Consider the following 72,089-nt stretch of genomic DNA (forward strand, 5'->3'; position numbering starts at 1 on the left):
CCACGAGGCGAAACCTTGGCGGATCCAATCTAGAGCTCCGGCAGAGCTGTTCTTCCGGGGACACTTCCTTCCCGGAGGGGGAAATCATCACCATCGTCATCACCAACGCTCCTCTCATTGGTAGAGGGCAATCTCCATCAACATCTTCACTAGCACCATCTCATCTCCAAACCCTAGTTCATCTCTTGTATCCAATTCTTGTCTCAAAGTCCGGGATTGGTGCTAGTAGGTTGCTAGTAGTGTTGATTACTCCTTGTAGTTGATGCTAGTTGGTTTAATTGGTGGAAGATCATATGTTCAGATCCTATATGCATATTATTACCCCTCTGATTATGAACATGAATATGCTTTGTGAGTAATTATGTTCGTTCCTGAGGACAAGGGAGAAGTCTTGCTATGAGTAGTCATGTGAATTTGGTATTCGTTTGATATTTTGATAAGATGTATGTTGTCTAGCCTCTAGTGGTGTTATGTGAACGTCGACTACATAACACTTCACCATTATTTGGGCCTAGAGGAAGGCATTGGGAAGTAACAAGTAGATGATGGGTTGCTAGAGTGACAGAAGCTTAAACCCTAGTTTATGCGTTGCTTCGTAAGAGGCTGATTTGGATCCATATGTTTCATGTTATGGTTAGGTTTACCTTAATACTTTTGTTGTAGTTGCGGATGCTTGCAATAGAGGTTAATCATAAGTGGGATGCTTGTTCAAGTAAGAACAGCACCCAAGCACCGGTCCACCCACATATCAAAGTATCAAAGTATCGAACGCAAATCATATGAACATGATGAAAACTAGCTTGACGATATTCCCATGTGTCCTCAGGAGCGCTTTTCCTATTATAAGAGTTTGTTCTGGCTTGTCCTTTGCTACAAAAGGATTGGGCCATCTTGCTGCACTTTATTTACATTTGTCGTTACAATTTATCATATCACAAAACTATCTGTTACCACTTATTTTAGTACTTGCAGAGAATACCTTGCTGAAAACCGCTTATCATTTCCTTCTGCTCCTCGTTGGGTTCGGCACTCTTACTTATCGAAAGGACTACGATAGATCCCCTATACTTGTGGGTCATCAAGACTCTTTTCTGGCGCCGTTGCCGGGGAGTGTAGCGCCTTTGGTAGGTGGAATTTGGTAAGGAAAAATTTATATAGTGTGCTGAAATTTACTGTCACTTGTTACTATGGAAAGTAATTCTCCGAGGGGCTTGTTCGGGGTATCTTCACCTCATCCAGTAGAGCAAAGAGTTGCTCCTCAACCTACTGAACCTATTGAAAATGAAACTCCTTTTGAATTTCCTGCGGCTATGATGGAAAAACTGCTAGCTAACCCTTTTACAGGAGATGAAACAAAGCATCCTGATGAGCACTTAATATATGTGGATGAAGTTTGTGGATTATTTAAGCTTGCAGGTATACCCGATGATGTTGCTAAGAAGAAGGTCTTCCCTTTATCTTTGAAGGGAGACGCATTGATATGGTATAGGCTATGTGATGATATGAGATTCTGGGACTATAAAAGATTGAAGTTGGAATTTCATCAAAAGTGTTACCCTATGTATCTTGTTCATCGTGATCACAATTACATATATAATTTCTGGCCTCGCGAAGGAGAAAGCTTCTCTCAAGCTTGGGGGAGGCTTAAATCAATGTTATATTGATGCCCCAATCATGAGCTCCCGAGAGAAATAATTATGCAAAGTTTTTATGCTCGGCTTTCTGAAAACAATCTCAACATGCTCGATACTTCTTGTGCTGGCTCTTTTATGATGAAGACTATTGAATTCAGATGGAATTTATTTGATAGAACTAAATGCAACTCTGAAGATTGGGACCTCGACGAAGGTAAGGAGTCAGGTATGACACCTAAGTTTGATTGTGTTAAATCTTTCATGGATACCAATATTTTTTGTAAGTTTAGCACTAAATATGGACTTGACTCTGAGATAGTAGCTTCTTTCTGTGAATCTTTTGCTACTTATGTTGATCTTCCTAAGGAGAAGTGGTTTAAATATCATCCTCCCATAGAATTAAAAGTAGCTGCACCTATTAAAGTTTAAGAAAAGACTGTCACTTATAATGATCCTATTGTTCCTACTACTTATATTGAGAAACCACCTTTCCCTGTTAGAATAAAGGATCATGCTAAAGCTTCAACTGTTGTTCGTAAAAGCAATATTAGAACTTATACACCTCCTGAACAAGTTAAAATAGAACATAATATTGCTATTGTTAAAGATCTCTTGTCTAATAATATTGATGGGCATGCTATACAGTTCGAAGATGAAACTGTTAGAATTGCTAAACCTTGTGCTAAAGATAAACATAGACCCGTGGTAGGCGTGCCTGTTATTTCTGTTAAAATAGGGGATCATTGTTATCATGGCTTATGTGATATGGGTGCTAGTGCTAGTGTTATACCGCATACTTTATATGAAGAAATTAAGAATGAAATTGCACCTGCTGAGTTAGAAGATATTGATGTCACAATTAAACTTGCCAATAGAGATACTATTTCAGCAATGGGAATTGTCAGAGATGTTGAAGTCTTGTGTGAGAAAACTAAATATCCTGCTGATTTTCTTGTTCTTGGTTCCCCACAAGATAGTTTTTGTCCCATTATATTTGGTAGACCCTTCTTAAATATTGTCAATGCTACCATAGATTGCACTAAGAATGTTGTTACTGTTGGCTTGGATGATATGGTTCATGAGTTTAATTTCTCTAAATTTAGTAAACAACATCGTGAGGAAGAATTACCTAGTGAGGATGAAATTATTGGTCTTGCTTCTATTGTTGTACCTCCTAGTGATCCTTTAGAACACTATTTGCTAGACCATGAAAATGATATGTTCATGAATGAAAGAAGGGAGATAGATGAAGTATTCTTTAAACAGGAACCTGTTCTAAAACACAACTTGCCTGTTGAAATCTTAGGGGATCCTCCTCCACCCAAGGGTGATCCCGTGTTCGAGCTTAAACCTTTGCCTGATAATCTTAAATATGCTTATCTTGATGAAAAGAAGATATATCCTGTTATTATTAGTGCTAACCTTTCAGAGCATGAAGAAGAAAGATTATTGAAAACTCTGAAGAAGCATCGTGCTGCTATTGGATATACTCTTGATGATCTTAAGGGCATTAGTCCCACTCTATGCCAACATAAAATAAAGCAGATGCCAAACCAGTTCGTGATCCTCAACGACGTCTGAATCCTAAAATGAAAGAAGTGGTAAGAAAAGAAATACTAAAGCTTCTGGAGGCAGGTATAATCTACCTCGTTGCTGATAGTGAGTGGGTAAGTCATATCCATTGTGTCCCTAAGAAGGGAGGTATTACTGTTGTTCCTAATGATAAAGATGAATTGATTCCACAAAGAATTATCACATGTTATAGGATGGTAATTGATTTCTGCAAATTAAATAAAGCTACTAAGAAAGATCATTACCCCTTACCTTTTATTGATCAAATGCTAGAAAGATTATGCAAACACACACACACTATTGCTTTCTAGATGGTTATTCTGGTTTCTCTCAAATACCTGTGTCGGCTAAAGATCAATCAAATACTACTTTTACATGCCCTTTTGGTACTTTTGCTTATAGATGTATGCCTTTTGGATTATGTAATGCACCTTCTACCTTTGAAAGATGCATGATGGCTATATTCTCTGACTTTTGTGAAAAGATTTGTGAGGTTTTCATGGACGACTTTTTTGTCTATGGTTCCTCTTTTGACGATTGCTTGAGCAATCTTGATCGAGTTTTGTAGAGATGTGAAGAAACTAATCTTGTCTTGAATTGGGAAAAGTGCCACTTTATGGTTAATGAAGGTATTGTTTTGGGTCACAAAGTTTCTCAAAGAGGTATTGAAGTTGATAAAGCCAAGGTTGATGCTATTGAAAAGATGCCATGTCCCAAGGACATCAAAGGTATAAGAAGTTTCCTTGGTCATGCCGGGTTTTATAGGAGGTTCATTAAGGACTTCTCAAAAATTTCTCGGCCTCTGACTAATTTATTGCAAAAAGATATACCATTTGTCTTTGATGATGATTGTGTAGAAGCATTTGAAATACTTAAGAAAGCTTTAGTCTCTGCACCTATTGTTCAGCCACCTGATTGGAATTTACCCTTTGAAATTATGTGTGATGCTAGTGATTATGCTGTAGGTGCTTTTCTAGGGCAAAGAGTCGATAAGAAATTAAATGTTATTCATTATGCTAGTAAGACTCTAGACAATTCTCAAAGAATTATGCTACTACCGAAAAAGAACTTTTAGCAGTTGTATTTGCTTGTGATAAGTTCAGATCTTATATTGTTGATTCTAAAGTAACTATTCAAATAGATCATGCTGCTATTAAATATCTTATGGAAAATAAAGATGCTAAACCTAGACTTATTAGATGGGTTCTCTTGCTACAAGAATTTGATTTGCATATTGTTGATAGAAAGGGAGCTGAGAACCCCGTTGCAGACAACTTGTCTAGGTTAGAAAATATTCTTGATGACCCACTACCTATTAATGATGACTTTCCTGATGAGCAATTAAATGTTATAAGTACTTCTCGTAGTACTCCATGGTATGATGATTATGCTAATTATATTGTTGCTAAGTTTATACCACCTAGCTTCACATACCAACAAAAGAAAAAGTTCTTCTATGACTTGAGACATTACTTTTGGGATGACCCACATCTTTATAAAGAAGGAGTAGATGGTGTTATTAGGCGTTGTGTACCTGAGCATGAACAGGAACAGATCCTACGCAAGTGTCATTCCGAGTCTTATGGAGGACACCACGCTGGAGATAGAACTGCACATAAGTTATTGCAATCTGGTTTTTATTGGCCTACTCTCTTCAACGATGCCCGTAAGTTTGTCTTGTCTTGTGATGAATGTCAAATAATTGGTAATATTAGTAGACGTCAAGAAATGTCTATGAATTATTCACTCGTTATTGAACCGTTTGATGTTTGGGGCTTTGATTATATGGGACCTTTTCCTGCCTCTAATGGATACACACATATTTTAGTTGCTGTTGATTACGTTACTAAGTGGGTCAAAGCTATTCCAACTAGTAGTGTTGATCATAACACTTCTATTAAAATGCTTAAAGAAGTTATTTTCCCAAGGTTTGGAGTCCCTAGATATTTAATGACTGATGGTGGTTCACACTTTATTCATGGTGCTTTCCGTAAAATGCTTGCTAAATATGATGTTCATAATAGAATTGCATCCCCTTATCACCCACAGTCTAGTGGTCAAGTAGAGTTGAGCAATAGAGAGCTCAAATTAATTTTGCAAAAGACTGTTAATAGGTCTAGAAAGAATTGGTCTAAGAAACTTGATGATGCATTATGGGCTTGTAGAACTGCATACAAAAATCATATGGGTATGTCCCCGTATAAAATGGTCTATGGAAAAGCATGTCACTTACCTCTCGAACTAGAACATAAGGCATACTGGGCTATTAAAGAACTCAACTATGATTTTAAACTTGCCGGTGAGAAGAGGTTATTTGATATTAGCTCACTTGATGAATGGAGAACCCAAGCTTATGAAAATGCCAAGTTGTTTAAAGAAAAAGTTAAAAGATGGCATGACAAAAGGATACCAAAGCGTGAGTTTAATGTAGGTGATTATGTATTGCTATACAACTCTCGTTTAAGATTTTTTTTGCAGGAAAACTTCTCTCTAAATGGAAGGCCCCTACATCATCGAAGAGGTCTATCGTTCCGGTGCCATTAAAATCAACAACTTCGAGGGCACAAATCCAAAGGTGGTAAATGGTCAAAGAATTAAACATTATATCTCAGGTAATCCCATAAATGTTGAAACCAATATTATTGAAACCATAACCCCGGAGGAATACATAAGGGACACTTTCCGGAACGTTTCAGACTCTGAAAAGGAATAGGTATGTGGTACGGTAAGTAAACCGACTCCAAAACAATTTTGAAGGCAATATTTCTCCGTTTTGGAATATTTAGAAAAATAGAAAAATAAGTAGCAATCTGGGAAGGACACTAGGGCCCCACGAGGGTGGTGGGCGCGCCCTACCCCCTGGGTGCGCCCCCCTACCTCGTGAGCGCCTTGTGTGCTTTCCAGACTCCGTTTTCTTGCACGTTACGTATTTTGGTTGGTAAAAATTCATTATATATTCTCCCGAAGGTTTTGACTCCCGTATCACGCAAAAATCTCCTGTTTTTGTTTCGAGCTGTTTTTCTGACAGATCTAGGTTATCATGACGGCCCAAGTGCCTCCAAGGACAAGTTCTTCGAGAAGGTCATCAACCCTTACCTCACGGAGGTGCTGCGACACCCTCAAACCATTGAGATGCGTGATGGGTTGCTGCACATCCGCGATGAAGAGGGACCAAAAGGGACCGGAAGCATGGAGATGAGGCTCGAAGCAGTGGAGCAACAAGTTTTCAAGTGCCAAAGGATGGTGGAGCGTGGAATCAATGCTAGCCACATGATGCTCGCGGAGTTCACTAACAACTACAAGTCGGATGCCAAGAACACTGAGGAGGCCATTTTCAAGCTACACGAGAAGATCGAGCACCTCCAAGCCCAAGTCTATGACCTTCAAAACCAAAACTGTGAGTATGAATATAGATTCAAAAGAATGAGTTTGGCTGCATATTTGAGGATTCCGGAGACTCGATCATCTTTCTATGATGGTGAACCTATGCCTTGGAAGATGGATGACAAGCTCGCATCATCAACAACACCTCCACCGTCTCCTCCAACAAAGAAGAATTGAGTATCTGGGTATGGGCACTCTCCTTGGAAACTGCCAAGCTTGGGGGAGGTGCCCCGGTATCGTATCACCATCACAACTCCTATCTTTACCATTTTCTTAGTTCGATCCTATTAGTAGTATCTTGATCTAGTAGAATAAAGCTTATGGCATGATCTAGTTTTGAGTTTTGCTTTATGATCCCTCTATGTAATCGAGTCTGTGAGTTATATATAATAAAGATTAGTGTTGAGTCAAGGGCTTGATTATTTTGCCATGACCTTGGGTGAATAAAAGAAAGAAGAAAAGAATAAAAGAAAGAAAAAGTTCATATTGATCTTATTGAGAGTAATGACTTCACATAGAAAGAGTATGATGAGTTAAAGTTGTTGGGAGTTGGCAGACATAGCTTTGGTCATTGTTGCAATTAATAGGAAGTAACAAGGAAAGAGAGGTTTCACATATAGATATATTATCATTGACATCTTTTATGATTGGGAGCACTCATTAAAATATGACATGCTAAAGAGTTGATGTTGGACAAGGAAGAGAACATAATGAGTTATGTCTAAGATAAAGTATGTTATCATGGTTCCTCTAACTTGTTGAGCTTGCCTATCCCCCTCATGCTAGCCAAATTCTCAGCACCAAGTAGAAATACTACTTGTGCTTCCAAATATCCCTAAACCAGTTTTGCCATGAGAGTCCACCATACCTACCTATGGATTGAGTAAGATCCTTCAAGTAAGTTGTCATCGGTGCAAAGCAATAAAAATTGCTCTAAATATGTATGATTGATTGGTGTGGGAGAAATAAGCTTTATACGATCTTGTGACGTGGAAGTAATAAAAGCGACGGACTGCATAATAAAGGTTCATATCACAAGTGGCAATATAAAGTGACGTTCTTTCTCATTGAGATTTTATACATCCAACCATAAAAGCGCATGGCAACCTCTGCTTCCCTCTGCGAAGGGCCTATCCTTTATTATTATCTTCTACCTTATGCAAGAGTCATGGTGATCTTCACCTTTTCTTTTTTTATTTTATCCTTTAGCAAGCTCGGCATGTTGGAAAGAACATGACATATATATCTAATTGGATGTAGGGGAGCATGAACCATTATTGTTGACATTACCCTTGAGGTAAAAGGTTGTGGGGCAAAACTATAAGCCCCTATCTTTCTCTGTGTCCGATTAAAACTCTGTAACCACAAGTATCGTGTGAGTGTTAGCAATTATGGAGGACTAAATGATAGTTGAGTATGTGGACTTTCTTTTCAGCTCTGACATAGACTCTTTCCGATGTTATGATAAATTGCAATTGCTTCAATGACTGAGATTATAGTTTGTCGGAGTCCAATAAGGTTTATGATTTATACTTTTGCATTGTCAATAGATCATCCCTTGAACATAAGTAATCATATGACAGAACCTATATATGTTGCTGTTATAAGAATAATCATGATGCCTTCATGTCTGTATTTTATTTTTATCGACGCATCTACCTCTAAACATGAGGACATATTTATTGTTATCGGCTTTTCTCTTGAGGACAAGCAAGGTCTAAGCTTGGGGGAGTTGATACATCCATTTTGCATCATGCTTTTATATCGATATTTATTGCATTATGGACTGTTATTTCACTTTATGTCACAATACTTATGGCTATTCTCTCTTATTTTACAAGGTTTACATAAAGAGACAGAATGCCGGCAGCTGGAATTCTGGTCTGGAAAAGGAGCAAATATTAGAGACCTATTCTACGCAACTCCAAAAGTCCTGAAACTCCACGGAACGTCTTAAAAGAAATAAAGAAAAATCCACGCCAAAGATGAAGGCCAGGGGGCCCACACCCTGCTCATGAGGGTGGGGCGCCCCCCTAGGGCACTCCCCTATCTCGTGGGCCCCCTGGTGGCTCTCCGATTCCCATCTTCTCGTATATGAGTTCTTTCGATGAGAAAAAAAATAGAGAGGAACTTTTCAGGACGAGACTTCGCCGCCACGAGGCGGAACCTTGGCGGATCCAATCTAGAGCTCCGGCAGAGCTGTTCTGCCGGGGATACTTCCTTCCCGGAGGGGGAAATCATCACCATCGTCATCACCAACGCTCCTCTCACTGGGAGAGGGCAATCACCATCAACATCTTCACCAGCACCATCTCATCTTCAAACCCTAGTTCATCTCTTGTATCCAATTCTTGTCTCAAAGTCCGGGATTGGTGCTAGTAGGTTGCTAGTAGTGTTGATTACTCCTTGTAGTTGATGCTAGTTGGTTTAATTGGTGGAAGATCATATGTTCAAATCCTATATGCATATTATTACCCCTCTGATTATGAACATGAATATGCTTTGTGAGTAATTACGTTCGTTCCTGAGGACAAGGGAGAAGTCTTGCTATGAGTAGTCATGTGAATTTGGTATTCATTTGATATTTTGATAAGATGTATGTTGTCTAGCCTCTAGTGGTGTTATGTGAACGTCGACTACATAACACTTCACCATTATTTGGGCCTAGAGGAAGGCATTGGGAAGTAATAAGTAGATGATGGGTTGCTAGAGTGACAGAAGCCTAAACCCTAGTTTATGCGTTGCTTCGTAAGAGGCTGATTTGGATCCATATGTTTCATGCTATGGTTAGGTTTACCTTAATACTTTTGTTGTAGTTGCGGATGCTTGCAATAGAGGTTAATCATAAGTGGGATGCTTGTTCAATTAAGAACAACACCCAAGCACCAGTCCACCCACATATCAAATTATCAAAGTATCGAACGCGAATCATATGAACGTGATGAAAACTAGCTTGACGATATTCCCATGTGTCCTCGGGAGCGCTTTTCCTATTATAAGAGTTTGTTCTGGCTTGTCCTTTGCTACAAAAGGATTGGGCCACCTTGCTGCACTTTATTTACATTTGTTACTTGTTGCTCGTTACAATTTATCATATCACAAAACTATCTGTTACCACTTATTTCAGTACTTGCAGAGAATACCTTGCTGAAAGCCGCTTATCATTTCCTTCTGCTCCTCGTTGGGTTCGACACTCTTACTTATCGAAAGGACTACAATAGATCCCCTATACTTGTGGGTCATCAGTATTCGAGCCTTTGAGGCCCCTGGCTTGTAATATAAAGCTTGTATTATTTTAATTTGTGTCTAGAGTTGTGTTGTGACATCTTCCCGTGAGTCCTTGATCTTGATCGTACACATTTGCGTGTATGATTAGTGTACGATTGAGGGCTTCACAAGTTGGTATTAGAGCCGACTGCCTGTAGGTAGCCCCCTTTCCAACTCCTTGGCCGAAGTTGAGTCTAGAAACCGAAAACCGTTTTACTAACTTGGTTGTGTGGCTTACGGGCCCACGTCGCCAATTGGGTGGTATTAGGATCTTTTATTCCTCGTCTATACTCTGGGACTCTGATCTCTCGTCTATTCGGGTTAAACATTTTACTAAGTCTGACACTAGGATCTCGTAATTACTTCCTCCCGGAGAGCCGTTCAGTTTAGATGATCGCTTGCTGCTTCAGAAGATTTCGAAGATACTCTCTAATGTTTCCCCGAAACGCTTGTGCCTTTGCCGTTGAAATTCCATATCACCGATAAATCCCTAAGGATAGCTGCATGCACTTGTTGTCCATACCTTCATTTCCAATTGTTCTTGTTATTACAGGATACCCCTGAAATACTTCGGATATTTCGAGAATCATTTGTGCCTGCTGCCTTGCAGCTCCGTTTCCGCATGAATACATGTATGGATAATTCCTCACACTTACCGGGGATCCGTTCATCCCTAGTTGTTCATGTGTTTCGCAAATTCTTTTGGATACTATTCGTTCTTCCGACAATCCTCAGTAGCCTATAGCTCATGTTCTTCCTTATCGTCTTGCATTATGGTTAATTCCATATGTCTAACAATATTCATTAAACTCCTTTGAGATTTTCATTCTTATCCTCTTGATTCAACATGTGTGTGAATGCACACAATCATCAGTTGTTCCATGGTATTTATCCTTCCGATTCAGACGTCATTCCGGACATGAGCTGGATCTCGACCAATCAAATTGCCATCGATTGTACCCCTAAGGCTATTCAGCTTATCCATCCCTAATCAGAGCATTGCTTCTGATCCCTTGTCCTGGAATTCATAATTTCTTTGCATTGGAGCTTTGAGTTAGTCAGTTGTTTCCTTAAACTGATCTCCTTGCATTCCTTCTTCCTCTGGTTGATTACCGATGCTCACATCAGACCCTTTGTGGACCACCAGATCCTTTGTTGGATTTTATCCGACGCCGTCCTTCTTATTCTATAAGCTTGTGAGCCTTTCCTCGGATACATAATGCCTTTGGTAAATTGTATCCTCTGCTTTCTCCAGCATGCTCTGCTATCGAGCTTGTGTTATTTATTCCTAAAATTGTGGTATATGCTCCTAAGATGCCTCGATGGGTTGAACCTATGCCTTCCATATTATGTGTGAACTCGAAAGTTTTCACGAGTCTTACTCTTCTGGTGTTTTGCCAGATAACTTTTTAACACTACAACTTCATCGAAAGCGAGAAGTAAATGAAATGATATGCATTGAAGAAGTGGGAGTCGACCTTGAACTTTGTGTTCATGCCCGTGGACACGATGTAGATCTTATCATGGAAGCTTCTCTTAAAATTAATTATCCCCTTGGTATAAGATCATATTATATCTAGGATTTGATCCTTTGCAACCATGGTTCTGACCATGATAGTTTCTCCTTAATTCCATTTCCCGGACAAGTTAAAATACTTGTCTCCTGCAAGTCATTTCACCTTTCCACCTCCAATTTGATCTACCTTCAAGTATTGCCTCATGTTATCTCAAGGATATTGTGTCATTGCACTACCTCTTGTAAATTCTTAATTGGAGTGATACTCTGACATCATTCCTAGCCTGATTGGATATATCATTATCGTGCTAATTTTAACCGTGCTACTTGGTCCTTATTCTTGGAGCACAACTTTTCGACGATGAGCGAAGCTTACGTCGATCTTCCTCATCTTATCATTCCACCTTGAACAACAAGCTTGAATCCGAGCTGTCATATACGTGGTTCCAATAACCTTTTGCTTCATCATTCCTTTTGCTTCATGTGGTCATTGTTTGATGGCCTCTTCTTAGTACCTCGACAAAATCTGTCGTGATCCCCATCAATATACTGACCTGTTTCAGGATATCAATCGAATTCGTGATGAGAAATACCATCCTCGCCCCTCTATGATTGTGTTATCATCGACAAGGTTCTTGACTTCCTGCCAACACAAACCTGATTGTGTTTGGTTATACCTTATGTTCCGAGATAATCTTGGAAATGTTCCTTTGAATCTCTTATGATCTACAAACCCAATCCATAATTGAAACACCATGTCGGTGCTATCTCGAAGCATGACTTTGGTACTCCGATTTTCAATAAAACATTTTGAAGCCCAATGCTAAAGGTTTCCTGCTCAATTATCCAAACACCGTTGTTTGGGTAATGTCATGAAATTCCCTCCCCTTACCTAAATGGTTTTCCACTTTCTATCATGTCGTGGATATCATGCTCTGCTTGTCCTTGGGAAGGATATACCCCTGAAATATGTGTCCAAACAGATTTTCCTTTCCATTGTTCTGTTTACTCTGGACATCACATTTTCCTTTCCGTTGTTTTGTTTAACCTTTCTTGTGGTCTATATGCTCTAAGCAGTAATGTTCTTCTGCTTATGTAAACACCTTGGTGTACAACCGTGTCACTAAGACCCTTTTGTTTGTGTTGATGACATTCTGGTAGCAACCGATGGACGAGAACTTTGCCTATTGATCCGCCTCGTTCAACGAGCAGGAAAATGGTTCTCTTCGTCCCTCGCCCTTGGTACCAACATTGATGCCAACATAACTGACAGTCTATCATCTGACGTGCCTTGCTATCAGCCCCCTTTCTACTTTTAACCCACATGGTGGGCCCATAACCCATAGGTCCCAGGATCGGGACCTGACTCTCCTATATATCTTTGATTCCGAAATATTCTTGCATTTGGCTTCGTATCATGTCACGAGCCACCTTTCGAGGGATGATCTATTCCAGATGCTCTGAACCCCCTTCTCACACTCTGTTCAGGTATCGATCGTTTGTCCATTCGCTTGAAACTTCCTATTGTACCTTCATATTTTGCTCTCGATGTTTTCTTAAGTTTCAACTCGAGAGGTACATCTGCCACTTTCCTTGAATTGTTCACCAGATAATTAACCCTATAAGGGTCATTTCTCCCAAAGTTACTCTTTACTTCTACACTTAAATCTCGGGACGAGATTTCTTGTAGTGGAGGAGATTTGTAACGCCCCGAGAATCTTGCTACGGTAATCCCCCCTAATGATGCCTTGTCGTCATGCTTTCCTAAGCCAAAACACCACTTGTCCAAAAATCAAGTCCAATTCAATTCAAATTGCAAGTCAATTTTTGCATCTTCAAATGAGCTAGAAAAATAGTTCACAATGTGGAAAATATTCCCTAAGTATTTGTCATAATGAAACCTACCTCTGTTGGATTCCAAAAATGCTCCTGGAAATTATTTGAGTGGTCTAGCAACAATTAAATTGGCCTTTTCAATTTCTAAAAGTGTGTAATCATTTCCAAATGCCCAAAATAATTTTTGTGCAACTTCACAATATTGCAAAGTAATTATTGTGGCATGTGGCACATTTTACAAGAGTCATTTGGTGCTTGGAATAATTGCAAAGCACTAGCTTTTTGATTTCCAAAAAAGGAAAACTAAAAGAAAAGGAAAAGAGAGAGAGAGAGAAAAGGCCCCTGACCCCCCCTTTTCCCCACTGGGCCTCGACCCCGCCGGCCCAGTCGGCCACACCACAGGCCGGCCCACTCTCCCGCTCCCCTGGCCTATTAGGCCACTCCCTCCCCGTAACCCTAACCCCGCACAATCCCCACTCCTCGTTCCCCCACGCGCCCCCACTCCTTCGTCCCACTCCCCCTCTACGCCCCGAATCTGGATCGGGGGCAGGCGCCTCGACGCCGACACCGCTCGGACCCGTCCTTGCCGGACCACCTCCACGCCGGTGCCGCCCCGTCCCTGACCTCCTCCTCACCGTCCGTCCCGACGTCGCCGCCACCCCACGCCGGCGCTCGACCCCGCACCTCGCCGCGAAGCTTCGTCACCAGCTCGCCGGAGCCGCGTCGTCGTCCTCCCCTGCATCGCCATCGTCGCCGACCTCCTCCCCGCGCCCCACTGCCCCCGAACCCTACGAACCCCCACGAGGCCTCCCTCCTTCTCCTCCTCCCCGCACCATGCTGGTCGCGTCACGGCGGACGCCGCGCCTCCTGCTCTGCTCCGGCCGCGCGCCCCGCCTCCACTGCTGCTTGCCGCCCCACTCCGCCTCGCAGCCCCTGCACTGTCTGTGCGCCCGGCTCCTCCTTCGCGCTCTCGTAGTGTGCCCGCGCGCCCCGCTGCGGCCTCGCCCGAATGCCGCCCGCCCCTGACCGTGCTTGGTCGCGTCCCCGCCGCGCCCTGGGTCGCTGCTGCTGCGCCAGCCCCGCACGGCGCTCGTCTCGCCCGCCCCGCTGGCCTGCGGCGCGCGTCCGACTCGAACCCCCCCCATTACGCACGCCCCTCCCTGGTCGCTCGCCTGTGCGCCGCCGCCAATCGTCGCCTCACCGCGCCTTGCCGTCCGCTCCAACCGCACGCGCCGCGCTGTCGCTCACCGGCGCACGCACGCCCACGGCTCTGGTCCCCGCCGCCCAGTTCCGGCCGGCGCTCGTGCGGCCCCTGGCCACCGACGCCCCCGCCCGGCTGTGCCACGTCGCCTGGGCGGGTTACGCCCGCATGCTCACGGGGCTCCGCCCCAGCAACCGCGCCCGTTAGCACGCTATGCCCCTATGGGCCAATGACCAGTGGGGCCCTGCCCCCAGAACGTTTTTTTAAATGAAATAAAAGAACAATAAAATTAAATAAATAAATAAATAAAACAATTAGTTAATTAATTAATTAAAGAATAAATTAACTTAATTAATTCTGATTAGATTAACTAATTATTTAATTAACCTGACTAATCTATTAATTAAACTATTAGTTAATTAACTAATTAATCAGTCAATGATAGTGGGGCCTACCCCTAATTAACCATGTTTAGCTTAACTAAAACTGGATAATTAAAAAGTGTCACTAACAGGTGGGACCCACTCGTCAGGTTGACCAGTCAACCTCTGTTGACTGCTGATGTCATGCTGACGTCAGCAAACACTATTCTGGATAATGTTGAATTAAATAAATCCTAAAAATGATTTAAATCTTTTAAAAATTTATATAAAATAAACCATAGCTCGGATGGAAAAACTTTGTACATGAAAGTTGCTCAGAACGACGAGATGAATTCGATTACGCGGTCCGTTCATCTCTCACATACCCCTAGCATGCTGAACATGGAACTTTCCCCCTCCGGTCATCTGTCTGACACAGGTCCGGAACCGGGATTACATTCCCGGTTGAATTCCCCCTTCACCTATATCTTGTAGCCATATGTTAGGTCACACCCGGCACAACATATTGCCACGTTATGCTTTGTGATGCTATGTTGCTTTATATTTACTGTTTCTTCCTCCTCTTCTCTCCGGTAGACCCCGAGACCAATGTTGCCCCTGTGATCGACTACATCGACAATGACCCTGAAGGAAATATGCCCTAGAGGCAATAATAATGTTATTATTTTATTTCCTTATATCATGATAAATGTTTATTATTCATGCTAGAATTGTATTATCCGGAAACATAATACTTGTGTGAATACATAGACAAACTAAACGTCACTAGTATGCCTCTACTTGACTAGCTCATTAATCAAAGATGGTTATGTTTCCTAACCATAGACATGTGTTGTCATTTGATTAATGAGATCACATTATTAGGAGAATGATGTGATTGACATGACCCATTCCATTAGCTTAGCACCCGATCGTTTAGTATGTTGCTATTGCTTTCTTCATGACTTATACATGTTCCGATGACTATGAGATTATGCAACTCCCGTTTACCGGAGGAACACTTTGTGTGCTACCAAACATCACAACATAACTGGGTGATTATAAAGGAGCTCTACATGTGTCTCCAAGGGTACATGTTGGGTTGGTGTATTTCGAGATTAGGATTTGTCACTCCGATTGTCGGAGAGGTATCTCTGGGCCTTCTCGGTAATACACATCACATAAGCCTTGCAAGCATTGCAACTAATGAGTTAGTTGCGAGATGATGTATTACGAAACGAGTAAAGAGACTTGCCGGTAACAAGATTGAACTAGGTATTGAGATACCGACGATTGAATCTCGGGCAAGTAAACATACCGATGACAAAGGGAACAACGTATGTTGTTATGCGGTCTGACCGATAAAAGATCTTCGTAGAATATGTGGGAGCCAATATGAGCATCCAGGTTATGCTATTGGTTATTGACCGGAGACGTGTCTCGGTCATGTCTACATTGTTCTCGAACTCATAGGGTCCGCACGCTTAAGGTTTTGATGACAGTTATATTATGGGTTTATTAGTTTTGATGTACCGAAGTTAGTTCGGAGTCCCGGATGTGATCACGGACATGACGAGGAGTCTCGAAATGGTCGAGACATAAAGATTGATATATTGGACGACTATATTCGGACACCGGAATTGTTCCGGGTGATTTTGGAGAAAAGCGGAGTGTCGGAGGGTTACCGAAACCCCCCCGGGAGAAGTAATAGGCCATATGGGCTTTAGTGGAAAGAGAGAAGGGCAGCCGGGGTGGGCGCGCCTCCTCCCCCCCTTGGCCTGAATTGGACTAGGAGAGGGGGGGCGGCGCCCCCCCTTTCCTTCTCCCTCTCCACTTCCTTCCCCCTCCTAGTAGGAGTCCTACTCCTACTAGGAGGACTCCTCCTTGGCACGCCAATAGGGCCGGCCGGCCTCCTCCCCTTGCTCCTTTATATACGGGGGCAGGGGCACCCCTAGACACACAAGTTGATCCACGTGATCGTTTTCTTAGCCGTATGCGGTGCCCCTTCCATCATAATCCTCGATAATATTGTAGTGGTGCTTAGGCGAAGCCCTGCGACAGTTGAACATCAAGATCGTCACCACGCCGTCGTGCTGACGGAACTCTTCCCCGACACTTTGCTGGATCGGAGTCCGGGGATCATCATCGAGCTAAACGTGTGCTGAAACTCGGAGGTGCCGTTGTTGGAAATATGCCCTAGAGGCAATAATAAATTAGTTATTATTATATTTCCTTGTTCATGATAATCGTTTATTATCCATGCTAGAATTGTATTGATAGGAAACTCAGATACATGTATGGATACATAGACAACACCATGTCCCTAGTAAGCCTCTAGTTGACTAGCTCGTTGATCAATAGATGGTTACGGTTTCCTAACCATGGACATTGGATGTCGTTGATAACGGGATCACATCATTAGGAGAATGATGTGATGGACAAGACCCAATCCTAAGCCTAGCACAAGATCATGTAGTTCGTATGCTAAAGCTTTTCTAATGTCAAGTATCATTTTCTTAGACCATGAGATTGTGCAACTCCCGGATACCGTAGGAGTGCTTTGGGTGTGCCAAACGTCACAACGTAACTGGGTGGCTATAAAGGTACACTACAGGTATCTCCGAAAGTGTCTGTTGGGTTGGCACGAATCGAGACTGGGATTTGTCACTCCGTGTAAACGGAGAGGTATCTCTGGGCCCACTCGGTAGGACATCATCATAATGTGCACAATGTGATCAAGGAGTTGATCACAGGATGATGTGTTACAGAACGAGTAAAGAGACTTGCCGGTAACGAGATTGAACAAGGTATCGGGATACCGACGATCGAATCTCGGGCAAGTATCGTACCGCTAGACAAAGGGAATTGTATACGGGATTGATTAAGTCCTTGACATCGTGGTTCATCCAATGAGATCATCGTGGAACATGTGGGAGCCAACATGGGCATCCAGATCCCGCTGTTGGTTATTGACCGGAGAGTTATCTCGGTCATGTCTGCATGGTTCCCGAACCCGTAGGGTCTACACACTTAAGGTTCGATGACGCTAGGGTTATAAGGAATAGATATACGTGGTTACAGAATGTTGTTCGGAGTCCCGGATGAGATCCCGGACATCACGAGGAGTTCCGGAATGGTCCGGAGGTAAAGATTTATATATGGGAAGTCCTGTTTTGGTCACCGGAAAAGTTTCGGGGTTTATCAGTAACGTACCGGGACCACCGGGAGGGTCCCGGGGGTCCACCAAGTGGGGCCACAAGCCCCGGAGGGCTGCATGGGCCAAGTGTGGGAGGGGACCAGCCCCAGGTGGGCTGGTTCGCCCCCCCCCCCCACAAGGGCCCAAGGCACCTAAGGGGAGGAGGGGGGCAAACCCTAAGGGCAGATGGGCCTTAGGGCCCATGCCTGGTGCGCCTCCCTCTCCCCTCCACCTGGCCGCCACCCAGATGGGATCTGGGGGCTGCCGCCACCCCTAGGGAGGGAACCCTAGGTGGGGGCGCAGCCCCTCCCCCCTATATATACTTGAGGTTTGGGCTGCCCAAGACACACGAGTTCCTCTCCTTCTTGGCGCAGCCCTACCCCTCTCCCTCCTCGTCTCTTGCGGTGCTTGGCGAAGCCCTGCTGGAGTACCACGCTCCTACACCACCACCACGCCGTCGTGCTGCTACTGGATGGAGTCTTCCTCAACCTCTCCCTCTCTCCTTGCTGGATCAAGGCATGGGAGACGTCACCGGGTTGTACGTGTGTTGAACGCGGAGGTGCCGTCCGTTCGGCACTAGGATCTCCGGTGATTTGGATCACGACGAGTACGACTCCTTCAACCTCGTTCTCTTGAATGCTTCCGCTTAGCGATCTACAAGGGTATGTAGATGCACTCTCCTTCCCCTCGTTGCTGGTTTCTCCATAGATAGATCTTGGTGACACGTAGGAAAATTTTGAATTTCTTCTACGTTCCCCAATAGTGGCATCATGAGCTAGGTCTATGCGTAGTTACTATGCACGAGTAGAACACAAAGTAGTTGTGGGCATCGATATTGTCAATTATCTTGCCGTTACTAGTCTTATCTTGATTCGGCGGCATCGTGGGATGAAGCGGCCCGGACCAACCTTACACGTACGCTTACATGAGACCGGTTCCACCGACTGACATGCACTAGTTGCATAAGGTGGCTGGCAGGTGTCTGTCTCTCCCACTTTAGTCAGATCGGATTCGATGAACAGGGTCCTTATGAAGGGTAAATAGAAATTGGCAATTCACGTTGTGGTTTTGGCGTAGGTAAGAAACGTTCTTGCTAGAAACCCATAGCAGCCACGTAAAACATGCAAACAACAATTAGAGGACGTCTAACTTGTTTTTGCAGGGTATGCTATGTGATGTGATATGGCCAAAGGATGTGATGAATGATATATGTGATGTATGAGATGATCATGTTCTTGTAATAGGAATCACGACTTGCATGTCGATGAGTATGACAACCGGCAGGAGCCATAGGAGTTGTCTTAATTTATTTATGACCTGCGTGTCAACATAAACGTCATGTAATTACTTTACTTTATTGCTAACCGTTAGCTGTATTAGTAGAAGTAATAGTTGGCGAGACAACTTCATGAAGACACGATGATGGAGATCATGGTGTCATGCCGGTGACGATGATGATCATGGAGCCCCGAAGATGGAGATCAAAAGGAGAAATATGATATTGGCCATATCATGTCACTATTTGATTGCATGTGATGTTTATCATGTTTATACATCTTATTTTCTTAGAACGACGGTAGTAAATAAGATGATCCCTCATTAAAATTTCAAGAAAGTGTTCCCCCTAACTATGCACCGTTGCGAAAGTTCGTCGTTTCGAAGCACCACGTGATGATCGGGTGTGATAGATTCTTACGTTCGAATACAACGGGTGTTGACGAGCCTAGCATGTACAGACATGGCCTCGGAACACAAGCAAAACACTTAGGTTGACTTGACGAGCCTAGCATGTACAGACATGGCCTCGGAACACAAGAGACCGAAAGGTCGAGCATGAGTCGTATGGTAGATACGATCAACATGAAGATGTTCACCGATGTTGACTAGTCCATCTCACGTGATGATCGGACACGGCCTAGTTGACTCGGATCATGTAATCACTTAGATGACTAGAGGGATGTCTATCTGAGTGGGAGTTCATAAGATGAACTTAATTATCCTGAACATAGTCAAAAGGTCTTCGCAAATTATGTCATGGCTCACGCTTCAGTTCTACTGTTTAGATATGTTCCTAGAGAAAAAAAATTAGTTGAAAGTTGATAGTAGCAATTATGCAGACAATAGAAGGCTTATGTCCTTAATGCACCACTCAGTGTGCTGAACCTCGAACGTCGTCTGTGGATGTTGCGAACATCTGACATACACATTTTGATAACTACGTGATGGTTCAGTTAAACGGTTTAGAGTTGAGGCACCGAAGACGTTTTGAAACGTCGCGAAGCATATGAGATGTTTCGAGGGCTGAAATTGGGATTTCAGGCTCGTGCCCACGTCAAGAGGTATAAGACCTCCGACGATTTTCTTAGCCTGCAAACTAAGGGAGGAAAGCTCAATTGTTGAGCTTGTGCTCAGATTGTCTGAGTACAACAATCATTTGAATCGAGTGGGAGTTGATCTTCCAGATGAGATAGTGATGTTTCTCCGAAGTCATTACCACCAAGCTGCTAGAGCTTCGTGATGAACTATAATATATCAGGGACATCTATGATGATCCTTGAGATATTCGCGATGTTTGACACCACAAAAGTAGAAATCAAGAAGGAGCATCAATTGTTGATGGTTGGTGAAACCACTAGTTTCAAGAGGGGCAAGGGCAAGAAGGGATACTTCATGAAACGGCAATTCAACTGCTGCTCTAGTGAATAAACCCAAGGTTGAACCCAAACCCGAGACTAAGTGCTTCTGTAATAAGGGGAACAGCCACTGGAGCAGAATTACCCTAGATACTTGGTAGATGAGAAGGCTGGCAAGGTCAATAGAAGTGTATTGGATATACATTGTGTTAATGTGTACTTTACTAGTACTCCTAGTAGCACCATGGTATTAGATACCGGTTCGGTTGCTAAATGTTAGTAAACTCGAAATAAAAGGCTGCGGAGTAAACGGAGACTAGCTAAAGGTGAGCTGGCAATATGTGTTGGAAGTTTTTCCAAGCTTGATGTGATCAAGCATCGCACGCTCCCTGTACCATCGAGATTGGTGTTTGCGTTGAGCATAGACATGATTGGATTATGTCTATCGCAATACGGTTGTTCATTTAAGGAGAATAATGGTTACTCTGTTTATTTGAATAATACCTTCAATGGTCTTGCACCTAAAATGAATGGTTTGTTGAATCTCGATCGTAGTGATACACATGTTCATGCCAAAAGATATAAGATAGTAATGATAGTACCACCTACTTGTGGCACTGCCACGTAAGTCATATCGGTATAAAACGCATGAAGAAGCTCCATGTTGATGGATCTTTGGGCTCACTCGTTTTGAAAAGTTTGAGACATGCGAACCATGTCTATTGGTGTATATGCATGAAGAAACTCCATGCAAATGGACCGTTTGGACTCACTTGATTTTGAATCACTTGAGACATGCAAATCATACCACATGGGCAAGATGACTGAAAGCCTCGTTTTCAGTAAAATGGAACTAGAAAGCAACTTGTTGGAAGTAATACATTTTGATGTATGCAGTCCAATGAGTGCTGAGGCGTGTAGTGGATATCGTTATGTTCTTACTTCATAAATGATTTGAGTAGATGTTGAGTATATTTACTTGATGAATCACGAGTCTGAATTATTGAAAGGTTCAAGTAATTTCAGGGTGAAGTTGAAAGATCATCGTGACAAGAGGATAAAATGTCTATGATATGATCATAGAGATGAATATCTGAATTACGAGTTTGGCACAGAATTAAGACATTGTGGAAAATGTTTCACAACTAATACAGCCTGGAACACCATAGTGTGATGGTGTGTCCGAACATCATAACTGCACCCTATTGGATATGATGCATACATGATGTCTCTTATCGAATTACCATGATAGTTTATGGGTTAGGCATTAGAGACAACCACATTCACTTTAAATAGGGCACCACGTAATTCTGATGAGATGACACCGTATGAACTATGGTCTAGAGAAACCTAAGCTGTCATTTCTTAAAAGTTTGGGGCTGCGGCGCTTATGTGAAAAAGTTTCAGGCTGATAAGCTCGAACCCAAAGCGGATAAATGCATCTTCATAGGACACCCAAAACAGTTGGGTATACCTCCTGTCTCAGATCCGAAAGCAATAAGGGATCGTTTCTAGAATCGGGTCCTTTCTCGAGGAAAAGTTTCTCTCGAAAGAATTGAGTGGGAGGATGGTGGAGACTTGATGAGGTTATTGAACCGTCTCTTCAACTAGTGTGTGGCAGGGCATAGGGAGTTGTTCCTGTGCCACCTACACCAATTGAAGTGGAAGCTTATGATAGTGATCGTGAAACTTCAGATCAAGTCACTACCAAACCTCGTAGGACGACAAGGATGCGTACTACTACAGAGTGGTACGGAATCCTGTCTTGGAAGTCATGTTGCTAGACAACAATGAACCTACAAGCTATGGAGAAGCGATGGTGGGCTCGGATTCCGATAAATGGCTCGAGGCCATAAAATCCGAGAGAGGATCCATGTATGAAAACAAAGTGTAGACTTTGGCAGAACGGCTCGATGGTCGTAAGGCTGTTGAGTACAGATGGATTTTAAAAGGAAGACGGACAATGATGGTAAATGTCACCATTAAGAAAGCTCGACTTGTCGTTAAGATGTTTCCCAACAAGTTCAAGGAGTTGACTACGATGAGAATTTCTCACTCGTAGCGATGCTAAGAGTCTGTTGGAATTATATTAGCGATTACTGCATTATTTATGAAATCTTGTAGATAGGATGTCAAAAACCATTGTTTCCTCGACGATTTTCTTGAGGAAAGGTTGTATGTGATACAACCGGAAGGTTTTGTCAATCCTGAAAGATGCTAACAAGTATGCAAAGCTCCAGCAATCCTTCTAAGGACTGGAGTAAGCATCTCGGAGTTGGAATGTATGCTTTGATGAGATGATCAAAGTTTTGGGTGTATACAAAGTTTATGAGAAACTTGTATTTCCAAAGAAGTGAGTGGGAGCACTATAGAATTTCCGATGAGTATATGTTGTTAACATATTGTTGATCGGAAATGATGTAGAATTTCTGGAAAGCATGCAGAGTTATTTGAAAAGTGTTTTTCAATGGAAAACCTGGATTAGGCTACTTGAGTATTGAGCATTAAGATCTATAAGGATAGATCGAAACGCTTAATAGTACTTTCAAATGAATACATATCGTGACAAGATTTTGAAGGAGTTCAAAATGGATCGGCAAAGAAGGAGTTCTTGGCTGTGTTATAAGGTGTGAACATTGAGTAAGACTCGAAACCTGGCCGCGGCAGAATAGAGAGAAAGGACGAAGGTCGTCCCCTATGCTTTAGACGTAGGCTCTACAGTATGCTATGCTGTGTACTGCACCTGAAGTGTGCCTTGCCATGAGTCAGTCAAGGGGTACAAGAGTGATCCAAGAATGGATCACAGGACAGCGGTCAAAGTTATCCTTAGTAACTAGTGGACTAAGGAATTTTCTCGATTATGGAGGTGGTAAAAGAGATCGTCGTAAAGGGTTACGCCGATGCAAACTTCGACACTAATCCAGATTATTCTGAGTAGTAAACTGGATTCGTATAGTAGAACAGTTATTTGGAATAGCTCCAAATAGAACGTGGTAGCTGCATCTAGGAGATGACATAGAGATTTGTAAAGCACACACGGATCTGAAAGGTTCAGACCCGTTGACTATAACATCTCTCACAAGCATAACATGATCAAACCCAGAACTCATCGAGTGTTAATCACATGGTAATGTGAACTAGATTATTGACTCTAGTAAACTCTTTGGGTGTTAGTCACATGAGGATGTGACCTTGAGTATTAATCACATAGCGATGTGAACTGGATTATTGACTCTAGTGCAAGTGGGAGACTGTTGGAAATATGCCCTAGAGGCAATAATAAATTAGTTATTATTATATTTCCTTGTTCATGATAATCGTTTATTATCCATGCTAGAATTGTATTGATAGGAAACTCAGATACATGTGTGGATACATAGACAACACCATGTCCCTAGTAAGCCTCTAGTTGACTAGCTCGTTGATCAATAGATGGTTACGGTTTCCTGACCATGGACATTGGATGTCATTGATAACGGGATCACATCATTAGGAGAATGATGTGATGGACAAGACCCAATCCTAAGCCTAGCACAAGATCATGTAGTTCGTATGCTAAAGCTTTTCTAATGTCAAGTATCATTTTCTTAGACCATGAGATTGTGCAACTCCCGGGTACCATAGGAGTGCTTTGGGTGTGCCAAACGTCACAACATAACTGGGTGGCTATAAAGGTACACTACAGGTATCTCCGAAAGTGTCTGTTGGGTTGGCACGAATCGAGACTGGGATTTGTCACTCCGTGTAAACGGAGAGGTATCTCTGGGCCCACTCGGTAGGACATCATCATAATGTGCACAATGTGATCAAGGAGTTGATCACGGGATGATGTGTTACAGAACGAGTAAAGAGACTTGCCGGTAACGAGATTGAACAAGGTATCGGGATACCGACGATCGAATCTCGGGCAAGTATCGTACCGCTAGACAAAGGGAATTGTATACGGGATTGATTAAGTCCTTGACATCGTGGTTCATCCAATGAGATCATCGTGGAACATGTGGAAGCCAACATGGGCATCTAGATCCCGCTGTTGGTTATTGACCGGAGAGTTATCTCGGTCATGTCTGCATGGTTCCCGAACCCGTAGGGTCTACACACTCAAGGTTCGATGACGCTAGGGTTATAAGGAATAGATATACGTGGTTACCGAATGTTGTTCGGAGTCCCGGATGAGATCCCGGACGTCACGAGGAGTTCCGGAATGGTCCGGAGGTAAAGATTTATATATGGGAAGTCCTGTTTTGGTCACCGGAAAAGTTTCGGGGTTTATCGGTAACATACCGGGACCACCGGGAGGGTCCCGGGGGTCCACCAAGTGGGGCCACAAGCCCCGGAGGGCTGCATGGGCCAAGTGTGGGAGGGGACCAGCCTCAGGTGGGCTGGTGCGCCCCCCCCCCCCACAAGGGCCCAAGGCGCCTAAGGGGAGGAGGGGGGGCAAACCCTAAGGGCAGATGGGCCTTAGGGCCCATGCCTGGTGCGCCTCCCTCTCCCCTCCACCTGGCCGCCACCCAGATGGGATCTGGGGGCTGCCGCCACCCCTAGGGAGGGAACCCTAGGTGGGGGCGCAGCCCCTCCCCTCCCCCTATATATACTTGAGGTTTGGGCTGCCCAAGACACACGAGTTCCTCTCCTTCTTGGCGCAGCCCTACCCCTCTCCCTCCTCGTCTCTTGCGGTGCTTGGTGAAGCCCTGCTGGAGTACCACGCTCCTCCACCACCACCACGCCGTCGTGCTGCTGCTGGATGGAGTCTTCCTCAACCTCTCCCTCTCTCCTTGCTGGATCAAGGCATGGGAGACGTCACCGGGCTGTACGTGTGTTGAACGCGGAGGTGCCGTCCGTTCGGCACTAGGATCTCCGATGATTTGGATCACGACGAGTACGACTCCTTCAACCCCGTTCTCTTGAACGCTTCCGCTTAGCGATCTACAAGGGTATGTAGATGCACTCTCCTTCCCCTCGTTGCTGGTTTCTCCATAGATAGATCTTGGTGACACGTAGGAAAATTTTGAATTTCTGCTACGTTCCCCAACAGTCGTAGTTTCGGTGCTTGGATCGGTCGGATCGTGAAGACGTACGACTACATCAACCGCGTTGATATAACGCTTCCGCTTTTGGTCTATGAGGGTACGTAGACATCACTCTCCCCTCTCGTTGCTATGCATCACCATGATATTGTGTGTGCGTAGGAAATTTTTTGAAATTACTACGTTCCCCAACAGTGGCATCCGAGCCTAGGTTTTATGTGTTGATGTTATATGCACGAGTAGAACACAAGTGAGTTGTGGGCGATATAAGTCATACTGCTTACCAACATGTCATACTTTGGTTCGGCGGTATTATTGGATGAAGCGGCCCGGACCGACATTACGCGTACGCTTACGCGAGACCGGTTCTCCCGACGTGCTTTGCACAAAGGTGGCTAGCGGGTATCAGTTTCTCCAACTTTAGTTGAACCGAGTGTGGCTATGCCCGGTCCTTGTGAAGGTTAAAACAGCACCAACTTGACAAACTATCATTGTGGTTTTGATGCATAGGTAAGATTAGTTCTTGCTTAAACCCGTAGCAGCCACGTAAAACTTGCAACAACAAAGTAGAGGACGTCTAATTTGTTTTTGCAGGGCATGTTGTGATGTGGTCAAGACATGATGCTAAATTTTATTGTATGAGATGATCATGTTTTGTAACCAAGTTATCGGCAACTGGCAGGATCCATATGGTTGTCGCTTTATTGTATGCAATGCAATTACGCTGTAATGCTTTACTTTATCACTAAGCGGTAGCGATAGTCATGGAAGCATAAGATTGGCGAGACGACAACGATGCTACGATGGTGATCAAGGTGTCGCGCCGGTGACGATGGTGATCATGACGATGCTCCGAAGATGGAGATCACAAGCACAAGATGATGATGACCATATCATATCACTTATATTGATTGCATGTGATGTTTATCTTTTATGCATCTTATCTTGCTTTGATTGACGGTAGCATTATAAGATGATCTCTCACTAAATTTCAAGATAAAAAAAGTGTTCTCCCTGAGTATGCACCATTGCCAAAGTTCATCGTGCCCAGACACCATGTGATGATCGGGTGTGATAAGCTCTACGTCCATCTACAACGGGTGCAAGCCAGTTTTGCACATGCAGAATACTCAGGTTAAATTTGACGAGCCTAGCATATGCAGATATGACCTCGGAACACTGAGACCGAAAGGTCGAGCGTGAATCATATAGTAGATATGATCAACATAGCGATGTTCACCATTGAAAACTACTCCATTTCACGTGATGATCGGTTATGGTTTAGTTGATTTGGATCACGTAATCACTTAGAAGATTAGAGGGATGTCTTTCTAAGTGGGAGTTCTTAAGTAATATGATTAATTGAACTTAAATTTATCATGAACTTAGTACCTGATAGTATCTTGCTTGTTTATGTTTGATTGTAGATAGATGGCCCGTGCTGTTGTTCCGTTGAATTTTAATGCGTTCCTTGAGAAAGCAAAGTTGAAAGATGATTGTAGCAATTACACGGACTGGGTCCGTAACTTGAGGATTATCCTCATTGCTGCACAGAAGAATTACGTCCTGGAAGCACCGCTGGGTGCCAGGCCTGCTGCTGGAGCAACACCAGATGTTATGAACGTCTGGCAGAGCAAAGCTAATGACTACTCGATAGTTCAGTGTTCCATGCTTTACGGCTTAGAATCGGGACTTCAACGATGTTTTGAACGTCATGGAGCATATGAGATGTTTCAGGAGTTTAAGTTAATATTTCAAGCAAATGCCCGGATTGAGAGATATGAAGTCTCCAATAAGTTCTATAGCTGCAAGATGGAGGAGAACAGTTATGTCAGTGAGCATATACTCAAAATGTCTGGGTATAATAATCACTTGATTCAATTGGGAGTTAATCTTCCAAATGATTGCGTCATTGACAGAATTCTCCAGTCACTGCCACCTAGCTACAAGAGCTTCATGATGAACTATAATATGCAAGGGATGAATAAGACTATTCCCGAGCTCTTCGCAATGCTAAAAGCTTCGGAGGTAGAAATCAAAAAGGAGCATCAAGTGTTGATGGTCAACAAGACCACTGGTTTCAAGAAAAAGGGCAAAGGGAAGAAGAAGGGGAACTTCAAAAAGAACAGCAAGCAAGTTGCTACTCAAGAGAAGAAACCCAAGTCTGGACCTAAGCCTGAAACTGAGTGCTTCTACTGCAAGCAGACTGGTCACTGGAAGCAGAACTGCCCGAAGTATTTGGCGGATAAGAAGGATGGCAAGGTGAACAAAGGTATATGTGATATACATGTTATTGATGTGTACCTTACTAGAGCTCGCAGTAGCACCTGGGTATTTGATACTGGTTCTGTTGCTAATATTTGCAACTTGAAACAGGGACTACGGAATAAGCGAACACTGGCGAAGGACGAGGTGATGATGCGCGTGGGAAATGGTTCCAAAGTCGATGTGATCGCGGTCGGCACGCTACCTCTACATCTACCATCGGGATTAGTATTAGACCTAAATAATTGTTATTTGGTGCCAGCGTTGAGCATGAACATTATATCTGGATCTTGTTTGATGCGAGACGGTTATTCATTTAAATCAGAGAATAATGGTTGTTCTATTTACATGAGTAACATCTTTTATGGTCATGCACCCTTAAAGAGTGGTCTATTTTTGATGAATCTCGATTGTAGTGATACACATATTCATAATGTTGAAGCCAAAAGATGCAGAGTTGATAATGATAGTGCAACTTATTTGTGGCACTACCGTTTAGGTCATATCGGTGTAAAACGCATGAAGAAACTCCATACTGATGGACTTTTGGAACCACTTGATTATGAATCACTTGGTACTTGCGAACCGTGCCTCATGGGCAAGATGACTAAAACACCGTTCTCCGGTACTATGGAGAGAGCAACAGATTTGTTGGAAATCATACATACAGATGTATGTGGTCCAATGAATGTTGAAGCTCGTGGCGGATATCGTTATTTTCTCACCTTCACAGATGATTTAAGTAGATATGGGTATATCTCCTTAATAAAACATAAGTCTGAAACATTTGGAAAGTTCAAAGAATTTCAGAGTGAAGTTGAAAATCATCGTAACAAGAAAATAAAGTTTCTACGATCTGATCATGGAGGAGAATATTTGAGTTACGAGTTTGGTCTACATTTGAAACAATGCGGAATAGTTTCGCAACTCACGCCACCCGGAACATCATAGCGTAATGGTGTGTCCGAACGTCGTAATCGTACTTTACTTGATATGGTGCGATCTATGATGTCTCTTACAAACTTACCGCTATCGTTTTGGGGTTATGCTCTAGAGACAGCCGCATTCACGTTAAATAGGGCACCATCAAAATCCGTTGAGACGACGCCTTATGAACTGTGGTTTGGCAAGAAACCAAAGTTGTCGTTTCTAAAAGTTTGGGGCTGCGATGCTTATGTGAAGAAACTTCAACCTGATAAGCTCGAACCCAAATCGGAGAAATGTGCCTTCATAGGATACCCAAAAGAAACAGTTGGGTACACCTTCTATCACAGATCCGAAGGCAAGACATTTGTCGCTAAGAATGGATCCTTTCTAGAGAAGGAGTTTCTCTCGAAAGAAGTGAGTGGGAGGAAAGTTGAACTTGACGAGGTAACTGTACCTTCTCCCTTATTGGAAAGTAGTACATCACAGAAACCAGTTTCTGTGACACCTACACCAATTAGTGAGGAAGCTAATGATGATGATCATGAAACTTCAGAACAAGATACTACTGAACCTCGTTGATCAACCAGAGTAAGGTCCGCACCAGAGTGGTACGGTAATCCTGTTCTGGAAGTCATGCTACTAGATCATGATGAACCTACGAACTATGAAGAAGCGATGATGAGCCCAGATTCCGCAAAATGGCTTGAGGCCATGAAATCTGAGATAGGATCCATGTATGAAAACAAAGTATGGACTTTCGTTGACTTGCCCAATGATCGGCAAGCAATTGAGAATAAATGGATCTTCAAGAAGAAGACTGATGCTGACGGTAATGTTACTGTCTACAAAGCTCGACTTGTCGCAAAAGGTTTTCGACAAGTTCAAGGGATTGACTACGATGAGACCTTCTCACCCGTAGCGATGCTTAAGTCTGTTCGAATCATGTTAGCAATTGCCGCATTTTATGATTATGAAATTTGGCAGATGGATGTCAAAACTGCATTCCTGAATGGATTTCTGGAAGAAGAGTTGTATATGATGCAGCCGGAAGGTTTTGTCGATCCAAAGGGAGCTAACAAAGTGTGCAAGCTCCAGCAATCCATTTATGGACTGGTGCAAGCCTCTCGGAGTTGGAATAAACGCTTTAATAGTGTGATCAAAGCATTTGGTTTTGTACAGACTTTTGGAGAAGCCTGTATTTACAAGAAAGTGAGTGGGAGCTCTGTAGCATTTCTGGTATTATATGTAGATGACATATTACTAATCGGAAATGATATAGAATTTTTGGATAGCATAAAGGGATACTTGAATAAGAGTTTTTTAATGAAAGACCTCGGTGAAGCTGCTTACATATTGGGCATTAAGATCTATAGAGATAGATCAAGACGCTTAATTGGACTTTCACAAAGCACATACCTTGACAAAATTTTGAAAAAGTTCAAAATGGATCAAGCAAAGAAAGGATTCTTGCCTGTGTTACAAGGTGTGAAATTGAGTAAGACTCAATGCCCGACCAATGCAGAAGATAGTGAGAAAATGAAAGATGTTCCCTATGCTTTAGCCATAGGCTCTATCATGTATGCAATGCTGTGTACCAGACCTAATGTATGTCTTGCTATAAGTCTAGCAGGGAGGTACCAAAGTAATCCAGGAGTGGATCATTGGACAGCGGTCAAGAACATCCTGAAATACCTGAAAAGGACTAAGGATATGTTTCTCATATATGGAGGTGAAAAAGAGCTCATCGTAAATGGTTACGTTGATGCAAGCTTCGACACTGATCCGGACGATTCTAAATCGCAAACCGGATACGTATTTACATTAAACGGTGGAGCTGTCAGTTGGTGCAGTTCTAAACAAAGCGTTGTGGCGGGATCTACATGTGAAGCGGAGTACATAGCTGCTTCGGAAGCAGCAAATGAAGGAGTCTGGATGAAGGAGTTCATATCCGATCTAGGTGTCATACCTAGTGCATCGGGTCCAATGAAAATCTTTTGTGACAATACTGGTGCAATTGCCTTGGCAAAGGAATCCAGATTTCACAAGAGAACCAAGCACATCAAGAGACGCTACAATTCCATCCGACATCTAGTCCAGGTGGGAGACATAGAGATTTGCAAGATACATACGGATCTGAATGTTGCAGACCCGTTGACTAAGCCTCTTCCACGAGCAAAACATGATCAGCACCAAAGCTCCATGGGTGTTAGAATCATTACTGTGTAATCTAGATTATTGACTCTAGTGCAAGTGGAAGACTGAAGGAAATATGCCATAGAGGCAATAATAATGTTATTATTTTATTTCCTTATATCATGATAAATGTTTATTATTCATGCTAGAATTGTATTATCCGGAAACATAATACTTGTGTGAATACATAGACAAACTAAACGTCACTAGTATGCCTCTACTTGACTAGCTCATTAATCAAAGATGGCTATGTCTCCTAACCATAGACATGTGTTGTCATTTGATTAATGAGATCACATTATTAGGAGAATGATGTGATTGACATGACCCATTCCATTAGCTTAGCACCTGATTGTTTAGTATGTTGCTATTGCTTTCTTCATAACTTATACATGTTCCGATGACTATGAGATTATGCAACTCCCGTTTACTGGAGGAACACTTTGTGTGCTACCAAACGTCACAACGTAACTGGATGATTATAGAGGAGCTCTACATGTGTCTCCAAGGGTACATGTTGGGTTGGCGTATTTCGAGATTAGGATTTGTCACTCCGATTGTCGGAGAGGTATCTCTGGGCCTTCTCGGTAATACACATCACATAAGCCTTGCAAGCATTGCAACTAATGAGTTAGTTGCGAGATGATGTATTACGAAACGAGTAAAGAGTCTTGCCGGTAACGAGATTGAACTAGGTATTGAGATACCGACGATCGAATCTCGGGCAAGTAAACATACCGATGACAAAGGGAACAACGTATGTTGTTATGCGGTCTGACCGATAAAAGATCTTCGTAGAATATGTGGGAGCCAATATGAGCATCCAGGTTCCGCTATTGGTTATTGACCGGAGACGTGTCTCGGTCATGTCTACATTGTTCTCGAACCCGTAGGGTCCGCACGCTTAAGGTTTCAATGACAGTTATATTATGAGTTTATTAGTTTTGATGTACCGAAGTTAGTTCGGAGTCCCGGATGTGATCACGGACATCACGAGGAGTCTCTAAATGGTTGAGACATAAAGAATGATATATTGGACGACTATATTCGGACACCGGAATTGTTCCGGGTGATTTCGGAGAAAACCGGAGTGTCGGAGGGTTACCGACCCCCCCCCGGGAGAAGTAATGGGCCATATGGGCTTTAGTGGAAAGAGAGAAGGGCAGCCAGGGTGGGCCGCGCACCTCCTCTCCCCCTTGGTCCGAATTGGACTAGGAGAGGGGGGTGGCGCCCCCCCCCCTTTCCTTCTCCCTCTCCACTTCCTTCCCCCTCCTAGTAGGAGTCCTACTCCTACTAGGAGGAGGACTCCTCCTTGGCGCGCCAATAGGGCTAGCCGGCCTCCTCCCCTTGCTCCTTTATATACAGGGCCAGGGGCACCCTTAGACACACAAGTTGATCCACGTGATCGTTTTCTTAGCCGTGTGCGGTGCCCCTTCCACCATAATCCTCGATAATATTGTAGTGGTGCTTAGGCGAAGCCCTACGATAGTTGAACATCAAGATCGTCACCACGCCGTCGTACTGACGGAACTCTTCCCCGACACTTTGCTGGATCGGAGCCCGGGGATCGTCATCGAGCTGAACGTGTGCTGAAACTCGGAGGTGCCGTAGTTTCGGTGCTTGGATCGGTCGGATCGTGAAGACGTACAACTACATCAACCGCGTTGATATAATGCTTCTTCTTTCGGTCTACGAGGGTACGTAGACATCACTCTCCCCTCTCGTTGCTATGCATCACCATGATCTTGCGTGTGCGTAGGAATTTTTTTGAAATTACTACGTTCCCCAACAGACCCCTCCTTGCCAGAGCAACCAGGCAAGCAAACCCCCCTTGAGCATTTCGATATCGCCCATTTCTTTCCCTCTCATGCTTGCATTAGAACTGCTACTGCTTTCTGTATGATCCTACTCTGATGCATAGCCTGTTGTTGTTACCTGCTTTCTTACCTTACCTGCTTATCCTAAACTGCTTAGTATAGGATGGTTAGTGATCCATCAGTGACCCCCACCTTGTCCAAGTTGCCCCGCTTTATGTTCGATGACTCGATCAACGTGATCGACGTCCAGGCCCTGACACCGCACATCACCCCCCTAGTTGTATGACTCTGCAGAGTTACCATCGAGTGCCGAGGGTGGAACCTCTTACATCACTCCTGATGAGATCTCCGAAGTGTAGCTTTATAGTCGCGGTCATCGAGGGTGATTTCCTCCTTAACCACTTCCGTTATGGCTCTGTCGTGCAACCCATCAAACGTGAACCTCGAGGGTGGATCCTCTTACGTTCACCTTGATGACAACATCGAGTGGAATTCACCGGGGGTGATTCCTCGGGTTTTCCCCTTGGTGTTAGACACACAGTTACTATGGTTACTATGACTTTGCACTGAACCATATTACTAAAGACGAGTCGACCCTGAGTGGTACCCGCGCGAGCTTAATTGCGAGTGATGTGGAGTTGGATTGACCTGGAAGGTGCCCGCGAGATACTTACGAGGCGTGGCCGGGCATTCTTAGCCCTTGCCGCAAGTACTCGAGGCGGGGCGACGGGGTCACATCGATCGTGAGTCTCTGCTCGTTACCGCGCGTTCCTAATCCACTAAGATTTGGATATTTGATCCGAGGGGCCTCTGGCCTGATAGCACTAACCATCACGTGGGCATAGTATGGGCGTTCTGCGTCATATACATCAGCCGAAGCTTAATAGACGTCAGCGACTGAGCGGCGCGCGCCGGGTTGGACTGGTAAGCACCTACCTTGTTGAAGAAGGTAGCTAGGTCTGCTCATCGGCCGCGTACGCAACGTGCAGGAGTTCCCGGGGAGATGGCCCATGACCCCTGGGGGCATAGGTTTAGTCCGGTGTGCTGGCCTCTCTATTAAGCCTAGGTCGGGTTGCGGCGTATTGTTTGGCCGTGGCCGGGCATGACCCAAGAGTGTGTCCGGCCGAAGTTAATCGAGCGTCGTGAGTAAGTTGGTGCACCCCTGCAGGGAAGAAAACATCTATCGATAGCCTGTCCTACGGTAACGGGCACTTGGAGTTGTATCCCGATCGATACAACTAGAACTGGATACTTGTGATGAGAAATGGATTGTAATGAGACTTGGATATGAGAAGATAACTGGATAGTATGGCTCTGGGATTGCTTTCTCACAGGGAGTCGAGAAAGGATCTCTGGCTGAGGTTGATAACACTTCTACTACTTTACTTTATGCTGCTCTACTCCCTCCGGTTGCTGCAAGATGGTGGTTTCCAGAAGATGCTAGTCTTCGATAGGCTAGGCTTTTCCCTTCCCTTCTGGCATTCTGTAGTTTAGTCCACAGATACAACCCATTCCTTTGATACAGATGCATACTTAGTTTAGATCTGATGTATGTCTTGCGAGTACTTTGGATGAGTACTCACGGTTGCTTTGCTAATTTTTTCCCCATACCCGATTGTTGCGACCAGATGACGGGTCCCAGGAGCCAGATGACGTCACTGATGACTACTACTACCCGAAGGATGCCTACTACTACGTGAAGACCGCAGACGACTAGGAGTAGTTAGGAGGCTCCCAGGCAGGAGGCCTTGCCTTTTCGATCGTTGTTGCTTTTGTGCTAGCCTTCTTAAGGCAATCTTGTTTAACTCATGTCTGTACTCAGATATTGTCGCTTCCGCTGACTCTTGTGTATTCGAGCTTATGTATTCGAGCCTTCGAGGCCCCTGCCTTGTAATATAAAGCTTGTATTATTTTAATTTGTGTCTAGAGTTGTGTTGTGATATCTTTCCGTGAGTCCTTGATCTTGATCGTACACATTTGCGTGTATGATTAGTGTATGATTGAATCGAGGGCGTCACACTCTTACAAAGCAAATCTCGGGATAACCGGACACCACACTCACATGCGACTATGATGTCAAGTACTAACGCAGGAAGGTCTCAATACAATGCCACCACACACACTAGAGTATTTAGCAAAAAACCACCACAATTCGTGGAACCGTGCCTACGAATTACCACTTTACAAATTTATGCCGAAAACTACCATTTTCTCACTAATCCTTGACTAAAAACTACCAAGTCTAAAAAGAGCCCGATTTGGCTCTTTTAAGCGCGTTTCTGACAGAGTTGGCCCACATATAAGCGGGCTAAAAAAGCAATCGGGTCCCTAGATTTTTTTTTCCAAAAAAGCAATCCAGTCCTTGGCGAGGCCCAGCACGACTGGCTAGCACGCTCGCGGCGACGGCGGCGGCGGCACGCACGCAAGCCAGCCGGCCAGCAAGCGGCAAGCGTCGTGGCGGCGGTGCTCGTGCTCCTCTACTTCTCCTTGCTGCAGCAGCTCGCCGAGCAGCAACAGCCCAGCCCCTCTTCTCCTTCTCCACTGCCTCCTCTTCGTCTCCTTCTCCTCTGCCTCCTCTCCTTCTCGTGCAGCAGCAGCACGGGCACGAGCTCCTCCTCTCGTGCAGCCCCGCCGCGCTGCACAGTCGCACCTCGTCGCAGCCCCACCGCTGCACGCGCACACGCAGCCGCGCGCACAGCCCTTGCGCAGCCGCTCGAGCAGCCGGCCCGCCGCAGCAGCGCGAGCAGGATCCTCCCTCGCCTGACGCAGCCGGGCTCGATGGCACGCCCGGAGCACGCGCAGCTCGCAGGGCCGCCGCGAGCTCGCCTCGCCAGATCCACGCCGCGCCTGAGCAGAACGGCCAAAGCACGGGCCTCCTCGCCACGCCGCCAGGGCCCTCACGCCGGACCAGGCCGCCGCGACCCACAGCCGTGGCCAGCGCGCGCGTCGCGCATCCTAGTGCCTCCTCACACGCGCGCACGCAGCCGCCGGCCCCCTCCAGTCGCTGGAGAACTGGATTGCTTTTTAAAAAAACTAGGAACCCAATTGCTTTTTGACCCGCTTATGTGTGGGCCAACTCTATCAGAAACGCGTTTAAAAGAGTCAAATCAGGCTCTTTTCAGATTTGATAGTTTTTAGTTAAGGACTAGTGAGAAAATGGTAGTTTTCGGCACAAATTTGTAAAGTGATAGTTTGTAGGCACGGTTCCACGAATTGTGAGTTTTTTTTCTAAATACTCCACACAGTAGGATACCTAAACTCCAAGACAATGCCCTCGGAAGGGGAAAGGGCGCAAAGTGTCACCGGTCCCGAGTACGAGACGGATGAGGGTCTTCACCCGAAACCCTCGCTCGAACCACACAATGATGTCCTCAAGAGGAGTGACACCCACGGGCACCGCCGGCGTAGATGAGAAAGTGCGGAGCTTTCGTTCGGTAGCTTACCCATGCCACCACGAGGCACCTAGGACACCCAAGTCGAGCATAGACCTCATGTTAATTAATGAATAGTCATTAGGATTAGCAATTGTCACTAGTAGTTGCATGTGTGCATTAAGTAAACATGCATCTTTCCTCACAGATGCATCGTTTATGTACAATCGCCTCATGTCCCCTTTTCTCTCTTGTACTATAGCCGATGGCCCTTGATGTCGTCATTTCATCTTGTATGTACAAGCACGTTCCTAAGCGCAGGCGCCGAGATCGCACTTTATGACAGGGGTTGTCTTGTCATGCCTGGGTGCAGGATATCCATGACACTCTTGGACATGCAGCATCTGCTCGTTGACTGTCGCCTCTCCCGTCAGGTGTGGCATGAGGTGCTCTCATGGTGCCGCTCCATGGCCACTCTCCCGACGACGTTTTCTGAATGGTGGATAGTCTACCTGCTCGCATGCCCCACACATCGCCGAGTTCCTTCCTCCAGCATCATGCTCACGTCCTGGTCCACTCAGAAGCACCGCAGCAGGTGCATCTTCGACAACCAACAACCTTCCGTCTCCTCACTCGTCTACGAGCTCAAGGACGAGGCGCGGTTATGGGCCAAAGCCGGAGCCACCACGATGAGAACCTACTGTTCTTGGAGCCTCTTGTTCTTGGAGCTGAGCAACCCCTTTTCCTCTGCTCAGGTGCACTAGGGCATATGCCATGTCACGTACATGCTGCAAGATGCACCGGCCCATGTAATTCTATTTCCTCATTTTTTTTAATGAAAAATACACAGGCTCTACGTATTGGCGAAAAAAAAGTCTGGAATTATTCGCTTGCTCCTGACTTCCGTTGATCTCCACTTGCTCCTGAAAGAGTAACTCCACTCTCCAAATAATTTCACCAACTCCCACCTAATTTTCTACCGCGCGCAGGTTTTCACCTCGACGCCGGGATGGATAGTCGGTTACGGCCATGGGGTCCACCCCGCCAGCCTGGCACCTGGCAGCCGGCTACTTCGCTTAACGACAAGAACACCGGGACGGGAGACGCCGCCGGAAAGTTTTCGCAACAGAAGAACCACCACGCGCGCCAGAGAGAGAGAGAGAGAGATGGCTTCTGCGCTGCCGTGGAAGCCTCTCTTCTGGGAGCGCTTCGAGGATTCGCGTGCCCTCGCCGCCGCCGCCCGCGGCGACCTCGCCACCGCCACCGCCACCTTCGACCTCGCACTCGCATCGCCTCTGCGCGGCGGTGACGCCGATCGCGCTGTCTCGCTGATCGGAGAGTCGGAGGGCAAGCTTGCCTCGGCGGGCAAGCAGCTTGCCATCCTGCTCACAGGCCTTGGGACCGTCGAGCTCCTCGCGCGCCGGCGTATGCGCGGCGACGACTCTGTGGAGCAGCAGGCCCGACCGAGGGTGCGCGAGGCCAGGGCACGGCCGGCACCGCCTACGACGACGTGGCTCTCTCGCGCGGCCACCTGGGAGCCGCGGCACGTCTGGTTGCCTGCGGCGACCTCCCTGACATCTACTTCCGCGCCGAGTTTCTCGCCGCCACCAGAGCCGCGGCGGCGGCCTCGCGCCTCCCCATCGTCCCCTGCACCGCAGCGCCCACTCCAACACGCGCCCAGCGGCGGCGGCCTCGGAGCACCCCAGCGCCAAGCGGGAGGAGGTACACGACAAGGCGTGGAAGGCCCTGGCGTGCTCCGCTCCAGCCGCGCTGCTACGCGGATGCGCCGACCTCCCGGAGCTCGAGGCGGCCCACGCCGAGCTCCGCAAGTGCGTCAGCGCCGTGAGGTCCTCCGCCGCCAAGAAGGCCGCCGCCGACACGTACAGCGCAGCGCTTCGCGCGCTGGTCGCGGCACACACCGCGGTGTCCCGCGTCCTCACGACCAACGACGAGGTGGCCAATCTCCTCCTCCTCGCCGGCCTCCAGCTTGGCCTCAGCACTGGGCCGCCGTCGCAGTCCTGGGAGGGATCGCGCGCCGACGCCGGGCGCCACGGGCGCGCTGCCCTCGACCTCATGTGGTCGGCGTCGTCGTGCGTAGACTACGTCCTCGGGTTGCTGTGGTGGGACGCCGCCACATCGCAGGAGGCCGAGGAGCTCCTTCGCAGAGCCGTGGCCGAGGCCGGCGAGGCGGTCGAGGCCGCCAGCAACATGCGCCACGCCATTGAGCTCTACGGTCGCGGCGTGCTCGACGCGATGTGATCAAGTTCCCCTGCACCGACCATCAATCTGCAAATCGATGTGGTTAGAGATCAGAACTGCAATGCCCTCGTTCTATTCGTGCAATTGCGCTAGAGACATCTGATTTCTGGGATGCCAATCTATTCCCTTGGTTGCAACGTTCATTCTTTTGTATGCAACTTTTCTCAATCTTGTGCTAAACTTTGCTGAGACAGCTGATTTTCATAAACTTGAAAAAACTTTCAGAGATGTTTTGTTTCCTGGGCAGAAACTACTAGTACAATAAAACTGATAGCCTACATTTTTTCGAACCAGAAATCTCATGCAAAGGTGTTAAATGCTCTAATAGTGTGCAATTGTGAGAAACTCCATTGGTCTTTGGGCGTTTCATTTGTTCGATTCTACTGCGACAGCCTGCATCTCCTTCAGGCTTGAGCAACAGCTTTGTTTAGTCCCACCTTGGAGTAGCAGTCTCAACTGCTGGAGCAATGCATCAACCTATGTGAGGTTGGACCTTTGATGTTGTTGATCTTGCCTACTGTATTGGTTTATCGGTTTGCATGTTGCACATGTTTATCTATGCAGCTTATATCCTGATTTATGTTGAATACTACTTCAATGCTGCTTACTAGTGGAGCAAGTTTGATACTGCACTTCAGATTTAACAGGATGCATTGTTGTAGTATGTTTTGTTTCAGTTGTGCAACTAACATTCTTGGTTGTTCTGCTATCTGGCTACTCATTTCTTGTGTACCCTCACATTTTTTGTCACGCCCGATAGGTGTTCGGTCAAATGTTATTGAGCTTTTCTTGAACTTCTTGTTGTTTTCTAGAGAAGAACGATGGCGGGGTACTCAATGTACGAGGAAGAGTTATTGTACGATGCATGGTTAGTCTTTTCTGAGTACTTTGTAGGCATGAACAAGGGTCTGACCTTTTGGCAAAGCTTGGATGCTTCGTTTCGTGAGCGAAAGGACTTCGTGCCCTACAACATGCACATCATCATCGCACGCAATGTGAAGTCGCTAACGCATCGATGGTACACGTCTGCAATTCCTTCATGAAGTTTTGCGGTGCGATTCACCAAGAGGAGACAAGGTGGCCATTGGGCGCGTCAACCATCGAGATTGTAAGTGTTGCTTTCTGTTACTCTATACTCCCTCCTTTCCGGTTTATAAGGCTCAATTCAAAAATCTCATCAACCAAGGTAGATGATGAGTGGTGGAATATTTTTTGTAGTTTGCAAAAGCACCCAATAAATGCTTTTGTTTTTTTTAAAAAAAATATGTTTACGAATGCATTAATTGCAATGCATGCATGGATAAAGTGCATGCATTGGTCAGTTTTCTCTTAATATTTGCATGCAATGATTTAATGCACCTTGAAGTCTGAACATGTGATGGGGAACAACCAAATTGAGCCTTATAAAATGGAAAAACTAAAATTTTGAGATAAGCCCTATAAACCGGAAAGGAGGGAGTATGTTGGTTAATTCATTCATTCACTCAATGTTGATGTACACGTTGTATAGCCTGCACGTGGTGTCATGACGTACTACAAGACTGAGGGCAGGTCATTCACACACATGCATTGTAGGATGAAACTCAAGGGGCAGTTTGTGTGGGACGACATGTGCCGGTTTTAGAATAGATGATTCTAAAAAACTTGTTTCATATCTGATTATCTCGTTGAATTTGAACTATTGTTGTGCTAGAGATATTTGAATGAATGGATCGTGCTATTTCTATAATTACTTTGAGTGTTATGGGTTATTTTCTATAAGCTATGTCCAAACTTTATTGAATTCCGTTGTGTTTGCATGAATCCTGTCCAGTTTGTTGAAATCCACTTTGAAATATATGCGGGGGAAGGTTGAGTGGCTTGCTTCCGCATTCGTGTCCACGGACTGGAGGTGTATGGGTCAGCGTTGGAGGCAGAAAAATATCAGGTGATATCGAGGTTTAGGTGATACCATCATGCGGGCTCATGATAGCCATTGGATCTCGAATCTGACGGCTCCAGGTACAAGAGCTCCTCACGTACTCTATCTTTCAATCTCGTATCACGGTATCACTTGAGCTCATCACCTGAAACTTTCGCGCGACTCCATCACCGAGGCGTCCGAGCACCGGCACGACTTTGGAGAACTGATTTTACCACAGAACTGCCAGATGTGCTCCAGAGACGGTGCAACAGATGGCACATTTCTGCTGTTCTGCTTCGCAACTCCGATGCGTTGTACACTACTATTGTTGTTTCGTTCCATTGTTGTTTCTGCAATTTCCGTTGACTGCCACTAAGTAATGTGCATAGGGACACGCTGCTAATTTGGCAGCTCAGAAGAGCTCAGGATACTACTTAGACGTGCACCGACAGTCTTTTTGCATCGCACTTTGAGAGGGTTGACGTTCGAAAACATATCGGAATTGTCAAATACAGTCGTGCTAGCAAGTCGCAGCAGTAGTTGGCAAGTCAACCATGCCAGCACCGAATTCCTCCTCTGTCCTTTATAGGCCAAGCTCAGCGTCTCCTCCGTTCATTCAGATTCAATCCGGCGATCTCAGAGCTCTCCTGCTTCCATCTATCTGAAGAAGTTCAGGCGAGAGCAGCAGAGCAGCTAGGGAGAGGAGAAGCAGCAGAAGTAGCTGGGGATGGACTCCGTGGAGAGGTCCAGGAGGAGGGCGCAGCGATGGAGCAAGCGCAAGGCCGCCGTCGTCCACCTCGCCGTCTGCTTCGTCGTCGGCGCCTTCGCACCGCTGGTCGCCACCCGCGGCCCGTTGATCGACGGCATCCGCGCCTCGTTTCTTCCGTTTGGCGGTGTTCAGCGAGTGGCTCCGCCGTCGGCCCCTGCTGCCCCCGACATCGGCCTCCTGCTGATCGTCACCGTCACACGGCCGGACGACGACGTTGTGTCGCAGGAGGCGTCGCTGACAAGGCTTGGGCACACGCTGCGGCTCGTCCCGCCGCCGTTGCTATGGATCGTGGTTGGGGCCGAGAACAGGTCGGCGTCAACGGTCCAGGTGCTCCGCGGCACCGGCGTCATGTTCCGGCATCTCACCTACGCCGTCGGCCAGAACAACGCCACCAACATCACCACCGCCGTGAACAACGCCACCACCGACATCACCGTGGAAGCCAGCGCCACCACCGCCGTGAACACCACCACCAACATCACCATGGAAGCCAGCGCCACCACCGCCGTGAACACCACCACCAACATCACCGTGGAAGCCAGCGCCACCACCGCCGTGAACAACGCCACCAACAACATCACCGTGGAAGCCATCGCCACCACCGCCGTAAACAACACCACCACCATGGAAGCCAGCGCCTCCACCACCATGAACAATGCCACCACCAACACCGTGGAAGCCAGCACCAGCAACACAACCACCGCCGCCGAGAAGAACGGCACCAACAACACCATTGTCGAGGACACCACCAGCAGCGCCAGCAACACCACCATCACCGCCGAGAAGAACGGCGCCAACGACACCATCGTCGAGAACAACACCACCGGGAATGTCAATGACGAAGCGGACCTGAAGAAGAACGTGGCGCTGAGCCACATCGAGCGGCACCGGCTGGCCGGGGTTGTCCACTTCGCCGCCGCCTCTGCCATATACGACCTCGAGTTCTTTGAAGAGCTCAGGCAGACTCGGTGCGTCCTGCTTCTTCCTTCTCTTGCAGCTTTGCAACATCTTTTTTTCCCTTTGCCAATTTTTTTACCAACACAAGAGCAACATAATAACATCACTTGTGCAATCCCTGATCCAGGGGCGTTGCAGCATGGCCAACGGCAACTGTGTCATCAGCAGAGCAGAGAGTAACAGTGCAAGGACCAACCTGCAACTCATCACAGATAACAGGCTGGTACTCCAAGGACTCAGGCACCAATGAGACACATAGAGAGTCTGTTGCTGCTGCACAAGATACAGGTGCAATCCAGAACATCTCCAGTTCACCTCCTGCAATAGAGACATCTGGACTTGGGTTCAGGAGCTCAATACTGTGGGAATCAGAATGGTTCGTCAACAGCAACAGCTCTCAGGACTTCATCCAGCTTGTACGAGAAATGGCGGTCGGCGACGGGGACGAGCGGAAGGGCATCCCTTCTAACTGCTCCGAGTCACGGATAATGCTGTGGCACCTTGACATGCCAAAGCACACTCCAGAAGTTGAAGAACAGGAGACTCCACAGGAGCGAAGTCCATTGGAGGAAGACAAAGAGGACTATATGACTTGATATTGCGAGCTAGAGAAGAACCATATTGCAGTACAGCTATATAGATAGAGTAGATAGATGAACAAATGTTATGCAAAACTCAACACAGGCCAACCTCATGTAGTACATCATTTATTCCTTAACCAGCACAACTTTGGTCTTGGAAGTGTCAAACAGTCAAAGAACCTGCTACGTCTAAGACATCTAATGTTCTTTCTCCAGAAATTTCAGTGATACACCAAGGCTTTTGTCTGCCTTCTAGTTCTAGGTGCAGAGACTGGAGGTGCAAAAATAATAGTATCTTCATTGGGTGAGCACATTTTGCATGATATATGATCAAAAGGCTGAACCACCTCCTTTAGTTTTCCCCAGCAAAACATCTTTTGCCTCGTTGATCTTCGACGCAAGGTAATGGCTTCCTCCTGCATCTGGGTGATTGGCAACCATGACCCTCTTGTGTGCCTCTTTCACCTTATCAGGACGGACATTTTCCCTGGAGGAATCAAAAGGAAACATGGCAACTTAACAATGATGATAAGACACACAAAACACATCTCAAATCATAAATCGCAAACAAAATTGTTGAGTCACAAGTAACTGGCACTTATTAAAATGTCAGAATGACCAGTCTGGCATGCCAAGATGCATATAAATTAGAAGGAAAAAGATGAAGACCTAATTCCACATGTTGGTCATATAAGTACAGGGGGCACTATGAACGAAAAAAGATAGCAGGTCAATAATTGATAACTCCTCCTTCATGAGCTCAACAGTTTGTTTTTAATCAACTGGGTCTTTCTGGCGATGTGCAGAAAATTCAGAAGGACAGGCCTGAGGCAGTGGTGAAGTACTCCCCACTTGTGCCAAGAGGTCCTGGGTTCGACGCAGCCTCTGTGCATTGAACTTTGCAGGAGTATGGTCCTGGGTTCGACGCAGCCTCGTATAATCCTTCCCCAGACCCTACCTGGTGTGGGAGCTTCTAGCAATGGGTCTGTCTTTTCTTTTTTATATGTAGAGAAAAGTCGAGACATATCATTGCAAGCAGGTGGTCAATTTGTCAGGAAATTATTTGCTGATGCATTCAACTGACCTCCAGGCCAAACTAGAAACATATATACAACAATGCACCTAGTTTGAGATGGCAATTCTATCCTTTTATACACAGGTAACTACTCAAAAGGCTCCTTTGGATAGGTTCAGATTTCAGAACTAAGATCCATGTGAATTCGGTGAGGAACCAAGCATTTTAATCCAAATCAAATCTAATGGGGTTGTGGGGTGATAAATTGATCCAACAGACTGTTCGAAACAAACTTAAGCCCAAATATATTCTCACCCCAAGCCCAAATATCACTTCAGCTATGGGCATGTGGCCTACTTAATCTCACTCTTAAATCTTGTTCCACTTTAGCCGCTATGATGGCCTGAGCCTTTACAACGCAACATCTGTCTCCTAATTAACACCGATCTGCAGAAGGGTGAAGGGGAACACAGGAGCTCAGCTCGGTTAAAGTTTAGACTTTGTCAGACGGCAAGCCAGTTCTATAGTTCGTGACTTGAGTGGCTGAGCTGCAAGCAGTGGTCGACAAAGGTTGACTAGTTCTCCACTCCATTATGACACTAAATGGTCAAATCTTACACCACAATTTAAAACCACTGAAAGCTAGCTATTGCTTTTGATTTTAAATGGCATTTGTAAAGTATTCTGTAGTTGGAAGTGAGAGAGTTCCCTTTGCCTTAATTGCAAGATGTTCAGCTGTAAATTAATGGAGCAGCTTAAAACAACATTTACAGCTTATGGTATAATTACTTTGTTAAGTATAGCTATCAATCTGTACATGTGTATGCTAGTGTGTTAATGTCAGAATAGAGTATGGACTAAAAGTGAATCTATTTTTAGTATGAAATTGTACAGTATCGCCACATGACTTTCTGCAAGGTTCCAAGTATCTTCTACGTACTGCAGGGAACGAAATGAAGCTAGGACAACTAACTAAAAAATATTACAATTAGCTATCTCAGCAGACTTCTCAGAAAGCATAACAGCTGCAGCATACGTAAAGGAAGCTAATGATGGCTGTTATCCTTTTACATCACTTTTAGGGGACTTCTAGTGTCCATCTGAGAATGGTACCGGTAAAAACAAATTCTTCCCACAAGTCTGATGGGCGGGGGAAGGGGTCAAAGTAAGTTCCCTACGTGTACTGTGCTGCATAAATTATATCTTTCCGTGCTATTCCTGTTCTGTACAGAAGTAAACGTAATTTCAATGGCATGAGATTGAACTAGAGTGCTACAGCCTACATATGAATACCTGTATGCTAATAATGATATAACAACACTTGACTATGGTATGGGTGTTATGCTTTTATGCAACACAGACCTGATACCCAAGATTAGACCAGCTTCCCGTTTGGTCATTGTAGCTTGAAAGCCACCTTCATAGAATTTACGCATCCTTGGAACTATGGGCCTTGCCTTGTAAGCTTGCCAAGCCTGGATGCCATATCTACCCGCAAGAGCAGTGGCTGCCACAGCAAGTCCAGCTATGAGCGGTGTGGCCTGCAGAAATTGGATAAAAGTAAGTACAAACAATTGTAGCTTTACCGTGTTGCATATCCATCTTTACCTATTTTTGGACACCCTACATTCATGCATCAAAGTGAAATTGAACTATCAGCTGGTCAAATAATCCAAAAGATGATTAAATAAATAAGCGTCTACTGATGAGATGCACGAAGGGAGAGTGGGACAGTAGGAAATCGCTTGTAGATTGCAACATAGCTCAAGGTACATAACTAAACATACATGTGTTGTTACTTGTTAGTAATCGACAACCACTGTTGAGTTATAATCAATATTTAACCACCAAAAATAGATCTAGGACTATCCAGTGGGGTAAAGTCTGAAACATCATTTCATCCCAAAATACATCTGAAATTCAGTATGATAAAACGCTAAGCAGGTGAAAAAACTTGTAAACTGGAAATTGTGATTTACACTAATCTGGTCTCATTCTCGGCCAGCTACTAAAAGCCACTTCCAAAGGACATCAGCTACCAGAAGGATATAAAGTTGGGACACAAAATCTCGTGAAAACCAGAAGAATTTGTCTAAATCGCTCCCGTATTTAACTGAACAACCATGCTCCTCCCTAAGGCCAACATTTAAGCAACATCCTCATCCCCCTAGCCGCACATTGGCATCACTACGCTCTGAAATGTCACATAATTTGGCTGCAACCTCCAGATTAAATTACACGTTGCTTCGATAGAATCAATTCAATCTAACACAAACAAGCGCGCAGCGATAAAAGCCTATTAACAAAAAAAAGCGCCATCTCGCGTGTTGAATAGAGCTCACCATCTCCACGACCGGTAACTCCGGCGAGTTGTTGCAGGCGGGAGGGCACAGAAGAGGCGGCCGGTGAGTGGCTACACGTAGGTGCGTACGTGGACGGCGCTAGGGCTACAGAGATCGCCGGAGAGGAGACCGGCGTCGGCGGAGTCGCGTCGCGTGGGGGGTACTGGAAGCTTCGCGGCGGAGGGAGGGATGGGTGGATCGTGGAAGACGGAACCCTACTTGGGCTGGGCCTGAACTGAACCGAAGAGGGAAGCAGGTACGTGGGACCCACTTGTCAGTTGCCACTGAAACGGAATATGGACCATTTCGGCTTCCGTCTTCCAGTTCCGAAAGCGTACTCAGGTAGAGTTGAAATTCTGTCTTGGATTCCCTCAAAAAGAATTTTTGTCTTGATGATTTTTTCCACTTTTTAAAAAACTAGATGATTTTCCCGCACGTTGCGGCGAGAATTTAAAGTTTGTGCTGATGAATTGCGTATGAAAAAATGGTTTAAATCAAAAGCTACTATTTTGTTCATGTAGAAATGTTTTATGGTTACACTATTTTATGAGGTGAAAGGTCGCATATTAAGAGAATTTGAGTTAGTAAGGATCATCTATTTAAAAATAGTAGATGCACGTTTGTTATTTTTCTTGATAAAGATGGGTTTGCCCTCTTTATTACTGTAGATCAGATAAGACTCTTTGTTACAACAGCTACCAAAACCAAAGAAAAGCATAGCATTAGCCTTACAATAAACCGAACACTTCTCCAAAACCATGCATTGAGCACACTATTCAGCCAATCGAATAAGTTAGAGAACAAGTGAAGAAAAAGTCATCTTCCATATGATTACTTCGAAGGTAAATAGCAAAATATCAAAAAGTTGAGTGTACTCTGGTAGCGCGACGAAGTTTTGAACATTCACCATGCTTTCATCATTTTAAATGAAAGAAATGGAGAGGAAGATAATTTTGTCAAGATCAAAATCACTCTCCTAGAGTTTCTCCTCAATGGGCCTTGCTATCCCCTACCCACACACCACCACCAACAATAACAACAACAACCCTTTTGTCATTCTCTTTCCTTTAGTAACACTTCACCGACTTCTTCCACTACTAATCAATATTTTACCGTAGTCTTTATTCCTATCCATGTCCACATATATTTTCCCCGACTAAAATTAATTGAAGTTTTAGTTTTGTCTTAAATATAAAAAAACAGTTTGGCCAAGTCTATATAAAATACTCATTAGATACACTATGTCTCATTAGATACTTCCTCTGTCTCAAAATAAGTATTTAATGAGACATAGTGTATAAAAACACAACGACAACTAGCAAAGTTAAATATAAAAAACATTAGTACATTGAGACACTTATTTTGGAAGGATGAAATATAACATAGTTTGACCGGGTCTATATAAAAACACAACACAACTAGCAAAGTTCAACAAGACTGAAAGCTATGCCTTATAGTGAAGAAAAAAACAAAAAAAACATCAAAGCAATCAAAACAATGATCAACAATCTACGTCACCAATCATATCTGCACCAACAATCGCTTTGACAACAGTTGTGATGTTGCTTGTTGGGGAACATAGTATTTCAAAAAAATCCTACGACCACGCAAGATCTATCTAGGAGAAGCATAGCAACGAGCAGGGAGAGTGTGTCCACGTACCCTCGTAGACCGAAAGCGGAAGCGTTAAGTAACGCGGTTGATGTAGTCGAACGTCTTCGCGATCCAACCGATCAAGCACCGAACGCACGGCACCTCCGCGATCTGCACACGTACAGCTCGATGACGTCCCTCGAACTCTTGATTCAGCTGAGGCTGAGGGAGAGTTTCATCAGCACGACGGCGTGATGACGGTGACGATGAAGTTACCAGTGCAGGGCTTCGCCTAAGCACTGCAACGATATGACCGAGGTGTGTTTCTGTGGAGGGGGACACCGCACACGGCTAACAGAAACTTTGGTGTGTCTTTGGGTTACCCCCCCTCCCACATATATAAAAGGGGGAGGGAGGAGGAGGCCGGCCAGGGGGAGGAGGCGCGCCATGGAGGGGGCAATCCTACTCCAAGTAGGATTCGGCCCCGCCCTTTCCTATTCCAACAAGGAGAAGGGGGGGAAGTGAGGGAGGAGAGAAGGAAAGGGGGGCCACCCCCCTAGTCCAATTCGGTTTGGGCTGGGGGGGGGGGGGCGTGCGCCCTGCCTTGGCCTGCCCCCTCTCTTCCACCAATAGGCGCATGAGGCCCAATAACCTCCCGGTACTCCGGAAAATACTCGATACACCTTGGAACTATTCCGGTGTCCGAATATAGTCATCCAATATATCAATCTTAATGTCTCGACCACTTCGAGACTCCTTGTCATGTCAGTGATCTCATCCGGGACTCTGAACTACCTTCGGTACATCAAAACACATAAACTCATAATACCGATCGTCATCAAACGTTAAGCGTGCGGACCCTACGGGTTCGAGAATTATGTAGACATGACCGAGACTCATCTCAGGTCAATAACCAATAGCAAAACCTGGATGCTCATATTGGCTCCCACATATTCTACGAAGATCTTTATTGGTCAAACCACATAACAACATACGTTGTTCCCTTTGTCATCGGTATGTTACTTGCCCGAGATTCGATCGTCGGTATCATCATACCTAGTTCAATCTCGTTACCGGCAAGTCTCTTTACTCATTCCGTAGTGCATCATGTTGGGGAACGTAGTAATTTCAAAAAAATTCCTACACACACGCAAGATCATGGTGATGCACAACAACGAGAGGGGAGAGTGTGATCTACGTACCCTTGTAGATCGACAACGGAAGCGTTAGCACAACGTGGTTGATGTAGTCGTACGTCTTCACGGCCCGACCAATCAAGCACCGAAACTACGGCACCTCCGAGTTCTAGCACACGTTCAGCTCGATGACGATCCCCGGACTCCGATCCAGCAAAGTGTCGGGGAAGAGTTCCGTCAGCACGACGGCGTGGTGACGATATTGATGTACTACTGTCGCAGGGCTTCGCCTAAGCACCGCTACAATATTATCGAGGACTATTGTGGAAGGGGGCACCGCACACGGCTAAGAATATGATCACGTGGATCAACTTGTGTGTCTAGGGGTGCCCTCTGCCTCCGTATAAAAAAGGATCAAAGGGGGGGGGTGCGGCCGGCCAGGAGAGGGCGCGCCAGGAGGAGTAGGATTCCCCCCTTTCCTAGTTGGAATAGGATTCGGGAGGGGGAAAGAGGAGAGAGAGAAGGAAGGGGGGCGCCGGCCCCCTCTCCTTGTCCTATTCGGACTAGGGGGGGAGGGGCGCGCGGCCCAGCCCTGGCCACCTCTCCTCTCTTCCACTAAAGCCCACTAAGGCCCATATACCTCCCGGGGGGTTTCGGTAACCTCCCGGTAATCCGGTAAAATCCCGATTTCAGCCGGAACACTTCCGATATCCAAATATAGGCTTCCAATATATCAATCTTTATGTCTCGACCATTTCGAGACTCCTCGTCATGTCCGTGATCACATCCGGGACTCCGAACAAACTTCGGTACATCAAAATGCATAAACTCATAATATAACTGTCATCAAAACCTTAAGCGTGCGGATCCTACGGGTTCGAGAACAATGTAGATATGACCGAGACATGTCTCCGGTCAATAACCAATAGCGGAACCTGGATGCTCATATTGGCTCCTACATATTCTACGAAGATCTTTTATCGGTCAGACCGCATAACAACATACGTTGTTCCCTTTGTCATCGGTATGTTACTTGCCCGAGATTCGATCGTCGGTATCTCAATATCTAGTTCAATCTCGTTACCGGCAAGTCTCTTTACTCGTTCCGTAATACATCATCTCACAACTAACTCATTAGTTGCAATGCTTGCAAGGCTTATGTGATGTGCATTACCGAGAGGGCCCAGAGATACCTCTCCGACAATCGGAGTGACAAATCCTAATCTCGAAATACGCCAACCCAACATGTACCTTTGGAGACACCTGTAGAGCACCTTTATAATCACCCATTTACGTTGTGACGTTTGGTAGCACACAAAGTGTTCCTCCGGCAAACGGGAGTTGCATAATCTCATAGTCATAGGAACATGTATAAGTCATGAAGAAAGCAATAGCAACATACTAAACGACCGGGTGCTAAGCTAATGGAATGGGTCATGTCAATCAGATCATTCACCTAATGATGTGATCTCGTTAATCAAATAACAACTCTTTGTCCATGGTTAGGAAACATAACCATCTTTGATTAACGAGCTAGTCAAGTAGAGGCATACTAGTGACACTCTGTTTGTCTATGTATTCACACATGTATTATGTTTCCGGTTAATACAATTCTAGCATGAATAATAAACATTTATCATGATATAAGGAAATAAATAATAACTTTATTATTGCCTCTAGGGCATATTTCCTTCAGTCTCCCACTTGCACTAGAGTCAATAATCTAGATTATACAGTAATGATTCTAACACCCATGGAGCCTTGGTGCTGATCATGTTTTGCTCGTGGAAGAGGCTTAGTCAACGGGTCTGCTACATTTAGATCCGTATGTATCTTGCAAATCTCTATGTCTCCCACCTGGACTAGATCCCGGATGGAATTGAAGCGTCTCTTGATGTGCTTGGTTCTCTTGTGAAATCTGGATTCCTTTGCCAAGGCAATTGCACCAGTATTGTCACAAAAGATTTTCATTGGACCCGATGCACTAGGTATGACACCTAGATCGGATATGAACTCCTTCATCCAGACTCCTTCATTTGCTGCTTCCAAAGCAGCTATGTATTCCGCTTCACACGTAGATCCCGCCACGACGCTTTGTTTAGAACTGCACCAACTGACAGCTCCACCGTTTAATGTAAACACGTATCCGGTTTGCGATTTAGAATCATCCGGATCAGTGTCAAAGCTCGCATCAACGTAACCATTTACGATTAGCTCTTTGTCACCTCCATAAACGAGAAACATATCCTTAGTCCTTTTAAGGTATTTCAGGATGTTCTTGACCGTTGTCCAGTGATCCACTCCTGGATTACTTTGGTACCTCCCTGCTAGACTTATAGCAAGGCACACATCAGGTCTGGTACACAACATTGCATACATGATAGAGCCTATGGCTAAAGCATAGGGAACATCTTTCATTTTCTCTCTATCTTCTGCAGTGGTCGGGCATTGAGTCTGACTCAACTTCACACCTTGTAACACAGGCAAGAACCCTTTCTTTGCTTGATCCATTTTGAACTTCTTCAAAACTTTGTCAAGGTATGTGCTTTGTGAAAGTCCAATTAAGTGTCTTGATCTATCTCTATAGATCTTAATTCCTAATGTGTAAGCAGCTTCACCGAGGTCTTTCATTGAAAAACTCTTATTCAAGTATCCCTTTATGCTATCCAGAAATTCTATATCATTTCCAATTAGTAATATGTCATCCACATATAATATCAGAAATGCTACAGAGCTCCCACTCACTTTCTTGTAAATACAGACTTCTCCAAAAGTCTGTATAAAACCAAATGCTTTGATCACACTATCAAAGCGTTTATTCCAACTCCGAGAGGCTTGCACCAGTCCATAAATGGATCGCTGGAGCTTGCACACTTTGTTAGCTCCCTTTGGATCGACAAAACCTTCTGGTTGCATCATATACAACTCTTCTTCCAGAAATCCATTCAGGAATGCAGTTTTGACATCCATCTGCCAAATTTCATAATCATAAAATGCGGCAATTGCTAACATGATTCGGACAGACTTAAGCATCACTACGGGTGAGAAGGTCTCATTGTAGTCAATCCCTTGAACTTGCCGAAAACCTTTTGCGACAAGTCGAGCTTTGTAGACAGTAATATTACCGTCAGCGTCAGTCTTCTTCTTGAAGATCCATTTATGCTCAATCACTTGCCGATCATTCGGCAAGTCAACCAAAGTCCATACTTTGTTCTCATACATGGATCCCATCTCAGATTTCATGGCTTCAAGCCATTTTGCGGAATCTGGGCTCACCATCACTTCTTCATAGTTTGTAGGTTCATCATGATCTAGTAGCATGACTTCCAGAACAGGATTACCGTACCACTCTGGCGCGGATCTCACTCTGGTTGATCTACGAGGTTCAGTAGTATCTTGTTCTGAAGTTTCATGATCATTATCATTAGCTTCCTCACTAATTGGTGTAGGTGTCACAGAAACAGGTTTCTGTGATGTACTACTTTCCAATAAGGGAGTAGGTACAGTTACCTCGTCAAGTTCTACTTTCCTCCCACTCACTTCTTTCGAGAGAAACTCTTTCTCTAAAAAGTTTCCGAATTTTGCAACAAAAGTCTTGCCTTCGGATCTGTGATAGAAGGTGTATCCAATAGTTTCCTTTGGATATCCTATGAAGACACATTTCTCCGATTTGGGTTCGAGCTTATCAGGTTGAAGCTTTTTCACATAAGCATCGCAGCCCCAAACTTTCAGAAACGACAACTTTGGTTTCTTGCCAAACCACAGTTCATAAGGCGTCGTCTCAACGGATTTTGATGGTGCCCTATTTAACGTGAATGCAGTCGTCTCTAGAGCATATCCCCAAAACGATAGCGGTAAATCAGTAAGAGACATCATAGATCGCACCATATCTAGTAAAGTACGATTACAACGTTCGGACACGCCATTACGCTGTGGTGTTCTGGGTGGCGTGAGTTGCGAAACTATTCCACATTGTTTCAAATGTACACCAAACTCGTAACTCAAATATTCTCCTCCACGATCAGATCGTAGGAATTTTATTTTCTTGTTACGATGATCTTCAACTTCACTCTGAAATTCTTTGAACTTTTCAAACGTCTCAGACTTGTGTTTCATTAAGTAGATATACCCATATCTGCTTAAGTCATCTGTGAAGGTGAGAAAATAACGATATCCGCCACGAGCCTCAACATTCATCGGACCACATACATCTGTATGTATGATTTCTAACAAATCTGTTGCTCTCTCCATAGTACCGGAGAACGGTGTTTTTGTCATCTTACCCATAAGGCACGGTTCGCAAGTACCAAGTGATTCATAATCAAGTGGTTCCAAAAGCCCATCAGTATGGAGTTTCTTCATGCGCTTTATACCGATATGACCTAAACGGTAGTGCCACAAATAAGTTGCACTATCATTATCAACTCTACATCTTTTGGTTTCAACACTATGAATATGTGTGTCACTACTATCGAGATTTAATAAGAATAGACCACTCTTTAAGGGTGCATGAACATAAAAGATATTACTCATGTAAATAGAACAACCATTATTCTCTGATTTAAATGAATAACCGTCTCGCATCAAACAAGATCCAGATATTATGTTCATGCTTAACGCTGGCACCAAATAACAATTATTTAGGTCTAATATTAATCCCGAAGGTAGATGTAGAGGTAGCGTGCCGACTGCGATCACATCAACTTTGGAACCATTTCCCACGTGCATCGTCACCTCGTCCTTAGCCAATCTTCGCTTAATCCGTAGTCCCTGTTTCGAGTTGCAAATATTAGCAACAGAACCAGTATCAAATACCCAGGTGCTACTGCGAGCATTAGTAAGGTACACATCAATAACATGTATATCACATATACCTTTGTTCACCTTGCCATCCTTCTCATCCGCCAAATACTTGAGGCAGTTCCGCTTCCAGTGACCAGTCTGCTTGCAGTAGAAGCACTCAGTTTCAGGCTTAGGTCCAGGTTTGGGTTTCTTCTCTTGAGCAGCAACTTGCTTGCTGTTCTTTTTGAAGTTCCTCTTCTTCTTTCCTTTGCCCCTTTTCTTGAAACTAGTGGTCTTGTTGACCATCAACACTTGATGCTCCTTCTTGATTTCTACCTCCGCAACTTTCAGCATTGCGAAGAGCTCGGGAATAGTCTTATTCATCCCTTGCATATTATAGTTCATAACGAAGCTCTTGTAGCTTGGTGGCAGTGATTGGAGAATTCTGTCAATGATGCAATCATCTGGAAGATTAACTCCCAATTGAATCAAGTGATTATTATACCCAGACATTTTGAGTATATGCTCACTGACAGAACTGTTCTCCTCCATCTTGCAGCTATAGAACTTATTGGAGACTTCATATCTCTCAATCCGGGCATTTGCTTGAAATATTAACTTCAACTCCTGGAACATCTCATATGCTCCATGACGTTCAAAATGTCGTTGAAGTCCTGATTCTAAGCCATAAAGCATGGCACACTAAACTATCGAGTAGTCATCAGCTTTGCTCTGCCAGACGTTCATAACATCTGGTGTTGCTCCAGCAGCAGGCCTGGCACCCAGCGGTGCTTCCAGGACGTAATTCTTCTGTGCAACAATGAGGATAATCCTCAAGTTACGGACCCAGTCCGTGTAATTGCTACCATCATCTTTCAACTTAGCTTTCTCAAGGAACGCATTAAAATTCAACGGAACAACAATACATGCCATCTATCTACAATCAAACATAAATAAGCAAGATACTATCAGGTACTAAGTTCATGATAAATTTAGGTTCAATTAATCATATTACTTAAAGAACTCCCACTTAGATAGACATCCCTCCAATCCTCTAAGTGATTACGTGATCCAAATCAACTAAACCATGTCCTATCATCACGTGAGATGGAGTAGTTTCATTGGTGAACATCACTATGTTGATCATATCTACTATATGATTCACGCTCGACCTTTCGGTCTCCGTGTTCCGAGGCCATATCTGTATATGCTTGGCTCGTCAAGTATAACCTGAATATTCCGCGTGTGCAACTGTTTTGCACCCGTTGTATTTGAACGTAGAGCCTATCACACCCGATCATCACGTGGTGTCTCAGCACGAAGAACTTTCGCAACGGTGCATACTCAGGGAGAACACTTCTTGATAATTAGTGAGAGATCATCTTATAATGCTACCGTCAAACAAAGCAAGATAAGACGCATAAAAGATAAACATCACATGCAATCAATAAAAGTGATATGATATGGCCATCATCATCTTGTGCTTGTGTTCTCCATCTTTGAAGCACCGTCGTGATCACCATCGTCACCGGCGTGACACCTTGATCTCCATCGTAGCATCGTTGTTGTCTCGCCAATCTTATGCTTCCACGACTATCGCTACCGCTTAGTGATAAAGTAAAGCATTACAGTGCGATTGCATTGCATACAATAAAGCGACAACCATATGGCTCCTGCCAGTTGTCGATAACTCGGTTACAAAACATGATCATCTCATACAATAAAATTTAGCATCATGTCTTGACCATATCACATCACAACATGCCCTGCAAAAACAAGTTAGACGTCCTCTACTTTGTTGTTGCAAGTTTTACGTGGCTGCTACGGGCTTAAGCAAGAACCAATCTTACCTACGCATCAAAACCATAACGATAGTTTGTCAAGTTGGTGCTGTTTTAACCTTCGCAAGGACCGGGCGTAGCCACACTCGGTTCAACTAAAGTTGGAGAAACTGTCACCCGCTAGCCACCTTTGTGCAAAGCACGTCGGGAGAAGTGGTCTCGCGTAAGCGTACGCGTAATGTCGGTCCGGGCCGCTTCGTCCAACAATACCGCCGAACCAAAGTATGACATGCTGGTAAGCAGTATGACTTATATCGCCCACAACTCACTTGTGTTCTACTCGTGCATATAACATCAACATATAAAACCTAGGCTCGGATGCCACTGTTGGGGAACGTAGTAATTTCAAAAAATTTCCTACGCACACGCAAGATCATGGTGATGCACAGCAACGAGAGGGGAGAGTGTGATCTACGTACCCTTGTAGATCGACAACGGAAGCGTTAGCACAACGTGGTTGATGTAGTCGTACGTCTTCACGGCCCGACCGATCAAGCACCGAAACTATGGCACCTCCGAGTTCTAGCACACGTTCAGCTCGATGACGATCCCCGGACTCCGATCCAGCAAAGTGTCGGGGAAGAGTTCCGTCAGCACGACGGCGTGGTGACGATCTTGATGTACTACTGTCGCAGGGCTTCGCCTAAGCACCGCTACAATATTATCGAGGACTATGGTGGAAGGGGGCACCGCACACGGCTAAGAATATGATCACGTGGATCAACTTGTGTGTCTAGGGGTGCCCTCTACCTCCGTATATAAAGGATCAAAGGGGGGGGGGTGCGGCCGGCCAGGAGAGGGCGCGCCAGGAGGAGTCCTACTCCCTCCGGGAGTAGGATTCCCCCCTTTCCTAGTTGGAATAGGATTCGGGAGGGGGAAAGAGGAGAGAGAGAAGGAAGGGAGGTGCCGGCCCCCTCTCCTTGTCCTATTAGGACTAGGGGGAGGGGCACGCGGCCCAGCCCCGGCCACCTCTCCTCTCTTCCACTAAAGCCCACTAAGGCCCATATACCTCCCGGGGGGTTCCGGTAATCTCCCGCTAATCCGGTAAAATCCCGATTTCACCCGGAACACTTCCGATATCCAAATATAGGCTTCCAATATATCAATCTTTATGTCTCGACCATTTCCAGACTCCTCGTCATGTCCGTGATCACATCCGGGACTCCGAACAAACTTCGGTACATCAAAATGCATAAACTCATAATATAACTGTCATCAAAACCTTAAGCGTGCGGACCCTACGGGTTCGAGAACAATGTAGACATGACCGAGACATGTCTCCGGTCAATAACCAATAGCGGAACCTGGATGCTCATATTGGATCCTACATATTCTATGAAGATCTTTTATCGGTCAGACCGCATAGCAACATACGTTGTTCCCTTTGTCATCGGTATGTTACTTGCCCGAGATTCGATCGTCGGTATCTCAATACCTAGTTCAATCTCGTTACCGGCAAGTCTCTTTACTCGTTCCGTAATACATCATCTCACAAATAACTCATTAGTTGCAATGCTTGCAAGGCTTATGTGATGTGCATTACCGAGAGGGCCCAGAGATACCTCTCCGACAATCGGAGTGACAAATCCTAATCTCGAAATACGCCAACCCAACATGTACCTTTGGAGACACCTGTAGAGCACCTTTATAATCACCCATTTACGTTGTGACATTTGGTAGCACACAAAGTGTTCCTCCGGCAAACGGGAGTTGCATAATCTCATAGTCATAGGAACATGTATAAGTCATGAAGAAAGCAATAGCAACATACTAAACGATCGGGTGCTAAGCTAATGGAATGGGTCATGTCAATCAGATCATTCACCTAATGATGTGATCTCGTTAATCAAATAACAACTCTTTGTCCATGGTTAGGAAACATAACCATCTTTGATTAACGAGCTAGTCAAGTAGAGGCATACTAGTGACACTTTGTTTGTCTATGTATTTACACATGTATTATGTTTCCGGTTAATACAATTCTAGCATTAATAATAAACATTTATCATGATATAAGGAAATAAATAATAACTTTATTATTGCCTCTAGGGCATATTTCCTTCACATCATCCCGTAACTAACTCATTAGTCACATTGCTTGCAAGGCTTGTAGTGACGTGCATTACCGAGAGGGCTCAGAGATACCTCTCCGACAATCGGAGTGACAAATCCTAATCTCGATCTATGCCAACTCAACAAACACCATCGGAGACACCTGTAGAGCATCTTTATAATCACCCAGTTACGTTGTGACGTTTGATAGCACACTAAGTGTTCCTCCGGTATTTGGGAGTTGCACAATCTCATAGTCATAGGAACATGTATAGGTCTTGAAGAAAGCAGTAGCAATAAACTAAACGATCATAGTGCTAAGCTAACGGATGGGTCTTGTCCATCACATCATTCTCTAATGATGTGATCCCGTTCATCAAATGACAACACATGTCTATGGCTAGGAAACTTAACCATCTTTGATTAACGAGCTAGTCTAGTAGAGGCATAATAGGGAAACTCTGTTTGTCTATGTATTCACACATGTATTCCGGTTAATACAACTCTAGCATGAATAATAAACATTTATCATGATATAAGGAAATATAAATAACAACTTTATTATTGCCTCTAGGGCATATTTCCTTCAGTCTCCCACTTGCACTAGAGTCAATAATCTAGATTACATGGTAATGATTCTAACACCTATGGAGTCTTGGTGTTGATCATGTTTTGCTCGTGAGAGAGGCTTAGTCAATGGGTCTGCAACATTCAGATCCGTATGTATCTTGCAAATCTCTATGTCTCCCTCCTTGACTTGATCGCGGATGGAATTGAAGCGTCTCTTGATGTGCTTGGTCCTCTTGTGAAATCTGGATTCCTTTGCCAAGGCAATTGCACTAGTATTGTCACAAAAGATTTTCATTGGACCCGATGCACTAGGTGTGACACCTAGATCGGATATGAACTCCTTCATCTAGACTCCTTCATTTGCTGCTTCCGAAGCAGCTATGTACTCCGCTTCACATGTAGATCCCGCCACGACGCTCTGCTTGGAACTGCACCAACTGACAGCCCCGCCATTCAATATAAATACGTATCCGATTTGTGACTTAGAGTCATCCGGATCAGTGTCAAAGCTTGCATCGACGTAACCATTTACGACGAGCTCTTTGTCACTGATACGTCTCCAACGTATCTATAATTTTTGATTGTTCCATGCTATTATATTATCTGTTTTGGATGTTAATGGGCTTATTTATACACTTCTATAATATTTTTGGGACTAACCTACTAACCCAAGGCCCAATGCAAATTGTTGTTATTTTGCCTATTTTAGTGTTTCGCAGAAAAGGAATATCAAACGGAATAAAACCTTCGGGAGAGTTACTTTTGGAACAAACATGATCCAGGGGACTTGGAGTGGACGTCAAGCAACCAACGAGGAGGCCACGAGGCAGGGGCGCGCCTACCCCCTGGGCACGCTCTCCTCCCTCGTGGGCCCCTCGTGGCTCCACCGACCTACTTCTTCCTCCTATATATGTCCACATACCCCGAAAACATCCAGGAGCACCATGAAACCCTATTTCCACCGCCACAACCTTCTGTACCCAAGAGACCCCATCTTGGGGCCTTTTCCGGAGCTCCGACGGAGGGGGCATCGATCACGGAGGGCTTCTACATCAATACCATAGCCTCTCCGATGATGTGTGAGTAGTTTACCTCAGACCTTCGGGTCCATAGTTATTAGCTAGATGGCTTCTTCTCTCTCTTTGGATCTCAATACAATGTTCTCCTCGATCTTCTTGGAGATCTATTTGATGTAACTCTTTTTGCGGTGTGTTTGTCGAGATCCGATGAATTGTGGGTTTATGATCAAGTTTATCTATGAACAATATTTGATTCTTCTCTGAAATCTTTTATGTATAATTGGTTATCTTTACAAGTCTCTTCGAATTATCAGTTTGGTTTGGCCTACTAGATTGATCTTTCTTGCAATGGGAGAAGTGCTTAGCTTTGGGTTCAATCTTGCGGTGTCCTTTCCCGGTGACAGCAGGGGCAGCAAGGCACGTATTGTATTGTTGCCATCGAGGATAAAAAGATGGGGTTTATATCATATTGCTTGAGTTTATCCCTCTACATCATGTCATCTTGCCTGATGCATTACTCTGTTCTTATGAACTTAATACTCTAGATGCATGTTGGATAGCGGTCGATGTGTGGAGTAATAGCAGTAGATGCAGAATCGTTCGGTCTACTTGTCGCGGACGTGATGCCTATATACATGATCATGCCTAGATACTCTCATAATTATTCACTTTTCTATCAATTGCTCGACAGTAATTTGTTCACCCACTGTAACGCCCGGATAATTATGCTACAGTAAACCCATGCTAATGATGCCATGTCACCTTTGTTATTGTTGCTAATCTCTCGTTAGATCAAAACCGGTTCGAAAATCAACTCAAAATATGACAAACAACAAAAGTTTTTAAACATTGAAACAAAAATGTTCGGTGGGTGTCAAATATTGCACTGGTAATTATTGTGGAGAAAACTCATTTTTAGAAAATGCATAAATATTTTAAAATGATTTAAAATAGAAAAGAAAATAAATAAAAATCGTCGGCAAGCATTATTCTGGATAATGTTGAATTAAAATAATTAAATAAATACTAAAAATGATTTAAATCTTTTAAAATTAATATAAAATAAACCGTAGCTCGGATGGGAAAACTTTGTACATGAAAGTTGCTCAGAACGACGAGACGAATCCGGATATGCAGCCTGTTCGTCCGCCACACATCCCTAGCATAGCAAACACGCAACTTTCCCCCTCCGATTCATCTGTCCGAAAACGCGAAACACCGGGGATACTTTCCCGGATGTATTTCCCCCTTCGCCGGTATCACCTCCTACTGCGTTAGGGCACACCTGGCACCGTTACTTGTCATGTCATGCATCGTTATGCATCTGTTTGCATTGTATTCATTGTTTCTTCCTCCCTCTTCTCTCCGGTAGACTACGAGACTGACGCCGCTACTGGTGCCCCGACCGACTACGTTGTTGACGACCCCTACTTGCCAGAGCAACCAGGCAAGGCCCTCCCTTGATCACCAGATATCGCCTATTCTTCTTTCTACTTCTTGCATTAGAGTAGTGTAGCATGTTACTGCTTTCCGTTAATCCTATCTCGATGCATAGCCTGTCTTCCCTACTACTGTTGTTACCTTTACCTGCAATCCTAAATGCTTAGTATAGGACTCAAGTACTCATCAGTGTCCCTACATTCTTGTCCGTCTGCCATGCTATACTATCGGGCCGTGATCACTCGGGAGGTGATCACGGGTATATACTTATACATAATATATGATACTTGTGGTGACTAAAGACGGGTCGGCTCGTAGAGTACCCGCGAGTGGTTCACGGATTGGGACCGAAAGGACGTTTGTCCTGACGGCCTTGTGAGTGAACCTTTATGGCGGAGCGACAGGGTAGGTTGAGACCACCTAGGAGAGAGGTGGGCCTGGCCCTGGTCGGCGTTCGTGGTTAATTCAATTAACACGCTTAACAAGATCTGGGTATTTGATCTAAGTCTGGCCACTGGCCTATACGCACTAACCAACTACGCGGGGTAGTTATGGGCACTCGACATCGTGGTATTAGCCGAAGCCTTCGTGATGCCAGCGACTAAGCGGCGCACGCCGGATTGGACTGGAACGCCTGCTCATGTATTAGGGAGGCTAGGTCTGTTTCCGGCCGCCCTCGCAACATGCAGGTGTGCAATGGGCGATGGGCCCAGACCCCCACGTCATAGGATTTAGACCGGCGTGTTGACCTCTCTATTGTGCCTAGGTAGGGCTGTGACGTGTTGATCTTCCGAGGTCGGGCATGACCTAGGAAAGTGTGTCCGGCCAAAGGGGATTGAGCGTGTTGGGAAATGTGGTTCACCCCTGCAGGGAAGTTGATCTATTCTAATAGCCGTGTCCCTCGGTAAAAGGACGACCCAGAGTTGTACCTTGACCTTATGACAACTAGAACCGGATACTTAATAAAACACACCCTTCCAAGTGCCAGATACAACCCGGTGATCACTCTCTCACAGGGCGACGAGGGGAGGATCGCCGGATAGGATTATGCTATACGGTGATACTTGGTTAACTTACCATCTACTCTCTTCTACTGCTTCAAGATGGGAGGCGGCCAGAAGCGTAGTCTTTGATAGGACTAGCTATCCCCCTCTTATTCTAGCATTCTGCAGTTCAGTCCACATAGGCTACCCTTTTCCACTTGATACCAGTGCATACATATGTAGTGTAGCTCCTTGCTTGCGAGTACTTTGGATGAGTACTCACGGTTGCTTTGCTCCTCCCTTTTTCCCCTTTCGATACCTGATTGTTGCGACCAGACGATGGAGTCCAGGAGCCAGACGCCACCGTCGACGATGACTCCTACTACACTGGAGGTGCCTACTACTACGTCCAGGCCGTTGACGACGACCATGAGTAGTTCAGGAGGATCCCAGACAGGAGGCATGCGCCTCTTTCGATATGTATCCCAGTTTGTGCTAGCCTTCTTAAGGCAAACTTGTTTAACTTATGTCTGTACTCAGATATTGTTGTTTCCGCTGACTCGTCTATGATCGAGCTCTTGTATTCGAGCCCTCGAGGCCCCTAGCTTGTATATGATGCTTGTATGACTTATTTTATTTGTAGAGTTGTGTTGTGATATCTTCTTGTGAGTCCCTGATCTTGATCATACATGTTTGCGTGTATGATTAGTGTATGGTCAAATCGGGGGTGTGACAAGTTGGTATCAGAGCCGACTTCCTGTAGGAATCCCCCTTCCACACTCCTTGGCCGAAGTCGAGTCTAGACACTGCACAACTTTTACTAACATGGTTGTGTGTCTTACGGACCCACGTCGCCATTTGGGTGGTATTAGGATCTTTTACTCCTCGATCCTTACTCTGGGACTCTGAACTCTCTTCTACTCTGGTTAAACGAATTTACTAACTCTAACATTAGGATCCCGTGACCACATTCACCCCAAAGTTGGATAAGTGATAATCCCCAAGTGCAGGGAATCATTGTAGCGATTCCCAAAGGTGGAAGTGATAAGTATGGAGTGTCAAACCCACAAGGAGCTAAAGGTAAGATCAATATTCTCTCAAGCCCTATCTGCCACTGATACGACTCTACGTACACCCAACGTTTGCTTCCAATTAGAAACGAGAAATAAAACTATGTTGTGGGTATGAAGTGGATAACTTTGTATGATATCAGAGAGCTAAAATATAAAAGTAGGTGATGTTATCATAAAGTTAGAATATATTACTAAATATTATAAATAGCGAGTGTGGAATAATGGTGGATCGGTGTGCGGAATTGTCCTAGGCAATTGTTAACAAGACCGGTAGTCGTCATTGCAATTTCATATGAGGGAGAGGCATAAGCTAACATACTTTCTCTACTTGGATCATATGCACTTATGATTACAACTCTTTCAAGCATCCGCAACTACTAAAGATCATTAAGGTAAAACCCAACCATATCATTAAAGCATCAAGTCCTCTTTATTCCCATACGCAACAACCCCCTTACTTGGGTTTGTGTTTCAGTCACTCACCAACCCACTATAAGCGAATCATGAACATATTGCAACACCCTACATTGGGAATCCCTCACGCTTGCGCGACACGGAGGGCACCATAGGACAGTACCAAAATAAAACATACAACTCATACCAATCTAGATCATCAATCAACCCAAAGACGAAGGATATCTACTCAAAACATCATAGGATGGCAACACATCATTGGATCATAATATGTGGCATAAAGCACCATGTTCAAGTAGGGATTACAGCGGGGTGCGGGAGAGTGGACCACGTAAAATAGATGAGGATGGTAATGATGATGGTGATGTTGATGAAGACGATCACCGCGGCGATGATTCCCCTCCCGATGGCACTCCGGTGCCACCGAGAGAGAGGAGGAGAGGTTCTCCCCCTTGTGCTTCCTCCTCCATGGCCATCCCCCTGGACGGGGAGAGGTTCTCCCTCTGGTCCTTGGCCTTCATGGTGATGATGGCCCCTCCGGGATCCTCCTCCATGCCCTCCGGTGATGATGGTCCACTCTGACAGGGTGCCGGAGAGGGCCTAGATTGGTTTTCGGTGGCTACAGAGGCTTCTGGTGGTGGAACTCCCGATCTAGGTTTATTTCTGAAAGTTTTGGGTTATATAAGAGGTGTTGGAGTCGGGGACAAGTCAGGGGGGTTCCCGAGGCGGCCACGAGGCAGGGGCGCGCGCCCCCACCCTCGTGGTGGCCTCGGGACTCTTCTGGCCCACCTCTGGTACTCCGTGGGCTTCTTCTGGTACAAAAATGATCTCCGTGAAGTTTCAGGTCAATTGGACTCCGTTTGATTTTCCTTTTCTGCGATAGTTAAATACAAGGAAAAAACAGAAACTGGCACTGGGCTCTAGGTTAATAGGTTAGTCCCAAAAATCATATAAAATAGCATATAGATGCATATAAAATATCCAAGGTTGATAATATAATAGCATGAATACTTCATAAATTATAGATACGTTGGAGACGTATCATCATCCCCAAGCTTAATTCCTGCTCGTCCTCAAGTAGGTAAATGATAAAAATAATAATTTATGAAGTGTGAATGCTAGCAAGTTGTAGCGACCCGACCCGAATGGATCAAGTCTCTGTGCTTAAGTGTCATCCCGGGATCGGTATGCTGACACACAGTACTCGAGGATTTATAATAGAGGTAAATCACATGTAAAATTAATGCAAATACTATTACCTCAATCCAAATAGCGGAAGTAATAAGGTTGTGGATTCCCATCAACACCAACGGCAAAGTTGAGTGTAGAAATCGTAACCCTAATGTATCACTTACTCCTCGTAAGAAATCCTGCAACATGAGACATTGCAGCCACAGAGGGTCAGTACATTGAATGTACTGGCAAATTCACCCCATAGAGAAATGATGAACAATGACTATCACCACATGCATATATGGCTGGTGGAAAAGCTCTATGGTTATAAGGTTTTTGCGAAAAGCCAATTTTTCCCTACTGCAAAGGAATAATTTTTTATTTATTTAACTATCATGGTGGTTGTTGAACATTGTGAATGGTTGACAGCATTCTCAGTCCCAACTAAGTAACATCATTAAACCCAACAAAATTAATTTAAAGTAACATGATGAGATTCACATGATAATCCAGGTACTAGATACTCAAGATGTCCATAACCGGGGACACGGCTAATCATGATTAGTTTATACACTCTGCAGAGGTCTGCACACTTTTCCCCACAAGACTCGATCGCCTCTGTTTGGTTTCTCGCACTACATGGTGTTTGAGAAAACGGATGACCGAGACACAGTCTTTCATAAGCGCTAGCACCTTACGATCGGGTAGACCGTTACACCTACTTTCCCCTACATCTGCTAGTCTACCACTCTAAGAGTTCGCACAACTTAATCAACTATGCTAGAGCCCATAATAGCTTGTGGCTGCACACGGAAGTTTTTGCATGAATAATCTTATGATCCCTTTGAGCCTGGGTGGCGGTCCATAAAAAAGGCAATCCTGGAATACCCAGGTGCCTAGACAGGCAATCGCTGGAATACCCAGGTGCCTCAATCCACCCAGATGTGTGTTAAAGTTGCCACCTTAAGTAAATCATTAATTAACAATCTCACATCTGTCATGAAATACTCTCAAACCCAATCCACGTCTACGAGTATAGCATGGCAATATAAGAATAACGTAATAGTAACTCCCAAGGTTTGAATGCAGGGCAATAGGTTCCTACCTCATCAACTACTTCCCAATACCCACATGTTATCAATCCTACTCATGCAATGTTTGAGGGTGAAACTAATGCATAAAAACTGGGTATGAAAGGGATATGATCAAAGTGTGAACTTGCCTGCAATGTTGATGAAGATGATTCGCACTCATAACTCTTGATAGTTCTACTCGTCACACTCCGGTCAATCTATCGTAAGCAAGCAATAGTAACCACACATAAGCAATCACTCAAAAGGTCGGAGAGAAAGAAGAAAACAATTCGGAAAGCTTCAAAACTCAGCAAATAACTCTTGCAACATAAAACAATTTCTAACAGTACCAAAATTATGTGAATTTGGCCTTATCAGAAAGTGTAGGTCAAGAGCTTTAATTTGCAAAAAGAATCAACTAAATCGGAGTTATAAAACTCAAGTTATGATCAAAAGAAGTTTGAATATAAATCTGAACAAAATTCGAAATTTGAAAATTTCAAAAAGTTGATGTGACAGGTTCACTGGATAGGTGAAAACAAGACGAAGCTATAGGCGCTGGTTTCATCTAATTTGGATAAACGAGTGAAAAGTTATGGCTATTTGAAAAATCAGGGGCAAGCTGTTTTACGAAAAAAATAGCTACGGTTAAGGTCTAACGTATAAATACGTAGACTAATTGATAATCTAATTATTCTATCGTATTAGTATAAAAAATAATAAACTACGGAAGTATAAGAAGAAAAAACATAAAGAAAGATATCTTTATAAGGCAGAGAAAAGACGACTTTGGAGAGAAGAGACAATTTCCAGAAGTCGCGCCGGAGAGGAGAAATATATTTTTTCTTAAATGAATCTAGTTAAACCAAAATATTGATTTAATCCAAAATAGATGATTTTTGGAGGCTCTATGGGTCTATATTTATTGGTGGAAAAGAGGTTTAGAGGTCAAAGGCTAGGCAATGTGGGACGAAACATAGACGAAAATATATGAAAGAGAGATGAAAAGAGGTGGCTCGCATGGGCCTAAAGGCCTTCGGCCGGCGGCACGCGCACGCTGCGGCTGCAGTTTTTTTAAACAAAATCGGCCTAAGAAAGAAAAAAAAATGAAAAGGCTGGCTGGGCCTGGCCCATATAAGATAAAGAAAAAAAAAGATAGGCCGCCCGCTGGTACTATGATGCGCACGTGGGCGACAATTAGTTTCAGGCGCGCGCGCAGTTTTTGTTATTTTTTTAAACAGAATGTGATAAATTGAAAAGTTAAAATAAAAATAAAACTTTATATATGCATATTATATATTAAAAATTTTAGCAAAAGATTTTCTACAAGATGGACATTTTCCTAGAATTAAATAAAATACACACAAATTCAGATAATTCAAAGAGTGCTACTGGTCTAATAAAATCCAATAAAAATCATTTTAGAAATATCAGAATGAATTCAAATTTATTTATCTCCAATTTTATAATGTAGGGAATCATGTTACCCTATTTTCCATATATTTTATTTTTGGAGAAAAATAATTTGAATAAAACTCAAATAGCTCCAAATTGAAAATAAATTCAAAAAGGACTTTAAATGTGATCTTTGAAACTCCCAACTCATATTTCATATAATTTGAAGAAGTCATTTTATCTCCTCTCGTGAAAATCATCGAGTTGCATAAAGTTTCAGAATTGGAAATATTTTCCAAATGAAATTCAAATATTTTCAACACCCCTTGTCATTTAAATAAATGGAAGAAGTCATGTCATCTTGTCTCCAGGGTTTTGTGGTGAAAAGAATTTGAATTCACGGAGATCACGAAAGAAAAATGAAAGTTTGGGAAAGTCCTTTTATTCCCTCTCATTTAACTTTCAAAAAGGTTTCGAATTTCACTCAATTTCACACAATCAATCAAACAATCAATCAAATCTATCTATTTATTATAACATTCCAAAATTTAGAATTTTGGGATGTTACAAACCTACCACCCTTAAAAGGAATCTCGTCCTCGGGATTCGGAGAGGCTAGAAAGAAATAGGTTAGGTTCGGGGTCTCTTCAAAATTTCATCAATCGTCTCCGGGGTCTGGGGTGCTACCACCCTTAGAAGCATGGTTACGGTTCCATCAAAACTCATATACTTCATCCATATTGTTAACAGTGTCGGTCTTCTCAGATCTTCAGGATAATTCCTTATCTGGGCTCTTTCGGTAGTGGCATAACCTTTTCCTCAATTCTTCTGTCTTTCATCTTGGTAAGGTTCTTCTGTGACTGGGTCTTCTTAGCTGACGGGTCTAGCGCCAAAACTAAACAACTATCGATATCTCATGGTGGTCAACAATTTATGGTTTGTCCTGCAGGAAATGGGTCTGGCTGAAACTCACCGTATAACCTACGGTTGGCAAAAGCTGCCTTGTACCAGGGAAAAATTGCTATACCATTCTAAGGTTCAGTGAAGGTTTAATACCGTCTTCTCTCTACTATAGGTAAGTCACTCAGATTTACCATCCATATAGCAAGGCGAATAATAAGAGTAAGTCGGTATGGTGATCAATCCATCCCGCACCCAAATCATTACCTTGTATACGGTTTAGCGAATCTCGCATTCTAACATTCGGTCATCCTCAGAAGCATTGCAGAATTTCTCTTGTCCATGAACTGCGTTCGGAATAATCCATTGATTCTGCAAGCCAAACAAACATCTATCGTTTCTTCACAACTCTCAGGTTTTGCGTAAAATCCTATAAAATCGTCTGCCGATAAACGTCGTATCTTCCTCTAGGGTTTTTCCTTCAGCAAGAATGTGCTTGCTTCTTGGCAGGTCCTGGGGCCTGTGGGTTATGGCCCATCTCATCACTTGTAGTCCTTGAACTTATCATCGGGCAACTGATCATTATTCCAACTTCCAACTTCCTAGTATTCTTAAATCCATCCAATTGTACTGTCTTCCTTCCTTCTATTGGCACCAAACTAGGATATGATTACTCAGACTCATCATGGAATTTCCATTGATCCATATTTCCAACATCATACCTCCTTTATAAATGGTAACTCATCTCTTCATCCTCATGGGATATCCCTCATACCGAGATAAAAACTTATACTTATGAAGTCCATATTCCCCTTCGTGGAACATCATTATCCTTTCCAGGGTCAAGCGTCCTTACAGGGGAATATTGGCCATCTCTGCATGGCACTTCTTCAACTGGGAAACATGAAACACATCATGAACTTCCGACAGTCCTTCGGGTGACTCCAACTTGTTGGCCACTTCTCCTGTACGCTCCAAAACTCGGTATGGTCCTACAAATCTCGGGGCTAACTTTCCCTTACCTACAAATTGTTTAACTCCTCGCAGAGGGGACGAAGATATGCTCTGTCTCCAATCTCATAGACTACCTCCTTGAGTTTTTAACTCCTTGAGTTTTGAACATGCTACAGCCACCAAACATGACAACAAAAGACATGGCAGGGATGCAAAAAAGATGCTTAACAAAAGACTAGCACTGAGCCACGGCCAAATCATCCATTAAGAGGTTCAAACAAGCATGGAAAAAACGCAAATGCAAAACAGATTCCAGACTTAGTGAAATTAACACTAGTCTGAAATTTCAGATCACGATGCTCTCTTCGGAGCAGCAAAACAACACGATACATGACCTAATCATGACAAGTAAGAACATGGCATGGAGCTACTCAACAAGCTTAACAAAAGTCCCAAAGTGACCTGGGGCCAAAAGGGTTCACAAAATATATTAACGGGCACACGAACATAGCATAAAACACAATCAGTTTTCAGACTTAGTGAAAACTGAGACATGCTGAAATATAACTCACGAAGGCATGTAAACGAGCTCGATGCACTCACCATGGTGGAAGTCACAGCAAGGCAAGCATACAACCATTAAGAAGGCACAAAATACAAGCTAGACATGGCAAGAACAATGGCATAGCATGCACGGATCAACTACAACAACGCCGGCAAAATCGCAAACGAGTTGACGATCTGCCCAGATTCACCATGAAGCAAAAGTAGAGCTCGATTGACTCAAGCTAGGGTGCTCCATAATTGGAAACAAAGACATGGATGGATAGATCATAACATTATAACAAAACTCCTTTACTGATCATCCTCAAAAGAGGCACGGATCACTAGGGAACAAGCTGAACATAAGGCATCATGAACTAAAACATCCCAGACTTAGTGAAAACAACTAAGTCCCTGAAAACAGATTTACCGGGTGCCTCACTTTACAAGCTTGCACAAGTCACCACACACATCCTAAAAATGCATGGGTTGCACCTCTGGAAAGAAGACAAAATGCTTAACAAAACATATGAAGGACTCACAGGCATAGCATGCACACAATAATTATGGCAAAAATGACAAAAGTCTAAGATGAACTAGCAGATCTGACAATTAACTCACGAAGCCTCCTTCTAACAGCATTTTGGTCATCAAGATGAACTAAAATGAAAATGATGCAATGGAATGAAATGATGTACTCGTCGAGACGAACATTTTGATATATCATATGCCCAAATCGGAGCTACGGATGCAACGTTACGGAGCCTCGAACATAGCAACTTGGACTAAAAAATCTGAGGACTTAGAAGAATTTTGACCTAGGGTTCGTCCCAGATCTGGATCGGCACACGAACCGAGGAGCTCCGACGAGGGTTGACTTGCTCCGGCGAGGTCGCAAAAACCGGCGGGGAGGAGTGGGAGAGCCGGACCCGGCCGGATCCGGGCCGGACCTGGCGGCGGACGGCGGCGGCGGCCACCGGGGACGCGGGGCGGCGAGCCCGCGGCGGAGGCGGGGCCGGCCGGCGAGGTGGCGACGGGGGCGGCGGGCGGCCACCGGCGCGGCTGAGGCGGAGGGAGGTGGCCGGCGAGGAGGGAGATGAAGGTGCGGGCGGCGGCGCAACCGGGCGGCGGCGCGGGCCTCGGGGGCCGGCCTTGGGCTCCCGGGCCGGCGGGGATGTGGGGCGGCGGCGCGGCCAACGGGAGGCGGACACGTGGTGGCGGTGGGGTAAGTCGGACGTTGTCCGGTGTGGCCGGACACGTCCGTCGGCGGCGGATCTGGCGGGGATGATTTTTTTAGGGTTCGGAGGTAGGGGAAGATCCGAAAAACGGGGGGTGTATATATAGGCATAAGTGGAGCTAGGAGAGTCCAAATGAGGTGCGGTTTTCGGCCACACGATCGTGATCGAACGCTCTAGGACATGGAGCAGAGTTTGGTGGGTTTTGGGCCAAATATGAGGGGTGTTGGGCTGCAACACACACAAGGCCTTTCCGGTCCCTCGGTTAACCGTTGGAGTATCAAACGAAGTCCAAATGATACGAAACTTGACAGGCGGTCTACCGATAGTAAACCAAGGCCGCATGGCAAGTCTCGGTCCAATCCGGAAATATTTAATCCCCACACACGAAAGAAAGCTAGAAATGACCACCGGAGGAGAACGAAGCGCCGGAATGCAAAACGGACAACGGGGAAAATGCTCGAATGCATGAGATAAACACGTATGCAAATGCAATGCACATGATGACATGATAAGAGATGCATGAAAACGAAAACAACACACGGAGACAAGGACCCGAACCCGAACCCAAGAAATAAATATAACTTAACGCCGAAAACGGCAAGAGTTGGAGTACAAATTGGGAAAGTTACACCCGGGGTGTTACAACACTCCACCACTACGAAAAGATCTCGTCCCGAGATCTAGGACTGAAAGAACTCCGGGTACTCAGAACGGAGGTGATCCTCGCGTTCCTAGGTAGCTTCACGGTCGGAATGGTGAGACCACTTGACTTTGAGAAATTTGATTGACTTGTTGCGAGTCTTGCGTTCAGTCTCTTCAAGAATAGCAACTGGGTGCTCACGATACGAGAGATCTTCTTGGAGCTCAATGTCCTCGAAGTTGACGGTGCGGTCAGGCGTCTTGAAGCACTTTCGAAGCTGAGAGACATGGAACACATCATGGACATTTGCAAAGTTTGAAGGAAGCTCGAGTTGATAGGCGAGGTCGCCTCTCTTGCTGACAATCTTGAAAGGTCCCACGTATCTAGGGGCAAGCTTCCCTTTGATACCGAAGCGACGAGTACCTTTCATAGGAGAGACACGGAGGTACACATGATCTCCGATCTCGAAAGCCAAATCACGGTGCTTACTATCATAGTAGCTCTTCCGGCGGGATTGGGCTGCTTTGAGGTTATCACGAATGACTTTGCACATTTCTCTGCCTCTGTGATTAAGTCATTACCCAAAAGCTGACGTTCACCGGTTTCAGACCAGTTGAGAGGGGTACGGCACTTCCTGCCATACAGAATTTCAAATGGGGCCTTGCCCAAACTTGCTTGAAAATTGTTGTTGTAGGAGAATTCAGCATAAGGAAGACAATCCTCCCACTTCATGCCGAAGGAGATCACACAAGCCCTGAGCATATCTTCAAGAATCTGGTTGACACGCTCGACTTGACCGCTAGTTTGGGGATGAAAAGCTGTGCTGAAGCTGATGTTGGTGCCCATGGCCTTCTGAAAAGAATCCCAAAACTTCGAGGTAAAGATGCTGCCACGGTCTGAAGAGATCACTTGAGGAATACCGTGCAGAGAGACAATTCGAGAGGTATAGAGTTCCGCCAATTGAGCTGCAGTGATCGACTCTTTGATAGGCAGAAAGTGAGCCACTTTGGTGAGCTTGTCGATGACAACAAATATAGCATCATTGCCACGCTTGGACTTTGGAAACCCAGTCACGAAGTCCATTTCAATGTGGTCAAACTTCCATTCTGGAATGGCAAGAGGTTGGAGGAGACCAGCTGGCCTTTGGTGTTCTGCCTTCACTCTTCTGCAGACATCACATTCATTCACGAATTGAGCGATCTCGCGCTTCATTCGAGTCCACCAATAAGCTTGCTTGAGGTCC

The 72,089-nt window shown here is 44.8% G+C and overlaps 2 protein-coding genes across 2 annotated transcripts; one reads left to right on the forward strand and one right to left on the reverse strand.

Moving 5' to 3' along the window:
• Nucleotides 1-40,239: 40,239 nt before the first annotated feature.
• On the forward strand, nt 40,240-42,686 carry LOC125543123 (putative glucuronosyltransferase Os01g0157700). Its single transcript, XM_048706375.2, has 2 exons — nt 40,240-42,100; nt 42,217-42,686. Exons 1-2 carry the CDS (start codon nt 41,091-41,093, stop codon nt 42,683-42,685), a joined length of 1,479 nt encoding a protein of 492 aa, XP_048562332.2. The 5' UTR covers nt 40,240-41,090; the 3' UTR covers nt 42,686.
• A 15-nt stretch (nt 42,687-42,701) lies between these two features.
• LOC125543124 (mitochondrial import inner membrane translocase subunit TIM14-1) lies at nt 42,702-46,279 on the reverse strand. Its single transcript, XM_048706376.2, has 3 exons — nt 46,028-46,279; nt 45,048-45,226; nt 42,702-43,157 (listed from the first exon to the last, which is right to left on the reverse strand). The coding sequence occupies exons 1-3, from the start codon at nt 46,028-46,030 to the stop codon at nt 43,001-43,003; spliced, it is 339 nt and encodes a 112-aa protein (XP_048562333.1). The 5' UTR covers nt 46,031-46,279; the 3' UTR covers nt 42,702-43,000.
• Nucleotides 46,280-72,089: the final 25,810 nt, after the last annotated feature.

This window comes from Triticum urartu, chromosome 3A (genome assembly GCF_056163025.1).
Source record: "Triticum urartu cultivar PI428250 chromosome 3A, HENAU_Tu73, whole genome shotgun sequence".
Lineage (NCBI taxonomy): Eukaryota > Viridiplantae > Streptophyta > Magnoliopsida > Poales > Poaceae > Triticum > Triticum urartu.

Bases quoted from the DNA above. Each gene is read 5' to 3' on its own strand.
- LOC125543123 (XM_048706375.2), top strand. From the start codon at position 41,091: ATGGACTCCGTGGAGAGGTCCAGGAGGAGGGCGCAGCGATGGAGCAAG. The intron at 42,101-42,216 runs GTGCGTCCTGCT...TCCCTGATCCAG, and splicing joins GAAGAGCTCAGGCAGACTCG to GGGCGTTGCAGCATGGCCAA.
- LOC125543124 (XM_048706376.2), bottom strand. The intron at 43,158-45,047 runs GTCTGTGTTGCA...TGATTCCTCCAG, and splicing joins GGTCTAATCTTGGGTATCAG to GGAAAATGTCCGTCCTGATA.